This window comes from Lygodium microphyllum, chromosome 13 (assembly GCF_053477565.2).
Source record: "Lygodium microphyllum isolate KBCC chromosome 13, Lygodium_microphyllum_v1.1.10, whole genome shotgun sequence".
Taxonomy (NCBI): Eukaryota; Viridiplantae; Streptophyta; class Polypodiopsida; order Schizaeales; family Lygodiaceae; genus Lygodium; species Lygodium microphyllum.
The window spans coordinates 43,813,931-43,886,019 of record NC_141147.1 but is presented as its reverse complement, the minus strand read 5'-3'; the positions used below and the strand labels follow the sequence as shown (position 1 = coordinate 43,886,019).

The 72,089-nt window shown below is 39.9% G+C and overlaps 1 pseudogene; it reads left to right on the top strand.

Annotated features, from left to right (window-relative positions):
* Nucleotides 1–13,970: 13,970 nt before the first annotated feature.
* Nucleotides 13,971–66,340, top strand: LOC148026566 (uncharacterized; annotated as a pseudogene).
* Nucleotides 66,341–72,089: the final 5,749 nt, after the last annotated feature.

Below are 72,089 nucleotides of genomic sequence, written 5' to 3'. Positions count from 1 at the left end.
AGGCCAATTACATGTTCACTCTGTCTATGAAAACCCTCCTTGTTAGAAGAAGAAACTCAAATCCTTGAACCTGAAACTATTCTACATGCTGACTTTATGACCACTAGAATTGACCATAGATACTCTAGATATGTGGTTAAGTTTAAAAATCATCATGTTGAAGAGTCCCAATGGATGCATGCCCGTGACCTAAGTGCTTACCCCTCACTACTGGCTCCACATTGAGCTAATAGCAATTGAGAACAATTGCTATCCCACCTCGAGGGTATAATGCCAGGAGGCATATTCCATGATGGATTCCGTGAGTTTTTTATTCCATGGTGGATTCCGTGAGGTTTTGTGATGGATTCCGTAAAACTATATTTATTTTTCGAGGCTCGTACACAAGGTGGATTTCTTGTGCGAGAAGTTGACCGGGACGCCTATCCTTTTCGGGTGTCATATTAATTTAATGTGCACATGGGTGATTCCATAGCGGGAGATTCCGTAAAATACATGTTAAATTAATGGACGTTTATAAGTTTAGAGTACACACTCGTATTAAATTAAGATTAGGACATAGTTCCAACCTATTTATTTATTTTGTAGCTGAAGACTGCTAGGTATTCACTTTTGTCGGTTTAATTTTATTATTTTCTAACAATTGTGAATACTTAAATTAATGTATAGAGCAGGCAACGGTGGCGTTGGGAAGCACTGTGGACGCGATTGCATGTATCCAGATTACCTAGAAAAAATTATCATTTTTTATAGGTGCATACCTTATCATTAAAGGCATGGCGCTAATATTTATTTAGGTGCGCTTATTTATTAAAGCACTTGACAGACATTTATTATTTTGTATGTGCATGGACACACGGTTTAAATATTTCATTATTGAATATTATATTTGGGCACAACCTGACTCTTGGAGAGCCTAACCGCTTTATTTTTTTATTTGGACAAAAGCAAACACAAAATCCAAAAGCATGCTAATTATAAAATTGGGCTATTTTTTAGCTTTGAGTTGAATAAATTTATAAATACATACCTTGTGAAGCGCTCACACAAGGCATGGGGGAAGATTGTACCCAATTGGTCTTTTTTTCTCATGTCGTGCAAGTCTATTCTCTTGATTTTTTAGCTTAAAGTAGAGTTCTTTGTTCTTGGGGACCTTCCGATGTGCTCGCTATGTACGCATCCAACATCCGATTTACGCACCACTTTTTACATGAAATCTACCAAACTACTTGGAAAAGCAACTTGTTTTTTGCATGTCACCCTATTCTAGAAGTTTTCTATAGCTTTTTAGAATATTTACAAGAAATAATATTCAAAATATCAAAAATAGACTAAACTTGTCCAAAAATCTAGTATTTTTGAACCATCCATACTATGGACATTGACACTAATGACTAATGTGGCATTGACTCTCTAGATCAATAAGAAAGTCGGACGACGATGCACTCTAGAATTTTTTACACTGTGTCTACGTATAGTAGCACGGCATACACTCCCTTTGAATTTGCACATCCTCTGGTATGTGCCAAAGTCCTACTTGCCATCAAATTTTGAGTCCTCCTCATCCTCTACAACTATATCCTTTGCTTCTTCATCTTCCATATCTTCCTAGCTAGCCCTTGCATCATGGCCACTATTTTCTTTCGATTTTGGCAACTCATAGGCAATAGATTCTTGCCTCTTGAATAAATTAATTATTTTCCTTGCTCTACTAAAAGTTTTATGGCTGTCCCATCCAAGTCATTTAATGTATAAGTAGCATTATCAAACACTCATCTTACCACATAGGGTCCAAACCATCTTTTTGAGACTTTACGCATGGCACTATATTGGTTGTCTAAACTAGTATCATAAACCAATATCCAATCCCCATCTTATATGGTTCTTGGCCTCAATCTATGTCTTTTGTCAAACCGTTTCTTGTTCTGTGTCCTTGCTGCCCTTAACTTTGCAATTGTTGCCTCTATGTCTTGTCACTTTCTTTCCAACTATCTAATATGTAAGGCCAACAACTCCTCTCGATTCAAATCCTCTTCCCAAGGTAGCACACTCAATGTGACTATCATCTCTTCTATTAGCATGATAGGTTTTTTACCATGCATCAATTCAGTGGGCATGTATCCTCTAACAACACTATGAGTTGTTCTGTCAATCCACAAAGCATAAGGGAGTAATAGTAGTCAGACTTTTACCTTCTCTCCACATGCTTTTGTGAATGCCTTTACAATAGATGGATGACCTCTTTTACTTTTGCCATTTCCTTCTGGGTTATAAGCTGAAGTTAAAGCAAGCTTTATCCCCAACCATGCAAATAAATCATGGGCTTCATTTGCATCCAATTTACCCCTATTTGCAATAATTTTTCCCACATTGCCATACGACAAAAGATCTCTTCTAAAAGAGAAAAGTACACATTGCATTCATTATCTTAGTATGTAGATCTCTCTCTTCCACTTGATTAGTCAAGTCTTCATGGGTAAGTACAAGATATCTCATTTGCCACAGACCTGTAGGCATCATGACTAAACCCACCATCCACTTAAAATGAAGGGACAAGGGATATGTGGGCTACAATCCATCCCGATATCTCACAAATGAATACATTTGACATGTCGTACATGTTTTCGCAAAGTGGACAACATCCTTATACATGTGTTGAGAGTGGAAAAAGACTGAATTTTTGACTGATTTTTGTTGTTTTTAAGGTCTGAATGATTGATTTTTGATGGATTTAGAGTGATGTATGGTTGTTAATGGAAGTATTTGAGAGTGTTTTGGATGATATTGATTATGTTTTGGAAGTTAATGATGATTCTCAGTGGAGATATGAAGCTCTATGATATTCTGTGATGTTCTGATTGATTTTGTATACCTTCTGTATAGCTTCTGTTTTGTTCTGATTGTCTTCTGTATGAAGCATGGATTAACGATTGATGAAGATTGAGATCTTTTGGAAGCTTATTGAATAGTTTTTGATAGTACGGAATGGTTTGAGTATGAGTTATGAGGTTCTGATGACCTTCTATAACCTTCTGTAGAGCCTCTATCTCTGCTCTGTCTCTGTACTGTAACTGTACTGTAGCTGCTCTGGTACTGTACTGTAACTGTCCTGTAGACCTTCTGTAAGTGTTTTGTAGAAAGTATGTGTGACTTTGGGAAATTTTTCTAACTTTTGGAAAGGATGAATCTAAGTTCAAAGAGCTAAAACAAATGGAAGAAGCAGCTGCTGAAGACTGAAGAGAAGACTGGGTGACAGTGATAGTAGTGAGCTGTGAAAAGACACTGTAGTGGCTCTGGTGACTCTTCATATCAAACATACCTCTTGGGAGGTACATCCACGACCTAAGAAGGATCATTGAGAGTTATTATGAGAGTATTGTATTGAGGAGATGATGTACTATTGAGAGAGAGAGAGAGAGAGAGAGAGAGAGAGAGAGAGAGAGAGAGAGAGAGAGAGAGAGAGAGAAAGCCAGAGATAGCCAATTCTATCAAAACAGTGTAACTGTATATGAGAGATTGAGAGAGAGAATTATGAAGACATTGAAGATAAATAATATGTGATCGATTTCCATTCAAAGATGGTGTATTCTTCTATGTTCTTTATTCTATTGATGAATTCTATGAAGATGTTCAAGATTATGGTTGATTCTATCAAATCTGTGGGAGAAATCTATTACGATGCTGCATGAAGATTTGCTATTTTCTTTGTTTTGGTTATCAAAAGAATGAAGTAAAATCTTGTTGATGTTATAATATAGATTTTCTTGCAAGAGAATTCCCTTTTCCTTGGTGTTCCTCTTGGGGCTCCAAGTTTTTGGTGCACAGCTGGGGAAGCTTGCCATCAACAAGAATCAAAAGAGGCTGAAAATCAAGGAAATGGCATTGCCAAGAATAGGAGAATTCAATGGACCCTTGCAAAGTTCCTTCTTCCACTGAAGAGTTGGAAATTCTCATCATCAAAGCCACTTTCCACAAGAAGTTCATTCCACAATGACGGAAACATATCACCATCATGATGCATGCTCTATGTGGTGGACTGTTTCCTCTTCCTGTTGAAGCAGCAGAAACTTGCATCTTGGTGGAAAATTGTTTGGGAATAAACTGAAGAGTAGAAACAGAGAGAATGACCATCCATGGAAGATTTGTCATTCATTGAGAAGTTTCCAAACATCATCAAGTGGGAGATTGTGAAGAAGCTTCAGGAGTCGTGGTCTGCGGAGGTTCATGAAAACAAGAAGGAAAAGAGTTGGAATTTGTTCATGGATGCTCAACAACAAGATACGTGGGATGCATGGTGCACTGACAATCTTCTATTTGTCCAATTAGCAACCCACTGGAAGTTGGTAGACATAGTGTTTTTCACAACATACACTATTGAAACCCTCAGAAGATGGCATTATTATAATGATGCAACAACGATCTTAAGAAGAATGAGTTTTGATACTTTCAGAACAGAATATCTTTCCCTTTGTAGTGGTTTGAAAGATGAATTCAGAGATGTTGAAAAGAAGGAAGTAGAAGAGATGTTGGCCAGAGAATCCCTCAGAGATTGAGCCCCCTCTGATACTATCCTGTTGAGTCGAGACCAACTAGTTAGAGCCAACCCCTATGATACTATCCTGTTGAGTCCAGACCAACTGGTTGGAGCCAACCCCCTGATGAATGACGCAATAAAGAGGCAAGCGTTAGAATGAGTCCAGAGGTACGTGAGAAGAGAGAAGGAAAAAATCAAAGCTGAGAACGAGCTTGCAGCAGAAGCCTCCTTTGATGCCCTAAAAGCACTCTTTACAGAAGTCCCCATGGCGACTCAAGGTCCCCTTCCTAGTAAGATTCATCCTGGAAATATTGATGACAGGCCAGTAAATGTAGTCCAATTGCCAATTTTTAAGGGAGAGTACAATGAAGACCCTGATCTTCATGTAGCAGAGTTCATGGTAGCATGTGTGGCTAACAATGCCAGAGCCCCTGAGCATTGGTTAGTGATATTCCCCACCACTTTCAAAGGCGCGGCGTTTCAGTGGTATGAGAGACAAGCAGCATGAACTTTTGGCACTTGGGACGACCTGAAGTTGGCCTTCCTCACTAAATTTAGGCATGAAGATTTTGAAGAGCGGATGCGAGAGGAGTTCATGAACCTAAGTCAGTCCTCTGGAGAAAGAGTAGAAGCTTATGTCTCGCGAATGGAATCCATCCTGAAGAGATGGACTAACCATCATTTGGACGAAGGAATCCAAAAAGGAGTGTTCCTTAGAGGCCTACAACCAGAAGTTCGCAAGTTCATGGAATTGAGAAGACCAGTCAATCTACAAGCTACACTGGAAGGTGCAAGATTGTATGATAAAGTTGAAGCAAGGTTGTCAATGACTCCAGGAAGAGGAGTCTTACCTTCTCCCATGCCAGGAATGGTATACCCACCAAATGCAGTCCCCGAGACAGTTCCCTATCCCTATCCCCAGATGCAAACCGTGCCGTAGTATAATGCACCTAATGTCATCGCAGATGACAGTGCCTCAAATGATGGTTCAACCACAGCAACAGTGGCCTCAAATAGTTCCCCCAATGGTGACTCAACAACAGTGGAACCCTACCAACTGAAATCAACAATCCCAAGTCTCAACAGGAGCTCTGAATCAGAGTCAGGTCCGTTGCTCCGCTTTCCTTTCTGGTGCAGCCTGGCGTTCTCTCTCCTCGTCGGTGTCTGTTTCTGTTTCATCCGACTGCTCTTCCGCCTAGGGCTGGGACTGCGACGGCAATTCGCCACCTTTTCCGCCATCTCCCTGTTTGTCCTCTCCCGCTCGTCCCTGCCCTATTGCCTCATGGATGATCGCAGTGAGGGCACCTCCAAAACCTATGGTGGAGGCCTTGGAGGATGAGGCCTTGCGGGTTGATCGAGGTGAAGGGGATTCTCCCGCTATGGCCCTTCCTCCTATTGCCAGGGCCTTTGCTGAGGCCTCAATCATCCTTCTCAGAGGACCCTCTGGATCAACCCAACCAGTGTATGCAATAATTACAGACGCTTCCCAAAATCCCACTACAAGTACTTCAGGAGGTGAAAATCTGAAGGATTACTTATCCAATTCAGTTGCAAGTATCAAGAAAGAGCTTCTAGATGTGATACCTCCAATTTGGTAGAGTTGGAAGTTACTGCTGTTACGCATATCAAGAAGAAGGAACCAGTTGTTCAGAATGAAAATGACTCTCCTGCCAAGACTGTGAAGTTCAACCTGCCAACAGAGGGACAGAGTAGTACAGAACAGAACAGTGCAATACAGAGCACTGTAGTGCCACAAAGATCTACAGAGATAGTCCCAGCAACAGGACCAGAGGCCCAGGAGATAGATTATATAGAAGCACCTCCAAAAACAAAAGAAGTATCGATGCTGCAATTATTAGAAGAAAAAGGAAAGATGAAAATGGGTGTAGCCCCATTCCCCAGCAGGCTGGAGAAGCCTGTGGATCCTATAAAAAATTATGACTTGGTCAAAGACCTAGACACTTTTAAACCTAACCTAACATTCCAACAGTTTCTGATGCTGTCTCCCAGCTGCCGAAAGAAATTCAAAAACATCTTGACAAGAAGGAGTGGACTAAGGATCGCTCCTTCAATAGCGACCAAGACCAATAAGGCCCCGGAGCCTGTAAAGGAAGTCGATGTGGCTAATGCCTTCCTAGATCCTGGAACCCCAGAGATTAGTGTATGGATAGAAGAATGCTTTATTTCAGATGCATTGATTGATGGAGGCTCATCAGTAAACATAATGACGGATGTCACAATGAAGGACTTAGGGTTGCAAGGAATTCAACCTACACAGTGGCTTATCAGATTGGCAGAACAAAGCAGAGTCAAACCGTTGGACATCCTCCCATACGTAAAAACAACCCTTGCAGGAAGAGATTATTGGCTGACGTATCTGGTGGTCAAACCAAATTCTTATGGGACCTCATATCCTCTGCTATTGGGAAGACCTTGGCTTTGTAAAAGTAACACTTTTTTTCCTTTCTTGCCTTTGGGGGATAAGCCCCAAGGGTTGGAACCCCCAATCTTTTTGGATGTTTATTGCCCTTTTCCATAGCATGCACACCATCACCACCATCTTCCACATTGTGAAAGATGGAAAGGGTAAGCAAGAATGAGAGAAAAAGTGGAAGCAAGAAGAGAGAGTAAGATCATATGTGGAAACTCCAATAGTCACAATGTGTGTCCTACCTTCCCTTATTCTATTGTCATAGTAAGAATAAAGAATAAAATGATAGTGATGGGTGGCTTCCACCTACAATGTATACGTGTGTGGGCACTAAATAAAATTAAATGTGGGAATTCAAGCACAAACAGCCTGCCAAAAATAGCAAGAGCCAGGACGAACTAGTTCAAAGGAACTTTAACCCTAGGCAGAGGACCTAACAAAGTGATGTTAAAGTTGTATGGATCGCAAAAAGACAATGGATCCACATCCATCGAAGTCATAACTGACTCCTCTAACGAGGTAACAGATGGTACATCAGGAGATGAAGAGGCTGTCAAGCAGATCTTTCCTAAGAAAACAGAGGCACAGTCCCTAACAATGGGCACTGTAAGCCAACTGCCAAGGGAAGCAAAATCCTTGTCCATGGGTGAATACCTCCTGCCTCAACTAGAATTAGCTTCTGAAATCACCTCTGACAATGAAATAGAAGTATGGATGTAATGTTCTCCATGTTACATGAGAGACAGAGCAGAGACAATACAGAGACAATACAGTTACAGAGCAGGGACAGTACAGAGGCAGAGCAGATACAAAGCGGCTACAGAACAGAGACAGAGCGAATACAGAGACAGTCATAGAGACAATAACAGATACAGATACATAGCCAGAGCCAAAGCCAGAGCCAAAGCCAGAGCCAGAAGCAGAGTCAGAAGCTGTGACAGAAGTAGCAGTAGATGCAGAGGCAGAAGATCTGTTCGTCTTCTACAAGGCCTCTACAGAAGCAGAGACAGAGCCTAAAGAGAAAGAGGATGAAAATGATGAGGAAGAAAATGAAGCAGGTTATGAAAGTGCAGATGAAGAATTCCCTCTGATAGAGAATGATCTTGTTGATGTCCCTATAGAGACCTCAGAGACCGAAGATCTCCGCGTGCTGGATGGAATGACTATGGTTTCGTTTGGGTTGATCAATGGACCACAAAGTATGCAGAATCTGTATAAGCAATGGATTAGAAGCATAAAAATTAAGTTCACTAGTGGCTCTTGTCACCCTGACTGTTCAGTCCAAAGAAAAGATGATGATGATGCCCCCTGCCCCAATAGAAACTAGAGCCATCAGAGCCTCGGCCTCTAGCAGGTCCATGCTATGTGACATTCCTGGACGCATCCTTTGAAGATGAATCCCTAAGTCCATAAGAAATCACCATTCAAATAGAAGCAAACAAAGCTCTGATACCCTTCTAGCAACCTAAGCAGACAAACGAGTCATCTGTTCAGAAGGAGGACACTGGTTCTAGTGGAATATCAAACGAGGATACTAGTCTCTTGAAAGAGTCAGACCTCTACCCAGAAGCAATCCATGGGACGTTTATCCGTGAAGTGGAAGGTGAAAGACAAGTAACATGGTCTCAACCTTCCAGAAGAAGAGCTAGTGGTCCTGTGAGATCTACTAAAAGAGAACTTAGATGTGTTGGCTTGGTCATATAGAGACCTAAAGGGGATTGATCCCACAGTATGGCAACATCACATTGACCTAGATCCTGATGCTAAACCTGTAAGGCAAAGACAAAGACGTATGAATCCTAATTATTCTGCTCTGGTGAAGGCTGAATTATTGAAACTTCTTGAAGCAGAGTTCATTTATCCCGTGGCTAATAGTGAATGGGTTTCACCCATTGTGGTAGTACCCAAGAAGAACAGGAAACTTCGAATATCTGTCGACTTTTGGAAGCTGAATTCAAAGACAAAGAAGGATCATTTCCCTATCCCCTTTACCGACCAACTATTGGACACAGTGATAGGCCATGAGCTGTATTCCCTCTTGGATGGATTCAGCAGATATAACCAAGTCCAAATCACAAAAGAGGACCAATCTAAAACAACCTTCACCACAGAATGAGGGACCTATGCCTATAGAGTGATACCATTTGGGCTCTGTAATGCTCCTTCCACCTTCCAACGAGTAATGATGGATGCCTTCCAGAATCATCTGCATGATTTCATTGAGGTGTATCTTGATGACTTCTGTGTCTATAGTTTGATCCGAGAGCACTGGGGACACCTAGAGCAATGTTTTGACAGATGCCGAGAGTATGGGGTTTCTCTCAACCCCGGAAAATGTGTCTTTGGCGTCTCCTCTGGAGTTCTTCTAGGCCATATTGTCTCGGCACAAGGGATTGCAATAGACCCGGCAAAGATTGAGAAGATTGCCACCTTAATAGCACCAAAAAACCTCAAGTAATTGAGAGGATTTCTTGGCCATGTGGGCTACTACAGAAGATTTATTGCACATTTCGCAACCAAGGCAGCCCCTCTGCACAAGCTCCTAAGGAAAGGAGTTGATTTACTTTGGACTGATGACTGTGAAGAGGCCTTTAATACCCTGAAACTGTGCCTGATCCAAGCACCTATTTTACAGCCTCCCGATTGGATGAAGGAGTTTCATGTGCACACAGATGCATCAATTGAAGGGCTAGGTGCTGTTCTGTGTCAAAAGGGCCCCTCTAAATTAGATCAATCAATATATTATGCAAGCAAAAAGGTCACTGATAGGGAACGGAACTACACAGTGATAGAGCTTGAATACTTGGCAATGGTGTTTGCACTAGAGAAGTTTTGACATTATTTATTGTCAACGCATTTCAAGTTCTATGTGGATCATGAAGCCTTGTCCTTCCTGATGAACAAAGCAGATGTTAAAGGACGACTAATGAGATGGTTGCTCCTATTCCAGGAGTTCGACTTTGAAGTCGTCACTAAGCCTGGCCATTCCCATGTCCTATGCCGATCATCTATCACGAATCCCTCAAACAGAAGAAGAGGAACAAGATGATCCAGACCTTCCTGATGCTTCCTTGTTTCTAGTTGAAACAGTTACTCCCTGGTATGCAGACATAGCCAATCTCCTAGCAACTCAACAGTATCCTCGTGGCATCTCAAACCGTGAGAAGAAGAAGCTTCTGTTAGAATCAGCCCCCTATACCTTGCTAGGTGGTGCCTTATACAAGAAAGGCAAAGATGAGGTGCTGCGAAGATGTGTTGCAGGAGATAAAATTGGCATAGTATTGAAAGCATGCCATGACGAACCATGTGGTGGACACTTCGCAGGAGAAGCGACAGCCAGGAAGGCTCTGTTAGCAGGATATTGGTGGCCGACCCTCCACAAGGATGCGTGTGATTACTGTAAGAGATGTGATGCTTGTCAGCGAATGGGGAAACCCACCAAAACAAGTGCCATGCCATTGCAACCCATTCTTTTCCTAAAGCTGTTCAAGAAGTGGGGGATTGATTTTGTGGGTCCCATTGATCCACCTACCAGATGGAAGCAAAACAGATACATCTTAGTATGTACGGATTATGTCACAAAGTGGTGTGAAGTAGCTAAAGCTCTGAAACGGGACGATGGTATCAATGTAGCCCTGTTCATGTACGAGAACATTATCACATGTTTTGACAGTCCCCTCAAGCTGGTAAGTGACAGAGGTACTCATTTCCTTAACAAAATCATGGAGGAGCTGATAGAGCTGTATAAGATCCGCCATCGCAAGTCCACTCCCTATTATCCCAGAGCCAACGGCCAAGTTGAAGTCACCAATCACATCCTCTGCTCGATTCTAACAAGAACGATTGCCGCACATCATCACGACTGGGACAATCGACTTATAGAGGCCCTCTGGGTGTACAGAACCTCTCATAAGGCAGCTACAAGACAGTCCAGCTAGTATATGGTACAGAAGCTGTCTTCCCTGTTGGGTTGGAATTTTCCTCTTTGCGAGTGGCAATTAAAGAACGCTTGGGAGATAATGAGTCACTGCAATGCCGTCTCCTGCACTTGGAATGCTTGGATGAGATACAACGGATGGCCCTACAATGCATGGAAACCACTCAAGTGTGACGCAAGGCCTATCATAACAGTTTCATCAAGCACAAGGAGTTCAAAGAAGGCAATTTTGTCCTAGCCTATGATTCGAGATTTGGCAAGTTTCCTGGCAAGCTTCAACAATGGTGGATGGGCCCGTACAAGGTACTTGTTGTCAATTCTAACGGCTCTGTTCAAGTGCAAACCGTTGATGCCTCCGATGATCCTTTCCTGATCAATGGCTATCGCATGAAGTACTTTCCTCTCTGAGGATCTTAACAATCACAGTCGGCCTATCCTTTTCCCTTTGGGCGTCGCATTGTCCTTCTCGTCGTGCTTCTGATAGCCCTTATGATTCTCCTCATGAGGCAGTCTCGTTCTGCTAACCCCTCAATAGAAACATCTCAACCCAACATTGTTCTCTTCAGTTCTCTTCTCGTCTGATCCAACAACGGTGGCGAGGTTGGTCCTGACATATGGTATTTCTACCATTCTCTTTCTTAATGTAAAAAAAAACAAAAGAAAAAAACAAGAAAGAAAAGAAAAGAAAAAGAAAAAGAAAAAAATGAAAAAAAAAAACAAAACTGTTATGGGAGAAAATGAAGAAATTCCCTGTCATAACAGGCCTCGTTCCAAGAAAAGGTGGAAACACCCTTGGGTGAGAAGCTAACTGTGGAAAAGGTGGTAAAACACAGCATCTGGTAGACGCTGACTGTGTAAAAGCAGTTGATAGACACTGCTACTGAGATCTCTGCAATATCAGCCCATCTGTCCTTCTTCATAGATGACTCTTCTTACAAATCATTGAAGTATGAGACTTGTAGGCTGCCTCCCTGGGTATGCCTCGTCTTCAAGATCCTGACGACAACAATAGCCGACATAATCTTCATCACCAACCCCTTGAGTGATGAGAGCTTTTATCCTAACAGGATGGGGATGTGAGCATGGGCTGCCCTCTGTATCTATCAAAGCGTGAGACAGAGGGTGGGGTGAGTGACCACTAGTTTTTCCCTTCAAATCAAATGAGAGGTGAGATGTGTGAACAGAGTGTTGCATGCACGGGATGGGCCTCTCAATGCACAAAGCACAATTTGTTCTTGTGCACTATACCATAAGGCTCCTTGGTCTTCCTTCTTGCACTGTATACCGACACAGGGCGGGATGCACAGTTGCACCATTAAATGCGCACAAGGCATACAACCTTTGCACAAGTGACAGTGAGGATTATATAAATGGGTTTCAGGGAAGGGCTGCCCTCTGTATCTTTCAACAGAGCGTGAGATAGAGGGTGGGCTGAGTGTGACTGGTATTCTTCTATCAATTATTGAGAGGTAAGGATTGAGGGACGTTGCGACTATTGGAGTTAGGTACGTTCCCCTATTCACCCACGGGATGGGTCTTTGCCATGGATGCACTACCGCACCATCAATTGTGCACCTTGGCATACTCCCTCTGCACCATTCCCTTGTCGATTCCTAAATCGGGTGTGAGCTCTGGGTTTTCATCATTATTTCCTCGAGTGATGTTAGTCATGGGGCGAGTGACTGCTCTTTCAATCCATTTGAGTGCTCTGAGTTGAGTGCAATATCCCTCACCATCGATGAATTTCCTATGATTCCTTCAACCAGCTACCTCCTTGGGTGCTGCCGCATGGTCCCTGCCACAAAGGACATTGGCCGAGTGATGTAAAGACACCTTGTTACCTCCTCCAGCCAACACAACAACACCAGACTCAACCTCGATAGTCGACATTCCTCCTCGACAATATGGGTCAAGTTTTTCTAACCCTACACCTTCTATTTCTCAGTACCGGTCATGTCTTAAGTGTGGGGACGTCGTGTAATGGAGGGAAATACCTAGTGTCACACTGACCTAGGTATAAAAAGATGTGAAGGACACTGGCATGGTACCATTTGATAAATATACATCTGTCCTTTCACCTTCTTCACCTTCTTCCCTGTCCTTCCATGGCTACTAGCCATTTCTCTCTCCTTTTCTTATCTTTCTCTCTCTATTCCTAGTCTTTCTCTCTCCTCATCACCCTCTTTCTCTCTCTTTCTCTTCTCTCTACAGTTCTCTCTCTTCCTGCAGCCTTTATCTCTCTTCTACACACTCTCTCTCCTCTCCTTCTCTCCCTCTTGTCTCCTTCATTACAAGTGGTATCCGAGCTTAGGTATTTGGTCCCTTCTCCTTTCTCTTTTCTCACATCTAGTTCTATTTTTCAAAAAAAAAAAGTCAGACAGGTACAGCATGGATAGCTTTAATGGAGTACCACAGGGTGCTATGGCAGCCTTTATTGGAGATCTCATAGGAGCCATGGCTAAGGTGGAGGTACTCAAGTCAAATTTAGCAACTCGTTTTCAACTTTGAAGTAAAGTTTTGGAGGTTCTTGGGTGAAGAAGACTCACATGACTTGGAGAGAGTCTTGACTGCAGTTACTTTTCAAAGGAGTGCTTTCTTCTTCATTTGTGAGGAGCTCCCATGGATTCTCAGTCCAACGGATGAAGGGAGAAGTCTTCTTTGTTAGCTTCTTGGCCTTCTTAGTCTTCTTGTCCGCAGGAACAGAAGCAACCTCCGCAGCACCCATAGCTCGCAAACCCACTCAAAATGATTGTATTCTGTGATAGCTCGTGAAACTGCTTGGATAGCTCCTTCATTGACAATGTCTCGTGTCTGATCATGCTTCTCTAAAGATTCGTTGTCTTCCTGGTCCTCTCCCCATCCTCTGACTAGACTTCGTCAGCATCTTCAAACTGAGCTCCCAAAGATACAGAGGGAGAAGATTCAATGGTCTGATCATCTGAAGATAATAACTTGTAAAATTGCTACGTGGTTCTACCGTATACACAGAATCTGGTTTTGGCAAAATGGCAGTGTTTTGGCCAATGGAATCATAGGCTGAAAGGGGAACAGAGCTTGACGTAACATACATGCTTGACTCTGGAGATGCAGATGTCATGGGAGCAAGGGCTGAGCGACTGACAACATTACCAATCTGTGACACTAAAGAGTTCGGCAAACGAGCAGCACCTGACTTGAGCATATCTGGGATAGAGCTCTGTACAGAATTGGCTGCCCCATTATCTTGGAAAAGATGTTGTTGATGTAGAAACACAATCCATTGCAACTGTTTCAGATGCACAACTTTTTCTCCCAAAACGCAGAAGCCTTTTGAAACTTTTTGCTAGTTCTTTGGCTGTAGAGTTTGATTTCTGAGGACCACCAAACAGTCTCTGGCCACGAAGAAGATCACTTTCTCCGTTAAAGTGGGCTTGTGAAGAGTTCCATGAAGCAGTACTATCTGATGGAGATTCCAAAGGTGTAGTTGCGTGAGGACTCAATCTATGTGCAAAGGCTGACTTGCTTCTGCCTGGTGTTCCTCCTCTTCTATTGGTGCGCTTTCTAAGGGACCGATGGACGGCATGGACAGACTTTGATGGTGATGTTTGCCTTCGTGAAAATGCTCAGAAAAGGAAATCTGTACAAGTCCTGCCACCCATCATAGGGAAAAATGAGGTGCTAGAAGTGGTAAGACTACAGAGATCAAAAGTTTCAAGTGAGGATGTTAAGCCACCGCACTTGTAGGACCCATCTAAACACGTCAATGAGAGCGTATTGTGGCATGGAGGATAGGTACAACGTTGAGTGACAGATCAAGTATTGCCATTTCTGTGAGCACACTAAAAGCAGAGTGATGATTTGACTCACCGTTCCAAAAAGGATCTGATTATATGGATAATGGCACCAAGGATTTTGCACATCGTACTAAGCCATAACTCGAGGTTGGATGCATAGATTGGTGGTATGGAAGATGGCTAGAAGCAACATGTAACCGCAAGAAGTCTAAGCTCTTTTCCTCTTCGTTTTTGATGCATGCAAGACTGCAGCACCTTTTGATGTTGCACCACTTCGGAAGTCCAAGAACAACTCATCACCATCGAACTTTTTTGTAAAACTACAGAGGCATACTATCAGGAAAAACCCGCTGCTGTGACTCAGTCTGCTTGCTCCAAATGGTATTACCAATAGCTCCAAATCGAACTGGAAGGATGGCTTGTCTCATTGCAAGGATTCTTTGAATAAACCTCATGATGCCATTAGCACCAAATCTTGCAGCAAGGTCTTCTTCTAAGGCAGCAACAAGGATTGGGACTGCATCCAATCCTTGCTCTAGGACATCATTAATTATCTCATTGTAATGGTCTACAGCCACTTGGTTCAAACCAACATTGCCAGCAACATGATAAATTCTGGACCAAGCAATGGATATCATGTACGCATCACAGAGGCATACTATCAGGAAAACCCGCTGCTCTGACTCAGTCTGCTTGCTCAAGCTATGCTGAGGCCACTCAATTTTTGGATCTATTGAGTGACTATTTCAATAGACCTTATGGGGAAGATCTAATATCTGTTGATCATGATTGGCACACTCCTAGCCTCCTCTCCAACTTCACTCCCTTTTGCATCACACACTGGTTCGCCCCAAATTGCACTAGTGCTGGACCGATTGATGCGTACATTTCTCCCGCTTTGTTGGCACAGGCCTTGCTGGGTTGCAGATTGGAACCGTTCTTGAAGTAAAATGAAATTGGTTGGGTGATCCACCTTTCAAATTTGAATCCCCTAAAGAGGGGACATAAAGTAGAGGATTGGTGAAGAAAGGGGATGAGACTGGATGCAAGACTCCAAATTGGTCCTACACATATGAACTGCTAATTTACTAGTCTGAGATGAAGAATTCATGGTTGCTACCAACACCATTAGAGGCATCTTCTGTCAGATCTTTGCATATGATTTGAGTGCAAACAAAATTCTATTGGCTTGGAAGGGAGCAGGAGTAGTTGCTTCTGGTAAAGCTAGTGTGATAGAGCAGGCAGCAACAGTAGTTGCTTCTGGTGAAGCTGGTGTGATAGAATATCTGCTTCAATCACAACTGGGTGATTAGTCTGGTAGAGAGTATTTCCATGCTTTGGCAAATTGCAGGGAAGAGCAGATGACATTGGCACATGCAACGGAGTGGATTTGACTACAGATGATGAATTTATTGTATTGGCATATGCGATGGAGTTTGGAATGGCATGACAAGAAAGTGTAATGCCTCTTGCATTTCAGAATTGAGGCTGCTTATTGATGTGTGTAAAAGGAGTTGGTAGACACTGCTACTGAGATCTTTGAGGGCTCGATAAAGAAGCAGATGCTGTGTGTCAGATAGTGACCATCTTGACTTCCTTGTTGATCAATTGGTGGTGCAACTCTTGCAGCCATCTGCAGCAGAATTAATGCCACATGGAGGTCCATTCTGGAGTCTGTAACCCCATTGGCAGGTTTACTTAATTGAACACTTTGATGGCTTAGAGATGCGTTGTGAGGTCGGTGCTAAGCTAAATCACATATGGGCAATTTTGATAACCAAAGTATTGTACAATACAACTTTGAGCAACACCTAGGATACGTACCTTGTCATGAGGGTGGATCATACTCTAATGGATTTGATCAGCAGTATGGCTATCATGGACATCATGATTATGCTTACAAGCATTCCTTTATGCAGCAACATAGTTCTTATGCAAGTCATGATCATGGACATGTAAATGGTAGCTCATACAGCATTGGTCAACAACATGCAATGTGAGATTCTTATGCAATGCAAGAGCAGCAAGCCAGTGATTATGACTAGCATCATGCCGTTACCTATGCTCATGGACTTGCCACTTATCATACTTATGGTCAGCCTAGGATGCAAGGACACCATTGTAGTCATGTTGGATAGTCATCATGCAATCTTGGGCAGCATGTTTATGGGCAACAATATGGCCAAAGTTTTGGTAATAGTCAGCAACAAATAGATGTATATTTATAAAATGGTACCATGCCAGTGTCCTTCACATCTTTTATACCTAGGTCAGTGTGACACTAGGTATTTCCCTCCATTACATGTCGTGGTTGGTCTGATGTGAGGTACTAGGTCCTTGATGTTTGGTTTACCCTTCCTGTTAAGGTTCTAAGTGTGGGGACGCTTCCCTGCGCGTCGATGATGCATATCCCCATGCATATACCCTGTTTTGATCATGCATCCATGCCGTAACTTCATTTTACCCTGATGGGGTCCCTTCCCCACCCTTTTTTTTTAATTTCACCCTATCCCTAAGGTTGTTCCTTGACCGTTTGCCATTATTCTTTGTTTTGTGATTTTCCCATGTGAATGTACCCTACATTCACCGAAATCCCAATCCAACCTTACAGCCCTGTTTGTCCTTCAAACTGCCCATTTTTCCTTTTCACCAACCCCTGTTTTGACAGACGATTCTTAAGTTATTAATTTTTGAAGCAATTCCCGTAAATTGGATAGTTTTTCCATGTGAACGCATCTTTATTGCTTCAAAACCCTAGTCTGATGCACCAGACCTGTGCTACCCATTCCCCCTGCCACTTTTTCTTCTTACTCCCTATCATTCCGATGCACGGTTGATCCGTTATTCATTTTTACAGGTTTTGGACCTTTTTCGTGTCTATTTTTCACATTTTTCCATGTTAACCTGCCCTATTTTCACCGGGATTCCATTTTAATTTGACATCCGTGTCCTACCATCTCTTCCTCCACTTTTTCCTTTTTCCTCCCTCCTCTTCTGACTACCGGATTTTAAGATATTAATTTTTTCGAGTGTTTTCAGATGCGTTTTTCGTGTTTTTTCCACGTGAACCCCTCCTAATTTTCCCCAAACTGAGTTTTGATGTGCCAGTCCTGTGTATCCCTTTCTTCCAAACATTTTTTCTTTTTACTATCCTCTATTTCGGTGCATGATTCTTCCCGTATTAATTTTCGAGTCCATTTTCGGGCCCATTTTTAGGGTTTTTTCCATGTGAACGCATCCTATCTCAATCGACACTGTGTTTTATCATGATAGGGTTGTTGGCAACCTTATTTTGTACAGTTTTCCTTCTTTCCGCACTTCATTTTGAAGCACGGATTTTCCGATATTAATATATGTATGTGTTTTCGGGGTTGTTTTTGCGTTTTTCCCATGTGAACACCCTGATTTTGCCCCAGAACCCGTGTTGCCTATTTCCATCATTTTCTCCTCGTTTCTCGGCATATTTTTACTTTTTATGGATTTTTGATGCGACAAACGGTTTGGATTTTATTAATTTTTCTTCTTTTTTCCCGTGTGACCGCGTTTCTTGCCTCGCGCGTGAACGTGCTTGTTTTTGGTTTTATGCACCTCGAGATGCCCCGTGGCGTCCGTGGCTTGCGCGTCACCGTCCCTACCCATTTGACCGCGTCACTGCAAATTTTTTAATCCCTGCCCGCATATGCACACGAAGCGGGGGTGTGTTTTTTGCCCCTCCATTTTGCATTTTCATGTTATTTTTTATTTTTCTATTAATAAAACAAAAAAAAAACCAAAACACCCACAGCCAACACCAAAAACCTACACACACACACACACACACACAAAAGAATTTTTAAAAAAAACAAAAGAACAACACGAAAGAAAAGAGAAAAAAAAACAACAAACAACAAACAAAAACAAAAAACAATTTTTTAAAAAAGGAACCCAAGAATAGAAAAACAAAACCAACACCACTAAAACTAAAAACAAAGAAAAAAAAACAAGAAAGGGAAAAAAAAAACAAACAAACAAAGAAAATAACAAAAAGAGAAAAAAAAAGACAAAAAAGAAAAATGAAAAAAAAACCCTTACCTGTTGGCCGTTGCGTCGCGTCCCTCCCTCCCTGCTCCTTCTTCCTTCTTCCTTCCTCTCTCCTCCTTCCTCCCTGCTTCTTCCCCTTTCTCTTCTCTTCTCTCCTCTTCTCCATCTCCTCTTGCTCCTTCTTCTCTTCACCCCCCCTTGGCCATGTGAGCCCCGTCGGCCGCCTGTCGTCCGCTGCCCCACAACGCCCCTCCGTCGGCTACCCTCCAACGCCACTGTGCTGCCGCCCACGTCCGCTGCTTCGTCGATGCTGCCCGTCTTCGTCGCGACCACCTCCTCCTCCAGCCTCGGCCGCCCTTTGCGTCTGATACCGCCCATGTCCCCTATTGCCGCCCGTCCTCCCTCTCGTTGACGTGGCCGCTCCCACTGCTGCCTCCACGCGGGCCACCGCCGCCTCAATACCACGCCTGCTGCCGCCAGCAGCCACCACTGCGTGCTCCTCCACCTTTCCCCTCCTCCCCCGCCTCCACCTCCTCCTCCACCTCTCTCCTCCTCCACCTCCACCTCCACCTCCTTCCTTCCCCTCCTCCTCCTCCACCTCCCCCTCCACCACCCTGCTCCTCCACCTCCCCCACCACCTCCTGGTTAGTGTTAAATCCATTGTGGTTAGTTCTAAACTAACTATAGTTAGTTAACCCATTAACTTCACCCACAGTTAGTTAACCCCCCACTAATTAACCTTAGTTAGTAATTAACTAACCTTAGTTAATAACCTAACTAACCTTAGTTAGTAATTAACTAACCCTAGTTAGTTACTAATTAACTATAGTTAGTTCACCTACTAACCTAACCAGAGTTAGTTGATTCCCCCCACTAACTTAACCAGAGTTAGTTGATCCCCTCCCACTACCTTAACCCCAGTTAAGTTGACCCACCCACTAACTAACCCTGGTTAGTTAACCCCCCACCCATTGACCTTAGTTTAACCCCCTAACCTAGTTAACCTAGTTAGAATTGACCTAACTAACCAGCATTAACTAACCAAACCTAACCAGACCCTGACTACCCTAACTTACCTGACTTAACCAGACCTAACTAACCAGACCTGACCTAACTAACTAGACCTGACTCAACTGACCTACCTAGACTAACCAGACTTAATTGACCTGCCTTGACCTCACTTAATCAACTAACTTAATTTAACTCACTTAATTGATTTATTCAACTAAATCAACTTAATCGATTTTATCTGACTAAGCTAACCTAATTTCCCTAATTTACTCACTTAGCCCCCGTTCCTGCCCTTTTTCTTCCGTTCTTTTTCCTGCTGAGTACGGGTGTGCTAGGGGGTGTTCACACGCGAGGACGCGCTTTCGACTTGTCCGTGCGGTGGAGTACTGCATACCCACCGTTCACACGCAGTCATCCTTCACTGTTCACATGCAGCCCGGGTACCACCTTGTATTTTCCAATCCGCAAATATATAAAAATACATCAAAATAAATAGAAAAAACATAAAAAGTTTCAATTTTTCATTTAAAATAAAAAAAGTTACATTTTTTTGAAAATTTACCAATATTTTTGCAATTATTTGGAATATTTTAAAGGTGGAAATTAAAACAAATAAATTACAAAAAATTTAAAATCTGAAAATTCATTCAAAATTACATGAAAAATGCGTAAAATTCATTAAAAATGAGTAAAAATATAGAAATAAATTCCAAAAAATTCCACAAATCCCCTACTCTTTTTTCCACTAATTTATCAATAAAAAATATTTCCATAAAAGGTAAAAATATTCTTTGAAGCCATAAAATCCTAATTTTAATACTACACTTCATAAAAATTCATTTTAAATCCTATAAATTAGCTAAAAATCATGGTTGGATTAACATACATTGTGGACACTTGCAAGATGGTTAAAATTTTATTCTTATACTTCATAGCATATCCATGTGTTATATATCTTGATTTAATTATTTTTTAAAAAAACACACAATATAAAAAAGAAAAAAATAAGAAAACAAACTAACCAAACCAAACAATATACAAAATTAAAAAAAACACCTAAAATACAAAACAAAAAATACAAAATAAAAAATAAAAATAAACCAAAAACACTAAGGTGCTTTTTTTTTTCAGTCAGTGGTCTTTGTTTTTGTTTGACTAGATTCATCACTTTTGGGGGCTTACCTGTGCGCCTTCAATCCATTGCATACACACCCCTACCAACTATTTATTTTGTGAGCTCTATTTATTTTCATTACCCCTTAACCACAATTAATTGCTAAAATAAACTATATTCACCCACCTTTTCTACGCGCATTCACGCTAAACACATAATTTAATAATTAAAAAATCAACCAGCCGTTCACTTTGCACGTGCTACGTGCGCTTAAGAGGCACCTTAATTGTTAATAAAAATGAACCAGCCGTCACAAAAAAGCACGCACTGGCAAAAAAACGCTCCACATCACTATTAATTTTTAATTAAATAATTTGCATTTAGAGACCCAGTCTGGGAATCGTAGTCCGAGTTTCGATAAAGCATCGTTTCACCCTAATAAATTGTAATTAAAATTTTAAGAAGGAACTATCGTTTTCTTATTAAGGGTTATAATCTAATAAAATGTCACCCATTGTTAGTAATTTCTTAAAATGAACCCTTCATTATAATAATTCTCCCTCACTGCACTTTTTTCCCCTTTTTAATAAACACGCTTCATGGGACGGGCACGTAAAAGTCTTCTAATTGACTTTGATGGTCAAGGTTATGGTCCGGTCTTGAGGTACATTGTTATGGTATTATGATTTGTCTATGTGTTACGATTACGGGTACGGTTTGTAGTTTTCTTTCTTTCTTGCCTGATACGGGGATTTGGGTGCCTGTTTGTTGCATCGCATGAAGTTTTCGGTTACATATGTGTAGAGGTCATGCAGAATTTTTTCTAGGATGTGTATTGTTTGGGGTGGTAAATGGATTAGCTACGTTTATGTATGTGTGTCCTTTGGGTTGATTCATTTTTTATAGCACTTTGGTTGTTTTGCAGGCATTCTTTGTGATTGTCTGTGTGTGGTGTGTGTTTTCCATCTGAATGGTGCCTCACGCTCCTCCTCCTATCCAGTATGTCCCGCTTGTTAGTAGGGATTACTCTTCCCTACTAGCTTTTGAGCCTCTAGCGAAAGCAGGACTTGCGACTTTCGTGGCTGCCTCATTCCCCTTGATTCTAGATGATCCATCCTTGTGTGATGAGTTCCTTGCCTCATACAGTAAGAAGTCGGGATTGGTTCATGGTGCTACCATGACATTGACAAAGGGAAGGATCTGTCTCTTCCCTACTAAGGAAAGCCCTTTGTTATAGCTAGACAATTATTCTCCAACGATGAGATTTTCAATCTGTTACAGAAGCAGACCAAGGAAATTCTAGATGTTAAGAAAGTGATCAACACTTCAGGAGTCTCTTTTTCCATGATCACTGATCCTGTGTGGAAGTTGGTCTATCAGTTTCTCCAAGACAGGTTTATGCCTACCAAAACACCATCCCATTACTTCTCCAAAGAGCTCTTTACAGCTTCAAGGATGGTGTTAAAAGGAGTGGCTATTGATTGGAGCACTTACCTACTCACAAAGATGGATCAACATTTCGTCAAAGTAACCAGGGTAAATGTTACAAATGTCACCTATGGATCCTACCTATATGCTTTCTTGACATACTCAGGCCTAAAGAAGGGTGTGCTACCACCTTCTCCATCTGATCCAGTACCTCCCCCTCCACCTTCAAAAGAGTCAGAACCTATTGATATAGAGGATCTTGATTCCCCTCCTCCACTGGTCATTCAACGAAAACGCTTGAAGTGTGTGGTAAATAAAGCTCCTTCAGTTCTTCCTTCAGTCACAATTCTTGCTACATCTGGCAATGACCTCCCTGCTTATCTCACATGTAACAACCTGTTCAGAGCACATGGAGAGGGTTCCTTGGACATATCAGTCCCTTCACTGAACAATCTAGTGTCGAGAGATGCCATTTCATTTCTCTGTAAAGATATCTAGAGTTCGATTGAACTTTCAGTGAGACAGCCTGTGTTCAACAGCTGTATGCTTCCTTTTATGAAGAACTGATGCAGTCCAAAGACCAGTTGCATAAGGCAACATCAAAATTAGCCTCTGCTAAAGACACACTTGCAGATCTGTTTAAGCAGATGGAGTAACAAACCCAAATGATTGAGGCTCAAAGAGAAGAGATATCTTCTTTGAAGATTCAGTTAACCGAAGCTCAATCAGAGGTCACTAAAATGTCAAAGGAGAAGGAGAGGATGTCCAAAGAAGCACAAGAGTTTCAAACTCTTTTAGATGCAAAACTCTCAGCCTTACAGATTGCTCATGACACAGTGGAATCACAAGCTTCCCAAATCAAGTAGTTGCAAGACCAACTGACACAGTCACGGTCTGTTTCTCCAAGTCCCAATGTTCCATTGATTCCTTCTATCTCCAAGCAGGACCTGACAGTTCTCCAAAGATAGGCTACCTTGTGTCCTTTGTTCCAAGATAAAGTGGAAATCTTGCAATCCAGGATGGATTTGTTATGGTCAACATTTGAGCATTTCCAGGAGTATGTTCCTCTAGATCATTGTCCACTATCAATTGCAAAAGTTGGCCTTTTACATGAAGCTTTCAATGATGGATCTTCCTCTTCTAGAGGATGGTTGGAGTGGGGCTTGGTCTCCTGAGTTACTGACAGAAGTGGTCCGTATGGTGTTTGAAGATTCTATGACGACGGATACCATGTTGCTATCATATATGTATCTACGAGGTGATTTGTTGATTCTAGATGAAGTAGATATGGCCTGGTATATGGGAGATGTGGTTTTGCAAGCTGTTTTGTATGTCAACTATTTGGAGTTGCGGATAGATGACATGTTCTAGTGTTACTTCTTAAAAGTGGCTACTTGCTTGGATAATTCCTGGCACTCAATGGTTGATTCTGTGGTCCTGAATCAACGTTAGAACACAACTTCTACCTATGTACAGAGCAGTAACCAACTGAGGGTGGATCTCTTAGCTCACCTTTCCAAAAACCATCCATTTGATTCAACCTTTTTTTATGCCTATCAAAGAAGATCTGTCTTAGGTCCCTCTATCCCTAGCCTACTGTATTACCAACAAATGGCTCATCGCTATGATACCTATTTTTCCCTTTATCAAACCAATTCAACAGTAATCTTACCCCTTCTTTTCCAACCTCAATCTTTTCCTCAAATTTCCATATTTACCTATTGCTCTTTTGTCAAAGATAGAGTATTTTCCCCTTCTCCACCATGCCCTTCACCATCCATCCATATACCTTCTACTTTTCCTATTAATCAATTAACACCCTTCCTAACTGATTCCCTAAAATTTTCAGCCACTTTTACTTATTCTACTCCCATCTCCTACCACTTCTTCCTTTTATGATTTTGCCTACCCATCTCTTCATCCACTTTTACTTATTCTACTTCCATCTCCTACCACTTCTATTCCTCAACCCCCTCAGTTGGTTAGTGAATACGAAGGGTTTGAAGAGGATGGAGCTCGACTGATTCTCTTATGGGACCTCAGATAAATTGGCCAATAATTCCAAGAGATTGGACAACTTCCAGTCAAGCATACCAGAACTACCTTCATTTTGCTCACCAATATTCACAATCTCTAGATCCTTCTGTGAGATTGATAGCTCATTTTGCTTGGTATCTAGCATACATGCATAGGCATTCCCATAATGATAAAAAGGCCCGATCAAAAGGCCATTCCAAAACTTTGTATGAATGTCAATGTAAACATTCACTCCCACCAGTTGGATGTCTTGTATTTTCATGTCCTATGTCTACCTAGAAAATACCTTGTTTTGCTAGAAAGGATGTGCTGCCTGCAGTTCTTTCAAAATCCTCTAAAGACATTTGTAGATGAATCCTTCTCCATGGATCATTTTCGAAACCACCAAGCCTTCAAAAGGGATCATCTTCATTGATACCTTTGCAATGTATTTTGGATGATTCTTTATGATATATATCTCTTTTTGGAGGTGTCATTCAGATGGTTGTGTTAGTGTTTGTGAGTGTGTAGTAATAATTATATGTGATGAGATCGTGCTGATTGAGAATACTTTGTTTGAGAACTCTTTTCAAACTATTGATGGTGGATAGACACCTACGGTGAAAAGCTGAAGAGAACCTCTTATATCCTTTATAAATTTGTTATAGTTTTTTAAATGATTAATCAGATGAGTTAATGAATAACTGAAGTTTTCCTTTAGTAGTTTTTTCTATCAGATACAGGTGATAAGTTGGGGTCGTGTTTTCGAAAGATTATTGAAGATTTGACGGAAGACAATATTCAGCTCTTTAGTGAACTTATATTCTTCCTTTCCTTAGGTCGCGAGGACGCTTCCTTTCTAAGTGTGGGGATATGTTGAGAGTGGAAAAAGACTGAATTTTTTACTGATTTTTGTTGTTTTTAAGGTCTGAATGATTGATTTTTGATGGATTTAGAGTGATGTATGATTTTTAATGGAAGTATTTAAGAGTGTTTTGGATGATATTGATTATGTTTTGGAAGTTCATGATGATTCTCAGTGGAGATATGAAGCTCTATGATGTTCTGTGATGTTCTGATTGGTTCTGTATAGCTTCTGTTTTGTTCTGATTGTCTTCTGTATGAAGCATGGATTGATGATTGATGAAGATTGAGATCTTTTGGAAGCTTATTGAATGGTTTTTTATAGTATGGAATGGTTTGAGTATGAGTTATGAGGTTTTGATGACCTTCTATAACCTTCTGTAGAGCCTCTGTCTCTGCTTTGTCTCCGTACTGTAACTGTACTGTAGTTGCTCTGGTATTGTACTGTAACTGTTCTGTAGACCTTCTGTAAGTGTTCTGTAGAAAGTATGTGTGACTTTGGGAAAGTTTTCTAAATTTTGAGGATAAATCTAAGTTCAAAAGAGCTAAAACAAATAGAAGAAGCAGCTGTGCTGAAGATTGAAGAGAAGATTGAGTGACAGTGACAGTAGTGAGCTATGAAAAGACACTGTAGTGGCTCTAGTGACTCTTTATATCAGACATACCTCTTGGGAGGTGCATCCATGACCTAAGAAGGATTATTGAGAGTTATTATGAGAGTATTGTAGTGAGGAGATGATGTACTATTGAGAGAGAGAGAGAGAGAGAGAGAGAGAGAGAGCCAGAGATAGCCAATTCTATCAAAACAGTGTAACTGTATATGAGAGATTGAGAGAGAGAATTATGAAGACATTGAAGATGAATAATATGTGATTGATTTCCATTCAAAGATGGTGTATTCTTCTATGTTCTTTGTTCTATTGATGAATTCTATGAAGATGTTGAAGATTATGGTTGATTCTATCAAATCCGTGGGAGAAATCTATTATGATGCTGCATGAAGATTTGTTGTTTTCTTTGTTTTGGTTATCAAAAGAATGAAGTAAAAGCTTGTTGATGTTACAAGATATATTTTCTTGCAAGAGAATTCCCTTTTCCTTGGTGTTCCTCTTGGGGCTCCAACATGGCCTGCCACCAATATCTTTCTTTAATCTTTGCAAAAGTATCTCAAACACCTCTATGACCAGCCCATAAGCTTTCATGAAATTCTTGCATAACGTTTACTTGTGAAGCTCTATCACCTAGAACTCGTAATGGCATACCCTGTTTCTTCTTAGCATGTTTCCACAAGTATTCATCTTTTAAGAAAAATTAATAGGCTTTCCTCTTGATCTTCTTAAACTCCTCTTCTGACCACTCATCTCTCTTTGTTAATGTACAAAGTGGTTGCCACCAAAAGTGGTGTTTACCACATTAAAGTGGCACCCACCACTAAATTTTGGTATGCAACAATAAAAAGTGGTGTCTACCACTAAAAAGTTATTGGGTAGTCACTTTTTTATGTTGTCTTATAACCTTTCAATGATTCCTACCACTAAAAAGTGGTATGTAGTAATAAAAAGTAGTACCCGCCACAAAAAAGTGGTGTCTACCACATAAGTTGGGTAACCACTTTTTGATGGTGTCTTACAACTTTTTAGTGTTTCCTATCACTAAGAACTGGTATGTAGTAATAAAAGTGGTACATGCCACTAAAAATGCTGACCACCACCTTTAAGTAGAGTATGCCATTTTTTGGTGATGCACATATGTAAGAAGTGGTGACCACCACTTATGTTTTATTGTAGAAGTGGTACCAACCATACTAAGAAATGGTGCCTACCACACTGAAAAGTGGTGCTAATTACTAATAAGTGATTTTCACTAATGATAAGTGGTCCATATAACGGTATAAACAACAAAACATGATCAAGGACACTAAAAAAACCTATACAACCCACTATATAGAGGTATTTAGCGCTAAAAGGTTATCTTTCACTGCCTTTACATGATACTCCATCATTCTAGAAATGGTACTATATAACCTACACTTCCAGTTTTGCGTGGTGATACTCCACTTTTTTGTGGAGATCACAAGTATAACATGGAGTAACACCATTTAAAAGTATTGTTCCATCTCTGTTTGAATGAGAAAAAGTGATGTTTCTCTAGTTTAAAGTGGTTTCTGACCAATTCTCTGTGGCTAATTTCTACTTATTTGTTAAAATGTCAACAAAAAGTGGACTTTAATCACTTGAAAAGTGTTTCAACCACTTTCAATGTGAAATAAAGTGGTGCTTGAGTTGGCTAACGTTATTCTATTCTAGTTCAAAGTTCTAGTATTTTTGAAACTAGTGTAGTATCACTTTCCATTCTTGTTGCAACATTTGAATGCTTTGAAGTTTTTCTCCACTATTTTAAAGTGGTGCAGAGGCATTCCAAAGCGGTTTACAACCATTGTTAAAATGTGGTGGAGCACTTAAAAGTTCAACTAAATTTATTCACTACTTAAATAGTGGTGCTCCATTGTACCTCCACTCAGAAATGATATTATAAAACTTGCATTTCTACCTTTGTGTGGGGATCCTCGACTTTTTCTGTGGTAATAATCAATATAAAGTGGCATAAAACCATTTGAAAGTGTCATGCAACCTTTGCTTGAATGGGAAAAAGTGATGTTCCTCTAGTTTAAAGTGATTCCTAGCTAGTCTTTTGTGGTAAATTTTTACATTTTGGATAAAACACTGACTAAAAGCGGATATCAATTACTTGAAAGTTGTTTCAACTAATCTAAAAAAAGTGGTGCTTGACTTAGTTAAGGTCATTCTATTCTAGTTTGAAGTTCTAGTATTTTTGCAAGTTGTGTAGTGTCACTTTATATTCTTATTGCACCAATTGAATGCTTTGTAGTTTCAGTCCACCACTTAAAAGTGGTTTAGAAGCATTTCAAAGTGGTTAGCAACCATTGCTAGAATGTGGTGGAGTACTTTAAATTTCAACTAAATTGCTTCACGGCTTGAAAAGTGGTGCTCCAACATCTTGAAAGTGTTTCTCCACCACTGCACATTTAGTAGTTTCATACATGGTAATTGAGTGCTAGAGAAGCTAAAAACGGGTCGAATACCAGTTTGGAATGGTTCACCACTAGAGTACCACTATAGTGTCGCACACACTAGAAAGTAAAGTTTCCACTCTTTTGCATGATTTTTAATTTGTTGTCCAATTGCATAGTTACTTGATTTTATGTACGTTTTTTCGGAGGGAGGTGGTCATAAACACCTCAAATAGTGTTACCAATTTAGACCAAATTTTGTTTTACAAAGGAAGACTTCGAATCAGAATATAGGTTGAGCCAGGTTGGGCAAGATCCCAAACTTCTTGAGGATGATGATTTTGCAGACTTAGAATGGTTGAAAAATTGGCTACGTAGACAATATCAGAGGGAGAAGATTAATTTAAGGGCCTTAAGGCCAGAATTATTCAAAGAGTGCATTATTTTATACCATATGGTATATCAAGGAGCACCTCCAAACAATGAGGTGAGCATGCATTTTGCATGTAGATTAATGTGGCAAAAATGCAAAGGAATAGATGACAGCCCCAGTCTTGTGGCATGGGCCAATTTGTGGAGGGTGTAGTCAGGATGATATAGCAGCAAAACAAATTGGATAGGAAATTGGAGAAATGGAGGTTTGAGAAATGGGCCAAGCCAGGTAGCTAAAGTGAAACCACTTGTTGAAAATCCATCTCTTTATAGTGATGCACCTAGTACAACTAATGACTAGCCTATAAACTTTGGTACACACATGTTTTTAAGGCATGCTACAGAGTTTTTGAACAAGTGTGATTTTGAGTCTATCTCAAGTATCTCCTCAACCACCCACTCCACATCAAGTGCTAATATAGCAGCACTTTGTAACATGAGAGCTACAACTACTATTGCGAAGCTCGACACAAAGCACCACTGCCTTGATGTAATAAACACTACTCATAAAGCATCAAAAACTTGTAGAGACAAAAAGGTTGGCTTTATGTGTGGAGCTGTGAAGATATTTGAGAAGATAAAAAAGGATATGTAGGAGTTTCAAATGCATAAATTTGTGTTGGTGCCAAATGAGGTCAAAATTGCAAAGCTCGAGGGGATGATCGCCATAAAAAAGTAGTCCTTATGAGACATCAGTGTCCAGGATATAGAAATACTAGACATCAATCAATTTGACAAAGAGGTGGCAAAGCTACATGTTTGCAAGCTTGATTTCCAACTAGTAATAATATTGACATTTGCAAACTTTAATTTGTTGTAAAGTTTGCTATGCCATTTTCATTGCAGCTTCAACATGGCAATCTAGTATGCGACATAGAGGCAGTGATAGTGCATCTCAGATTTGAGGAGGTGACTATGAATTTATTTACGACAAAAATGCATGTCCTACTCATTAGACTACATGTTTAGCTAGGCATGGCCAATAGCAATGTGCCATTTAGTGACTGCACCGATTGTGGAATGTCGATTATGCAAAGTGTTGTGACAAGTGTATACATGCCTCAGTGTCTACACCTCTATTATCCACTTTGCTTTGTGGCTGCATGTACCTCTTGGTTCCATTGTCCATTTTAGGGTTGTGAAGAGGCTTGGAATGATGCACTAACAATGCTAGCACTTGGTGCTATGCATGTAGATGACCACATTGCAAGTAATACAAGTTTGTACTTTAAATAGTAGATTGCTCACTGTTGTTTCACGCTTTAGACATTTTTTTTCCCATGTAGATAAAGTGAAAAAAAAACTTGTTATGTTTGATGGCATTGGTCTCTTCTTAGCGATTTGATTATACAATTTGATTAAGAGAACTTTAATGCTAAATATTATTGCTTCAACATTTGTGCAGTAGTGCACTCCTAGGCAAGGTCCTCTAGAAAGCCAAACATCAATAGTGCATGAGATGGGGGGGGGAAAATAAAGTGCATGGTACCACAAAGGGTGGTGAGAAGCCCCACCACATAGTAGAGGGATGGGCAATGGGGTTAGTAAATCCACTAGGAGAGGATCCTATTTTGGAGGAGCTAGGCTAAGAGCTAGAGAAGACTATGTTTGAAGTGCGACAATGTTTGAGGTGAGGCAACAACTATATGAAACTAAAAATCCATATGCAAAAGAGCTACTTGAAGGAGAAACCACGCAAAGATGACCGATGATGAGATCAAAGTGATCTCTAAGGTTTGCACTAAAATTCTGAGAAAGATGAAGAAGAAAGGTATTGCATAGCACGCCAGTCTAAAGAAGACAAAGACTACCACAAAGTCTATAACATCTGGCTTAGGAGGTAAAGGGATTAGCGATTGTTCACCTCCCTCAGAGAAGCACTAACTTCAAAGATCCTTACATAAAACCTCCCAAACTAAACTCTCAAAAGAAACACCTCTAGATTGTAGTCTCCTTTAAAGCTCTTAAAGCTCCACAAGTTTTTTGTACGCTATGGCTCAATTGTAACCTCTTTTTTTATTTGTACCTTGAATTATAATGAAATAATGATACTGTATTTTATCATGTGTTCATTTTGATTTTCATCTAGTAATTATTATATTGGTGTTATTTTTCTGCCAATGTTTACATTTCAACTTTAGTTTTTTTCTCCTATAATGTGTTTCCCCCCCCTTTTTCCACATGAACTAGTGTTAGGGGGGAGAGTTGATTTTAAAGTTGAAAACTTTGGTAATCTTTTTTAAGAGAAAAAGAAGGGAAAATTGGTTAACTTCTTGTCAAACAACTACACCATCACTGTCATCATCCTCAAGCACGTCGCCATGGATGTCATCAATGTCACCATTTGATAGCCTCAAAGCTACACCCCACAAGTGTATGATCAATGAAAAACCTCGAATGCATAGACATGAGGTAGAGAGGAGTTTCGCATGACTAAACGGAGAGTGAAATAGGCTGATAGACTAAGGATTTTGGCTATAAAGAATAGCTTAAGCCTTAGCTTAGGCTAATGCCTTATTGAACCCCACTAGTTGTTGAGAGAGAGAGAGAGAGAGAGAGAGAGAGAGAGAGAGAGAGAGAGAGAGAAACATGGATCTAGAGGAAGGTTTAGCTATGGTGGATGAAAGATGAAGACACTACTCATGATGACATGGACTTAGATAGACTAACTATTACACAAGTGAATTAGATTCCAAGATGGAAGCTAGGACTCATAAAGACATTCCTGTGTAAGATGGACAATGACACTAACAATGACTCAAATTGATAGTTCCATTCATTGAAATGAGTGTCAAGTACATGCTTATATAGCATTTGGATAGTACCACTCTAGCTCACTATGCTTATGGGATTTTTCCGTCTCTTCCTAGAGCATACATCATATGTCTATCTTCCATATAAAGCCACTTATGGACAAGCCTCTTTTGGACACACATCCAGCCTCTATGGGCATACATATGAAGCATCATTTTCTATTCTCAGACCCCCCCTCAAATGATGAGATCCTACGCTTTGCTAGATTTTGCCCCCCTAGATGATGACATGGCCTGAGAGACTAGCTCATAGGCAGCCTAGTCAAGTTAAAGCTTGAAACTTTACATCTTTGGTAAGGGCTTTTACATCCACTATGGGAAACAAGATCCACTACAGGAAATAAAGATCCGCTAAGGGAAAATTCTTTGTTTTCAGTAGCGAAAATAAATTTTTTATCTTCTTCTTGCTTCTTTGGAAACCTATGGTAATATCCTCAATATTTTGGGTGTCTTTGATCTTCTTTGACTCCTTCTTGGTCTTCATGCTCTTTTTTTTGTTGTTGTGATCCTTGCCCCCTTTTTTGATAAGTGGTACTTCTCTTTTTTCTTTAGTCTTCTTGACATGATCTTTGTGCTTCATGCTCTTACAAATGGATACACTGATGGGTTCATGGCCTTGTCTTGACAAGCTCTCTTTTGACACAAATTTTGGGATACATGGATTTGGAATACATAATTTTTGAGATTTTGGTTTTCACTTGCTAAAGGAATGGCATAGAATTTTCTCTTGACATTGGATTCTTGTGTAAGGTGCAAACAAAACATTTCAATATCGAGAAGGTCTCACCGCGAGTATACTTGGGTAGTGTCTAATCCCTTTTTATAAAGATATTGAGAAGGGCACACAATGCTAGTGTCTAAAGACACTTGATGGAGTAGAGTGAAAAAGATTGGAGGCAAACAGGTTTTAAAAATGAGATCAACGTGAATGGGCTTTGATTGTGGGAGAGAAGGTGTGAATGAGGTTTAAGAATGAAGAACCGATTTGTAGTGTGAAAGGGGCTTGATTGAGTAAGAGCTTTTTTTAAAAAAAGCCTCAAGCTTAGACTTTAGAGAAAAAACAAATGAAGATGGCAAATATGACGAACTAGTTTAGATGGTGCTATTTTTCCATCCTATGAATCAGTCGACAAACTCAATTACTATACATTGAGGCTTAGAGCCTTGAGCTCTTCACAAAACCACCTCTTCTTTCTCTTCTCTCTCTCTATCTCAGAACTAGAAAAAAGCAGGCCCCTTGCTTCTTTGGACAAGCAACACTCTTTCTTACACAGCGCACAAGCAGGCCCCCTGCTTGATGAGCCAAGTTGCCCCCTAGCTTAAGCAGGCCCCTAGCTTAAGCAAGCCTTTTGCCAAACCTTCAATGGGGCTGAACCCTTCTACTCCTTTCAAATGATAGCTTGAGGAAATAGAAATGACAAGAACTTTCAATACCTTCAAAGTGAAGACCAAACCAAGCATCTTGATTGCCTTGAATGAGTAGCACCTTCTTCCTTGAGCTCTTCCAGTAGTACCACCTTCCTTGAGCTTCTTCACCTCGCATACACACTTGATGTTGGATGGCTTGAGAGATTGGGATGGCAGTGGACTTGTACAAGGAGAAGAATGAAAGAGGGATAGATTGTAGAGCTTGCAAAGGAGAAGAGGGACTTGTACAAGGAGAAGAATGAAAGAGGGATAGATTGTAGAGCTTGCAAAGGAGAAGAAATCACACCACTAGCTACCTCGCTTAGCCATGGTTGTGATACCATGTTAAGAAACATGGATCTAGAGCAAGGTTTAACTATGGTGGATGAAAGATGAAGACACTACTCATGATGATATGGACTTAGATAGACTAACTATTACACAAGTGAATTAGGTTCCAAGATGGAAGCTTGGACTCACAAAGACATTCTTGTGTAAGATGGACAGTGACAGTGACAATGACTCAAAATAATAGATCCATTCATTGAAATGAGTGTCAAGTACATGCTTATATAGCATTTGGATAGTACCACTCTACCTTATTGTGATGATGGGATTCTATTGTCTCTTCCTAGAGCATACATCATATGTCTATCTTCCATATAAAGCCACTTATGGGCACACATCCAGCCTCTATGGTCATAAGTATTAAGCATCATTTGTTATTCTCAATGAGAGAGAGAGAGAGAGAGAGAGAGAGAGAGAGAGAGAGAGAGAGAGAGAGAGAGAGAGAGAGAGAGAGAGAGAGAGAGAGAGAGAGAGAGAGAGAGAGAGAGAGAGAGAGAGAGAGAGAGAGAGAGAGAGAGAGAGAGAGAGAGAGAGAGAAGACAAGAGGTGGAGAAGGAGGACAAGAGAAGAGGTGGAAAAGAAGAGAAGAGGAGGAAAGTAGAAGAGGTGGCAAAGAAGTGAGGAGAAGGAGAAGAGAGGATGAGGGGAAGATAAGACATGGTGAAGAAGAGAGGAGAAAGAAAATAGAAGAAAGAAGGAGGGAGATGTAGAGAAAAGGGGAATAGAAAGGAAGAGAATTAAGAAATGAGAGAGAGAGAGAGAGAGAGAGAGAGAGAGAGAGAGAGAGAGAGAGAGAGAGAGAGAGAGAGAGAGAGAGAGAGAGAGAGAGTGAGTGAATGAGAGAGAGAGAGAGAGAGAGAGAGAGAGAGAGAGAGAGAGAGAGAGAGAGAGAGAGAGAGAGTGAGTGAGTGAATGAGAGTGAGTGAGAGTGAGTGAGTGAGACAAAGAAGAGCAAGGGGAAGTCTACATCGACCATGAAAGAGGGTACCACTTTGAAATATGAAAGACTCATCGACCTTTGCACCTCTAATACCCGTGGAGCAAGCCTTCTCCTCTCTATGAAGTCTCTGTCTCACAAGGTTTGGAGTTCTTGTTCAAACTCAAAGCTAGTGCGCGTGGACTCCCTTTTCATGATGATCCCAAAGAGACAACATTCTAGAGTGTGGAGCATGGGAGCTACCAATATAGTCGTGAATGTGGTCGACACACCATCACACGCAACACAAGATCAGGTTCCTTTGTAATTTAACATTCATTCAATACACGGCCTAGAAACATAAATAAAAGAGTTTCAATATTTGGTAAAGACATTATAACTTAACAAGATTTCAACAAAAAAGAAATGTTAGAAAGAATGAAAAATGCATTAAGAACATTTCTTTTAGCATTTATAAATGATGTAAACATTGGAAAAATTGAAAATTACAATAAGAATAGTTCTTTTAGCATTTGCAAATTATGTAAATATAGGGAAAGTAAAAAATTATATCAATGACATTTTCTTTTGTATTTACAAATTACATAAATATCAAGAATACATTCTTTAGTATTTATAAATCATATATAGAAAAATAGTTTTTCTTAGTATTTATAATTTATTCAAAGTAAGTTAGGATAATTAAAGTATTTATAAATCATACAAACATATAAAAATAGTTTTTCTTGGTACTTGTAATTCATTTAAAGTGAATTAGGATAATTAAAGCAAGTGATAAAAAATTACTGATTAGGAGTATTTTTAAAGGAAGATAATTCCACTATTATTAATTAAGTTGAAATTATAGCGTACATAGCTCATTGAAAATTATTAAATTGAATATGTATTTATTTTGAAACCTAGGATATTTGAACCAATTTTATTTGCCAACATAACAAAGTGAACTATGAGTCCTAGGTCATGAGATAACTAAAAGGATGATATAACTCTCCTTGAGAAGAATTAAAGTTTTAAAAAATGCATGGGAAAAATACTCGCCTTGTTGACTCACGTAGTTTCCAAGGAAAAATCATGATTCCAAGGTTCGATTAATTTTCACAAATTAGGATAAATCCAAGATCTGTAATGAGGTCAAGCGGCCAACCTTTGACAAGGGTTATGAATGAAATTTGCAAACAAAGACTAATGATAACCAATGAAGGAAGGACAATCAAATTTTAGGTCTCAAATAGAGGGACTTAGAAAAAAACCAAATCTAAATGAAAACTAGGAAAAATCCAAGAAGTTAGAAGAGGGCCCAGTTGGAAAGAATTACCTCTAAGTTAAGATCTTGTTCAAATTGCCTCTTTACATGTGTAGGAATATTTCTTGAAGAAGAATTTCTTATGCTTGTAACAATGCATACAAGTTTAACTTGATGCACTTAGGAAGTTACTTAAATTGAAGAAAAAATCCTAATGTATAAAATTTTCAATAGGATAAGAAGAAAAGCATACTAGACCTCCCCTAAGGCTAGTTCCAGGTCCCTTTTTCAAAGGGGATTAGCTTTGCTACCTCAGGAGTTTGGACCAACCCTGATGGTGAGAGATCACTCCATAGAGAGATCCTTGGATAGGAGGAGTTGAGGATGCCAAAGGGGGCTCTAGTTGGTAAACTCTTAAACTCTTAGGAATCATCCAAACTCCTACACAATTCAATATGGACTTCCTGAGGCCTCATTACTAGTTAGGGGTGGAAATCTTGGAAAAATAAAGGCCTTCGTACTGTTCTTCCATATGGGGTAGAAGATGAATACTTGTATAAGATTTTCTATTAAATAAAAAAGTTATTTTTCAAAAAGGATTATTTTCATTGTTTTTGTGTTGTGATTTAAATTACATGAATAAACATTGTGACTAAAAGGATTAATGAAAGAAGCTGATTTTATGTGTATAACACAAATGTGTCAGGTAAGTAGGCAACTAAAACTATCCAAGTGAGGAAAGTGGGAGAGGGTGTGATTTTTGACAAATCTTCCTTAAGGTAGGGTAGTCTCAGTAAGCTGAGAGCTTATCACAAATTCGAAGCATTAGAGTATAGGAAAAAAATTGATCTTAGAATCAATTGGAATCTTGACCCCATATCGTTTTAGGGGAGTGAGACTTTGCCTTATGGGAAAAGGGGTCAACATACTAATACTTCCCCTCATTTCTCACTCTCCTTTAACTAATTGCAAAACAAGTTGGAGCAATCTAACACAAGTAGTTGCTCAAAGACCGACATTATAGTTAACCCCAAGTAGAAGACCTTAGCTTACTTAGAAACCAAAATTTAGGTCGATTCTCGTGGGAGTGCCAAGACCTTTCAGTGCAAACTGGACTCAAGAGAGTCTAGGAAATAATCCTCATGTTACTCAAAGGAGTACTGGGTGACATTGCTTAGAAAATCATCTCAATGGACCACTAAATCGTGCTACTGAGGATATCTCAAGTAGGCACATCGTACATGGTATCAGACCGAAATGGAAGTAATGTATGGAAATATTTATTTGTAAACTTGTTTGAGGAAATGTTTGATGAAAAAAAATGGTTCACCCTCTAAATATCGGCAGAATATCTTTCAGAATAATGAAGATTGGCAAAAATTCTTGGTATTCCGAGCAATGTTTATGTAAGCAATGCACTCCCTTGATTTTGATTGCTAGGATTGCTTATGAGGATATTGGAGTGTATATATAATCATTTGCCACTATATCAAAAGCATCAATGGATGCGAAGTAAAGTCTATTGCTTTATCAATGCTTATCAACTTGCCTACCTTCAAAACAACCTTAAAAGAATCAAGTATATGAAGACCTTAAACTGGTCAAGCTATTTATATTCGAAGAGTCATGTCTAAATCCCATCCTCAACATAGGTGGAGAACGGATTTGCTAGAACTTTATGATCAAGTAGTTCAAATTCTTTCAACTAAGCGCATTACCATTTTAGGGTACTTGCACTACCACAATTATTGTAAAGATGTTTTCCCAAATCTTTCCCAAAAACACAAAGTCCTAAAAATATTTGATGAACCTCCAGCCTATAAAACTATTAATGTATGTGAATTTCACAATTAGGACTATTGTAACCCAAAAAACTCCGTAGCTTGATTCCAACTATCTACTTGATGTAATAATAAAATCCGGTTAGTCCTATTACAAATCCTGAATAATAAAGGAGTCTCAAAATGTCACAAGATTATGTACTTTGTACTAACCTTATCTTGTAAATTTAAAATTTTGTGGATTCAAGTATTGAAAAAAATCTTAAAGAGAGGCAAATATTTGTAAGCACTCAAGATGCGCAACTAATTTTGCACAGTGTTATCAAAACTAAGGTATTGCACCTTCCATGCCTATGCTTACCCCACTTGAAATTTAAGAGAAGAAATTCATTGTCAAGCAAATCAAACCACCCGATTTTGATGGAAAAAAAAAGAATGGTGATTCTAAAGTGGAAATTTTGATCGAATCTATAGAGGATTACTTTGCTGCTACAAGCACTATTCCTCCCCAAATCAAGCAATGATAGCTAAATTGAAGTTGATGAGCGAAGCCTAACTTTAGTGAAAGCAATGGTGCAAGGCGAAGGGATTGTGGAAGCAACCATTACTTGGAAAAAGCTGAAGGAGGTTGTATGTGGGTAATATCTCCCACTGGCATACCACACACTAAATATGAATGAATTCTTTAGCTTGAAGCAATATGGGCTAAGTTTGAAAGTTTACTATTTTAGATTTGTATCCCTTCTGAAGTATGCCCCACCCATGGATATCACCCACCAACAAGTATCAAAGTTTTGTCACAAACTAAACCCTCCATTGGATACTCATCTTGAAGCAATGCACACATTCGATTTACAAGAAGTCACATTAATTCAAGCAAGGCCGATTATACAAGAACTTCCATCAACATCCAAGAGTGGTAGATTTCGGGGAAAAAGTTCTCCATATACAAAGGACCATGAGGATATGTCAAGAGGGTCCCAGTCAAAAGAAGAAGGTCAAGACAAGTGTAGTTGAAAACTTGGTACCTACAGTTTGCAATAAGGAGTTAGTAAGATGTTTCCATTGCAATGAACCCAACCACTTCAATAGACAGTACCCAAATTCAGGTCAATTAATTTTCTAAGGGCATGGAAATAAATAGATGAAGATCCCACTTTAGAAGCAGACATGGAAAGAACAACATTACATGATGCTCTCAACAAGAAGTGCCCTAAATGCTAGTTCTTAGTAATCCAAACCCTAGCAACCTACCAAGGTAAAACCTTTAATATTTTAATTAATTGTGGAAGTATCCACTCATTTATCTCATCAAGTGTGCAAAAATACTAGGAGTAAGCATTGAACTTGTATCTAAGTTGTTAGTGGAATTAGCAAATGGGAAAGATAAAATTTCTACTCGACAAATTAGAAGAGTAGAATTTGACTTAGGAGAAAATCTTTCCAACATGAGGTTCAAAGTCATGAATTTAGGAGCTTACAAGTGCTTGCTAGGAATGGATTGGTTAATTCCCAATGACTTTCATATTCATTGTTGTGAATAGTATTTTGTGAAGGCTAATGTCAAAGAAGGTTAGCAAAGTCAAGATACAAGTGCTTGATTTATTTGATGGTGTATTATTATTTTTGGAGCACTTCAATGATTATTTTTGGGCACTTACACTGTTTTTGTACTTCATGGACATCAGATTATCATGGATGTATTATTTTATGATGAGAGTCGGGCTCATTCCCCTACACATTGTAATAATCTCACACATTATATTTGTCACACTTGCAAGTGCTGTGTAGGTTGTACACATGTATTTGTGATTAGATTAGCATAGGCTTGGCCTAATTAGGCTAAGATACAAGCATGAAATGAGGATGATTGGTCTAGAATCCACAAAGTGGCTAGGACATCCAAAAGAGGATGAAAATCCTAATTTGTAGTGGTGGAAACGCTAAGATACAAAATGGGTGCAAGCCCTAATTTACAAGGTTCACATCCTAAAACATAAAGTGGGGTGCAAACCCTAACCCTAAAATGGTGCACCATCCTAGAGAGGTAACCTAACCCTAATCCTAATTTGTGCATATGTAAGGGTGGGAGGTCTTAGTTGTGATGACCCTTTTGGTGCATCTATGCTGCTTGTGAAAGCTCTATTAGTGCAACTATTAAAGATTTCTATTCTCTTATTCTATTATATCATCTTACCTCCATTGTTGAGAGTTAATGAGAGAGAGTAAGTAAGAGGTGTGTTGAGCAAGAGATTGAGGAAAGGTGAAGCTCTACGTCATCTTCTTGCTTTTCTCTTATTTTCCACTATCTTCTCAACTTGTTGGTTGCTTAATGGTGGCTGTGAAGGAGCGATGACATTGGATCATTTTGATTGTGGTTGTGGAACCATCTTTGAGCCTTTAAGATTTCAAACTACAATGCAAAAAAGTATGTTGGTGAGTTCACTACAACTCGACGCTAATCTTGTTTTCTTGCTTTCTTGGTATAGAGAGGAAAATGCTTGGTTAGTTAGAGCAGAGTGTTGAGAGACAAGGTGAGAGATTGTCTCCGAAGTAAGTCACAACTTCTGAAAAAATAGAAGTCTGTCCAAACTCCCAATTGTAGTGTGTTTGGCTTAATATTTAGGTTTCATTGCTGTTGGAACCAAGGATAGCATAACCGTGGAGGTTCTTACACTCCTACCGTATGGAAAAATAGGAGGCTTTTGCATGGACATAGATGGCATTGATGGGACACCAATCATCTACATTTGTGCTGGCATTCCAAAATCCATGTGGCTAAGGTAGGAAGGTTGAATCCGAAGAAATCGGTTCATTGGATAGATGTTGAAGAGATTAGATTTGTTAGAGTGGGAAAAAACACAAAACATAAACTTAGAAAAAAAATACTCCAAAAAAAATATAAAATTTAATTTAAAAACTAAACTCAAAACACAAACATAAAGCTCAAATCTCAAATCTCAAGGCTATTATTGTTGGACCTCTTGTGTGGTTTTCTTGCAAGTTAAAGGTGCATTTGGCATTGTTTGAAATCTAATCTAACTTATATCTCACTTTTATGGTATTCATGTCAGTCATTTGGGTTGAATAGGGTAAAGAGGTATAGCTCACTCTTGGGGTCTTCTCATGAGCCCTTAGGGTTGGTGAAGGGTGGCAAGAAGAAGAAGGTAAAGAAGAAGATAGAGGAGAAGAAGCATAAGATGGAAGATAAAAAGAAGTTGAAGAAGTAGTGGAGGTACAGAAGAAGAAGAAAGAGAAGAAAGAAAAGAAAGAAAAGAAGAGTAAGGAGTAGAAGGAGAAGAAAGAAAATAAGAAGAACAAGAAGAAGAGTAAGGAGTAGAAGGAGAAGAAAGAAAATAAGAAGAACAAGAAGAAGAGTAAGGAGTAGAAGAAGAAAGAGAGAAGAAGAAGAAGAAGAAGAAAGGGAAGAAGAAGGTAGAAGATAGAATGAAAAATAAGGAGAAGAGAAGTGTTAGAAGAGGTAGAGAAAGAAGAAATAACATAGAAGGGTAGAAGAAGAGAAGAAGACAGAGTGAAAAAGAAGGATAAGTGTTAGAAGAGGTAAAGAAAGAAGAAGTAACATAGAATAAGAAGAGAAGGCTACAAAGGTAAGAAAAGAAGATAGAGGAAGGGAGAGGAAGGAGAGAAGAAGGAGAAGTAGAGGAGGTAGGAAGAAGGGAGAAGAATAAAATGAGATAGAGAAAAGAGAAGAAGAAGAGGGATGAGTAACCTAGGAGGAGATCTATGTGTGTGTGTGTGTGTGTGTGTGTGTGTGTGTGTGTGTGTGTGTGTGTGTGTGTGTGTGTGTGTGTGTGTGTGTGTGTGTGTGTGTGTGTGTGTGTGTGTGTGTGTGTGTGTGTGTGTGTGTGTGTGTGTGTGTGTGTGTGTGTGTGTGTGTGTGTGTGTGTGTGTGTGTGTGTGTGTGTGTGTGTGTGTGTGTGTGTGTGTGTGTGTGTGTGTGTGTGTGTGTGTGTGTGTGTGTGTGTGTGTGTGTGTGTGTGTGTGTGTGTGTGTGTGTGTGTGTGTGCGCGCATGCGCGCACATGCGCGCACGTGCACGTGTGTGCATGTGTGCGTGCGTGTGTGTGCGCGCACGCGCGCAGTTACATTGGTTGAGGGCAGCTACAATGATGTTGTAGGAAGCTGAGATGTGCGTTTAGCTATGTTGAGGCATGATGGTGGACTGGAGTGTGTGTGCACCAGTGGACTCGACAACAATTGGGCGATTGTCTTGGCATGGCGGATTGACAAGGTGATGGCATGGCAATGACTCGGTAGTAGCGATTGGGGGGGTTGGTGTGTCGGTTGTCTAGTGGTGTGGCACTGGAGGTGGTGGACTAGTTGATAGGTTTGTCTTTTTCTTTTTTTTCTTTTTAAAGTTTATTTAATTAAAAAAACCATTCTCACCACATACATGCTCACCTTTACACTAACATATACAAAACACACACACATCCCTATCCACACACTTATACCACCATAATCACACACATACAACATCCAAACACATGCAGACACACTTACACACACATATATAAACACACACAAAAAACACACATACACCTCTATCCACACACTTACATCGCCATAATCACACACACACACACACACACACACACACACACACACACACACAACATCCAAACACACTTCCTCACCCCATATTTACAAAAATCTTACACACACACCCCACCACACTACTCAAAACCCTAACACATCCCACCTCACTCATTCTAGACCCTAGTACATATGCTCTTAGGGCTTGCACCACTTAGGTTTGCCCTAGGGCTGCACTACCTCATAGTTGTGCTCTAGCTTGCACCCTAGGCTTGCACTACTCCATCCCGTAGCACCCTAGGTTTTCCACTCATTATTTGTATACTACTCTACCTTTTTCATATCAAGCTCACTCACCTAACCGCTTGTTTAGTTTGCTCATCTTTGAGTTCATTCATATCCCTATGCACTCACATAAGGTTCACTCACCTTGAAAGCTCACTCACACTCACATCAAGTTTACTCATGCACTAGCTACCACTTGCCCACTAGGCACTCATACACTAGAATCCAGCTAGCACTTGCACCACCCACTTGCACCACCTAGGTTTTCACTTGCACCACCGCCTAGGTTTACATCAACTATGTTTGCACCATCTAGTTTGCACCACCTAGTTGCATAACCTATAATGAGCGGAATACATAGAAACTAGGGGTTAGACACCCAGTCACACTGACCAGGGCATATAAGGTGTAAGAGTCCCAATTTAGGGCAACCAATGATAATTAAGAACTTACTCTCCACCTTCATCCTCAGCTTCCATGGCTTCCTCCTTCTTTCTCCCCTCTTTTCTATATTTCTCTCTCCTCTTCTAGTCTTCTTTTCTCTCCTTCTTGCTCTCTTTCTCTCTCTTCAGCTCATTCTCCTCTCTCCTCTCAGTTTCATTCATTATAAGTGGCATCAGAGCATCAAGCTTTGGTACTTTTCTTCTTTTCTCTTTCTCCCTTTTCAAATCCCAAAACCCTAGTTACTCAGGTTACATGTACAGATAGTATAGCAGGAAGGACCACAGTTAAGTATTAGCTTTTTGGAGCAAGTAGGAGCTATGGCTAGAGAGCTAGACATATCTAGAGTTAAAATGGTTAACTTAGTAGTTTGTCACTCCTTTTCATGCAAATTTTAGGGGTTGTAGGTCAAGTTTAGAGATTTAAGAGTTAGAAGGGGGCAAAAATCTCACTTACTTTTTGCTTTAGCCCTCCTTCTCTCTCTTCTCCTACAAGCTACGATGGCTGCCAGCCCAAAAAATCCCCAAGAAATTTCTTGAGCCTACCCCAAACCTTCCTATGGCACTGGAACCTTCCCCCTGGCACCATTAGCTTGAGATCCAGTAGTGGTTGGAGTGGGGGGTTGTTGCCCCTAGAGGCATGTAGGGCAGCCCCCACAATTTGCAGCACATTTTACGCTGGCTTCCCCTACCTACCCTACCTACCCTAGCTCTCTTGATCCCTTCCTACTGCTCTTTGGAAAGCTTGACCACCCCAAGGCACTCCTCCCTTTCCCCTTTTGGCACTCTTGGTCATGGAACAAACTTGAAAATATAGACATCAGCTTAACAATTTGAGCAGCCATGGATTCTTCACCTAAAGCTATCTCAGACTATTAAAGCTCAGCCCAAGCCCTCCCACCTTTGAGAGCTTAGTCCCCACAAGCTCCTTTAGTCCCCCCTTTTTCCTCTTCTACCCAAATTGAAGACTCAATTATAGAAAATACTATAGTTTAAGAAATACTCACGGATCTTTGTCTTGCAATTGAATAAGAAAAATTTATGTCAGCCCTCTAAAGTATCTAAGGATTTAACCTTGCAGGCCCTACCACATTAGCCCTTCTACAAGACGACATTCCGAAAATTCATCCTTATTGTCTAGAACTGCGCCTCCTCTAGTTGTATTGTTCATTCTCCTCCTGCGCTACACGAATTCGTCATTGCTCATCGAGAAAATGAAGCCTAACACCTAAGCTTTATCCTTGCCAAATCTTGTTCAAAATAATCCACTGTATGCTCTGTTGCAACCACAAAATCAGATGGGCCAGAAACCCTAAACTCAAGACTAGTTAGCTTTCTTAAAGCTTACATAATACTTCATTTTCTTCATATTCTCTCTCCTACCACTCAAATGCCACTGTGATTGCACTGAATTTGAAAGTTTCAACAAGACTTGGGATATTTTGAAGATTTTTTTGAAGTTGTGAAGGCCTCAAGCAGTAGCATCAACACCAAGGCTTCTTTCTTTGCCTCATTCTTCCTCCATTTGGCAAGGCAAGTACTGTCACTCTAATCTGAGAGTTTACTCAGTGATTTACCAGCAAGGAGGGGACTCAAGTTGAAGGAAAAGACAAGCATTAAATAATCACCATCAAGAAGGAAGAAGATTCAAGATTAAAGACTAGACATAGTATCTCTTAATACTACAAGGTGTGTCTCCACATTACCTTGCACTTGTGTCTCTTCACACATTGAAATACAACTCTTTTGTTGAATAATTGAAGCTTATCAACATGGCAAAGCTTGAGCGAATAGCAAAGTTTAATGGAGAAGGTTTCCATGCCTGGAAGGAAAACACCATGTACCACCTCATGAGGAAAGATGTCTGGGATCTCTTTGAAAATGATGAAGGTGATGTAGATGACAGGGAAGAAGATTTAGAAAGTAAGATCCTTGTAGTAACTCCATCAAAAACCAAAGAATGGAAGAACATGAATAACAAGGCACTAGGCATCATTGCCTAAGGACTAAGTGATGATGTGCTACATCATATCTCTGGCATTAGAGATGCTAGAACCACTTAAGAAGAATATTGATGAAGATGAAGAAATAGCCATGATGCTTGCAAGTGTAAATAAGGATCCATATGAGAATCTTGTATCCATCCTAAGTAATGTTCCAAGTCTCTCACTTAAAGATATTGAGCACTTTCTTCTTGATGAAGAGAATAAACAGAAGAACAAGAATGCAAAAGATGGTGTCCCATCATCTAGGGAAAACCTCTTGTACACCAAAGGAGCTGCTGGACCTAAAGGAAGAGGCCGAGGATTCATCAACAACAACAACAAGGATCAGATTATATGTCACTATTGTGGTTAGACTGGCCATGTAGCGAGTGAATGTTCCACAAGAAAAGAGCACAACAGATGTAGAATGATCATCACCAGAACAAGTTCATGAATGAAGAAGAAGAAGATGATGATGATGATGCTTCCACTACCATCAACAACTCTAATAGATTATTTTGAAGAATTTATCTTTCTCATAGTGGATTTTTTGTTTCCCTTAGTGGATTTGCTTTGTAAAACAAAACCCTTACTAAATATGTAAAGTTTTAAGCTTTAACTTGACTAGGCTGCCTAGTCTCTCGGGCCATGTTATCATGTTGGGAGGGCAAAAGCCAGCAAGTGTAGGAACTCGTCATTTGAGGGGGGGTGTTGAGAAATAGAAAAATGATGTATGCTCCAGGAAGAGATGCCCTGAATCCCATATGCACAATGAGGAGAGTGGAACAACCAAACCACCATAAAGCATTGTACTTGCATACAAGATGTGGAATGAATATGATGGCACTTTTTTCCTTTCAATTGAGAGTTTGAGTTATTGTCCAACCACACAAGATTGTGTTTATGAGTCCAAGTTCAATCTTGGAACCTAATTCACTTGTGTGACATTCTATCCTCAACTCTATGTCTTCATGAGTTCACTCTATCTCTTGAAGCCACCATAGCCATGCTCTAGATCCATTCTAACATTATTTTGTCAGGTTGTAGCTCAAGGACTCCTTGGTTAGGTATTACAACTTCTTGATAATCAAGGATATGGTTTGAGTTAGCTATGTATGCTTTCAATAAGCTAGCATGAAATACATTGTGGATTTTTATATTCTCAAGGAGTTGTATCTTGTAAGCGCTTGGTCCTAAACACTTGAGAACCTTATAGGGTCCACAATATCTTGGACTTAGCTTCTTGAATTCTCCTAAATACAAAGAACTCTTCTTTGGATGGACATGACTGAAGACCATGTCTCCCTCTTTGAAGATTCGTTCTTGCCTTTTTAGATCAGCATATGCCTTTTGTTGGTCCCTAGAAGCTTGAATATCATGTTTGATAATCTTGATTTAATCATCCATTTCTTCTAACATTTTTCTCGAAGCTTCTACCCTTAGAGTAGGATTGGAAATTAAGTGGCAATGGAAATCGTGACTATATAGTGCCTAAAATGGAATCATCTGAATATTTCAATGATAGGAGGCATTATATGAAAATTCCACTAAGGGTAGATACTAAATCCACCTTTTAGATTCCTTAATGCAACATGCACTCAAAATATCCTCAATTACTTGATTAACTCATTTTGTCTACCCATTAGTGGATGATCAGGAATGCTGGGGTTCCAATGGCTTCAAATAAACTCTTCCAAAAATGTGATGTGAAAAGAGAATCACGATCATTGATGATCCTTTTAGGTAACCCATGTAACCTAAAAATCTCTTTTACAAAAATTCTTGCAATATCTGAAGCTTTCTAATTTTTTTTTGTTGGAATAAGATGAACGACCTTTTGTTAGCATGTCTACTATCACCATTATTGAGTTATATCCTCCTTGCACAAAAGGTAACCCAACTACAAAGTCCATGCTAATAAACTCCCATTTAATCTGGGAATGTCAAGGGGCTGGAGTTCTCCTAGTAACTTGACACGTTCAAATTTTATCCTTTGGAAATTTAAACATTCAGTGACATATTTAAGTACATCACTCTTGAGTCTTTGCTAGTAATAGCTTTTCCTGATAGCATTAAGAGGTTTTGCATATCTGGGGTGTCCTAAAAAAGGAGAGTCATGTGCTTCCCAAAGTATCCTTCTCTTGAGAGTCTAACTTGAAGGAATACATAGTCTCATTTTGAAATAAACAAGTCCTTTATCTTCATCTATGGAGAATTCTTGATACTTAGTCTTGAGTTTGAGATCTTGTTCCTTATTCTGAACTTTCCAAAACAATTGTTGATAGTTTGGGTCCTTATTTTCTTCATCCTTAGTCAACTCGATGATAGGATTAGTTGGCATTGATATCATTGTAGCCAGAGTTTCTACCCTAGATGGTTCTTCAGCGATAATAGCATTAAGGAAGGCTTTATGACTAAGGGCATCTGCTACTAATTTTCTTTACCAGGTCTGAACTTAATTTCAAATCGTACTCCTGTAGAATATCGATCCACCGTCGTTGCCTCATATTAAGATCAAGATGAGTAAAAATCCACTTAAGAATTTTATGATCTGTGACTAAGGAAAACTTATTTCCAAGCAAGTAATGTCTCCATAATTTGAGAGCATAGATCACAGTTAGCAACTCCAAGTCATGAGTAGCATATCTCTTTTCATGGGCTTTCAATTTTCTTGAAAAGTAAGCTAAGGATGACCTTCCTACATTAGTACACATCCCAATGCAAGAGAGCTGGCATCTGTGACAACTTCAAATTCCTTGCTTAAGTTAGGTAGCCTTAAAATAGGAGCACTTACCAAACTATGCTTTAGTTGCTCAAAGCTAGACTATTCAATTGGTGTCTAGATAATGGCAACTTGCTTTTTGAGTAGGTCTATAGGAGGTGTTGCAATTTGGGCATAGTTTCTTATGAATACTCTATACCATCCTATCAAACCTAGAAAACTTCTCACTTCCTTGATAGTGGTTGGGGTGGCCAATCTTGAACATGTTTGACCTTGGCAGGATCTATTGATATCCTTCAACAGAGACACTATAAATCCCAAGTACTCAATCTTGTTTTTGAAGAAGGCATGCTTCTTTTTCTTGGCATACTTGTGTGTTCTCATTGTCTCTAGGATCATGCAAAGATATAAGAACAAAGTCATCGAGATGAGGTCTGAAAATGTCATGCATTAACCTATTGAAGGTAGCTGGGGCATTGTCAACCCAAATGACATCACGATGAATTCAAAATGACCATATCTTGTGTTGAAGGTGGTCTTTGGAATATCTTAATTCTTGACTCTAATCTGGTAATATCCTAACCGAAGATCGATCTTAGAAAAGATCCTTGCTCCTTGTAGACGATCAAGAAACTCGTCTATCCTTGATATTAGGTACTTATTCTTTATTGTTACCTGGTCTAGTCGATACAAAGATGGAGAGTTCCATCTTTCTTCTTTTGGAATAATACTGGGGCTCCCCATGGTGAACTACTTGGCAGAATATACCCTTGTTTTAGCAGTTATTTGAGTTATTCTTTTAGTTTGATGACTTCAGGAATAGACATTTTGTAAGGTCTCTTTGCCTCCACTGAAGCGGCTCTTGAAACGAGTTTCAACTTCTCTTTCTGGAGGTAACTCAATTAGCTCTTCAAGAAATATGTCGGCATACTCTTTTAACCAAGATGGTTCTTCTTCTATCTGACCGTCTTGATTTACCTCGTTAAGCTTGATCAAGTAAACATGTAATCCTTTCTTCAATCCTATTACAATTCAAGAAGCTTTTGCTAATTAAACTTTAGGTTTCCCTGTTTCACCTTGTCTAGTTCCTATTTCACCGTTCAAATTCTGAAATGTGACTTAACCTTTTCCACAATGGATATGAGCATCATTGGGAATCAACCAATCCATTCCCAGTAAACATTCATAAGATCCTAAGTTCATTACTCTAAATCTCATACTTGAAAGGTTTTCTCCTAGGTTAAACCCTACCTTTGCAGTTTGTTGTGTAGAAAGTACTTCCTTTCCATTTGCTAATTCCACAAGCAATTTTGATGCATTTACTATATCTATTCCTAACTTCTTAGCACACTTGGGTGAAATAAATGAGTGTGTACTTCCATAGTCAATCAAAACTTTAAATGATTTACCTTGGTGACTAGCTGGTGTTTGTATTATTGAATATTGACAATTTGGACCCTTCATGTGGAATGCAACATGAACAATTGCTCTTTCAATATCTTCATCCATAGTAGGGTCTTCCTCTCTATTAGTCTCTTTTAGGGTAATATTTGACGTTCTTACTCTTGCCATAAGTACTTGACCATAGCCTTGGGAAGCTCTGCCTTGACCTCAAAATTGGCCTTGGTGATGGTTTCCACCAAGCCTTGGACAATCTCTCCTAAAATGTCTTGGCTCATTGCAATGAAAGCACTTAAGACCATCCTTGTTCCCCTGGGTAGGAACAAAATTTCCAATTGCATTGGATTTTTCTTTTTTCTTCTATCATTGATGATAGAATTGGCCTTGGGTTCTTTTTGCTTGACCTTTGAATCCTCCTTTGCTCTAGTCATTGTAGCTCTAGAACTTATTATTGTTAGGCTTTAATTGTAATTCCTGCATAATAGGAGCAACTCGAATCAAAGCATCTTGGACGTGTATTGGGTGTAGTGATTCCAAACGAGTGTTCAGAGGAGAATTTAGCCCGTTGTAGAACTTGGACACTTGTTGAACAGTATCCATGGGGGATACATACTTAAGAAGTCAAACAAAGTTGGAATAATACACTTCCATGGTCAGCCCCATTTGCTTCAAATTAAAGAACTCATTCATCATCTAGGTGTGATCAGTTATAGGTAAATATCTTTCTCTTACAACTTCTTTCAGCAAATCCCAAGTAATGGTATTTTCAGGGACACCTTGATCTCGGCACTACTACTTCCACCATAGTTGAGCTTCGCCAATTAATTTTAGCTTAGCTATCATGGCTTGGTTGGTTGGGACAATTCTAGCAGCCATAAAATAATATTCCATGGATTCGATCCAAATTTTTGCATTGACTTCCACATTCTCACCTTTCCCCTCAAATTCCAGAGGTTTGACTTACTTCAAAAGATTCATTTTCTCTTGAGCTTCATTAGGAATTATTGTGGGTGCAAAATTCTATGAAATTTTCAACAATTCCCGAGTTAAATTTTTCAAAGTTTATGTAGCGTTAATATTAGAGTTTGACACTCAAATTATTTCTTGCTAGATTTATTGAAACCATTTTAATTAAAACTATTTTCCCATTGCTAAAGTTAAACTGCAATTTCAAAGGTTTCAAGGGAAAATAAGGTTCCATTATTTCTCTGATTCATAAAGTATCAATCAATCTTTGTTACAACTAATGTACAAGGTAATCAAATGGAAAGAAATACATTATTCAGATAGCTCACATGCTCATCTTATTTTTTTCATAAAAGGATTCCCTATTGCAATCTAAGCATGACACTTTGATACATACTTTATGAAATAATTTGGATTCTGAGAGTAGATGTCTAGGAATCTATATTTTTTACGGAGCTCAAGAAATCTGTCCTTTTTGTAGTTGCAGTGGCTAGAGAAACCTACGTCTTTTACTTTGCCGACTGGAAGGATCTTCGTAACTTCCTCATAGATGTACTAGTTTAGTTTAATCTTCTTGCCGCTAGTATACAAGGTCGAGTTTACACTGGCTTCATAAAATAGATAGATCTCGACAACTTTAAGATCTTCCATCCATTTTACCCTTTTCAGATTATTTTGAAGATAAGCTAGACATCTTGCATCGATATAGCAGTATCCTCTGCTAATCATCCACCGTCTTTCACGATATAAAGGTGAGGGTTGTAAAACTGATCTAATATCTGCACCATCTAAATTCTCCCAAGAAAAACTGGATGAATGTATAGCTAACGTAAACATTACTCGGAATATCAAGAATCATTTCCAAGATTCGTTATCTTGCCATAATTCAAAAACATGCATTAAACAAGGAGAAGAAAACATGTCCTAGGTTTTTTTTAAATATTTGTCCTAAGCTTACATTGTATTCTATACTAACGTGGACTAGTTTGATACCAATTGTGAGGTGTCCGCCAAGCTCATTCCAAGGCACACCTTTTTGTAGTCCATCAGTAGGTTTTCCAAATGACGTTGCCCAGCGTTCCGTTGGAACATCACGGGGTTTGTTACTTAGACCCTACTGAGTCTACATCACAACGGAAGTGTTCTAGCCGAACCCATTAGGATTAACCTGAATTTTTAGGTTCTTAAAAATAGATGGCGAATCTCCTAACAACTAGCTAGCCTCAATAATTCTAAGTCCCCACTTATGTAGGATTACTCGATCTGAAGTGGACTTGCCATTGCACTTGGTTGAAAGAGAATGGGAGACAGAGGGAAGTGCAGTAGGTCAACCCTCCTACCAATAAGGCAAAATCCCATTCCGGCCCCCTAAAACAATGCAAGTTGATTCTACCTAATGACTAGTTGGTCAATTTATTGTCTTCCTATTTCTATTGTTCGATTTAGAAAAGCTCCCTGCTAACCGAAACTACCCTATTGTTGGATGGACCCATTGGGGGTTACGCCCACCTGCTTTCCTTTGATGACAGAATCATCTTTAGTTTTTAATTACCTACATCACATTTATTTGAACATATACAACCATCTTCCTTAATTACTCTATTAAATCACAGGTTCCTTCACGTAATTTATCTCACGGACATGCATATAACTCAAACAATCCTTGAATAAAATAAATTTCTTTATTATATTGAAAGTTTATTACAATTTCCATCTTTCCGACCATGTGGAAGATATACAAAATTCCACGAGGGTATTTTGCCCACCAAGATTCCACCCTTGTAACTAGTATTTAGGGTTCCATGATCCCATCCCAGGTCATGAAGGGGCTCTACAAATTCTAGGAACAATGTAGGATTTACGGCCAGAGTCCCCCTATAATGTAGGATTTATGGCCAGAGTCCCCCCCTAGCATGCACATTTTCTACTGTCTGGACTATCCCTACGGACAGACCTTTCACCTACATAGCCGATCAAAGCCTCTTGAAGCGATAACGATGATCCCCTTGGAGTAGGGTCTTGTAGCTAGCTTGGGGATAGCCTAGCACAATCCATTCTTTTATCCTGTTTATCAATATTTTCAATCAGAGATCCTTTCAAACATATATCAAATGATGCAATGACAATCACACCATCATGTAGCTCACAACTTCCATAACCAAGGTAGATCTTATCCTAAGGTAACCTTACATTCTAATGAGGATTCTCCTCTCCATAAAGAAGTGTTAAGTACATCTCTTACAACATGTTAAGCAAGGCATGAATTTTCCATTTGGGCTATCTTACCCAACATAAGTAAAATTCCTTAAAGAATTATACTATGCCAATAACTTAACAAGATGATTTATAGATTATTTAAATAGAGTTTCACTTTTCATAACAAGTGTTAGTCAACACTTAACCTTGTCGCATTTGACCATAACTATATCAAATGCGCATAAAGACATGTGTGCAATAACTTCTAGCAATTATCTCCAACATGATTCTACGATTTAGAATCTCTAGCTACAATTCATAGCGATTAATTGTTTATGCATGTACTAGTATACTTTCTAGATAAAACTGTCAATTTGTGTAAGTGAAAGTATGGAAGCTAATATTTTATGTAAAATTTTTCCATAAAACTTATAATTTTATGTGAAGAAATAATAACTTAGTAGTAAATAACCTGGTTTAGCATGATGACATTGGGAATTTTGTCTTTGCTCGCAATTGTGTTCGCCACACCCCGATGATCCATTGATAGTGGCAACTCCAGCAAACTCGGGCACTCCCGTATCTCTGGAAATACCCTTGCAGTTGCAATGGTTGCCGTGGTCCTTCCACCTCATCTCTTTGGAGCCATCATCCACAAGCATGTTCGAGAGATAGGAAAGGTGGAATAAATTTGAGATGGGAGAGCGTAAGAGAATATGGCTTAGTCATAGACCAAGACAGGGGGATTGAACTAACTCTCTCCTTCGTAGCCTCTCGGGGTAGCTCCTCTCTCTCTCTCTCTCTCTCTCTCTCTCTCTCTCTCTCTCTCTCTCTCTCTCGACGAGCATGCATGCCACAGATACTCCAAGCACGTAGAGAAGGCCGTAAGGCCTTCTATCGAGATGGCCGGATTTTTATAGATGGACGCCCCACCAAATAGGGGGGCATGGCCTATGAGACGGGGCAGAGGCCTGTACAGGAGATCCCAATACGTGTGGCAGTTTGGAACTGCAATGGCTCCCATGGTCACGACCGGACAGACTTGAGGAGATTTTACCCGACCATGATGTTATATGCCTCACAGAGACACATGAGAGCCCAGAGAGAGGGCTTCCACGCATTACAGGATTTGAGTGGGTATCTGCATACCAGGCTACTACTAGGCAGAGTACATCCAGGGGCTCAGGAGGGGTGGTAGTTCTATTCCGTCAGGGGATACAGAGACATATCTAGTTAGTGAGACGAGATGAGGAGGCCAGTTACATATGGATCAGAGTGCAGATACCAGATGAGAGATGGATCTATATGGCAGTATGCTACTTTTCACCACGAGGGTCCAGATATGCTACTATGCAGGGTGATATTTCGTCCAGAAATTCCCCCTCCCCTTATTCACAGCTCTCAGAGGACATTATTCTGTATTCTAGTTTGGGTGAGGTCTTCCTTATGGGGGACTTCAACGGGCGCACAGAGAGCCAACAGTGTGAGAGTTTTGATATGGAGTAGCCAAAGATCATAAGAGCATTAGACCTTGAGGAGTTGGGAATCAGTCGGGAGTCAGTAGATACTGGGCCAAACGCCACAGGGTATGGAGGGCATTTACTTGAGCTTGGTAGTAGACATCATCTCGTTATTTATAACGGGATGGCACGATGGCCATATTCAGGAGGTCTTACACGCTTCCCACATGGGGGGGCGATAGTACTGTAGATTATCTACTCGGACCGATCGATGGGATGCATACTATCGAGTCCTTCGGCCTTGGGAGACTTCCACTCGGTGCCGATTACACCTTTCTCAGTTTCTCACTCCTCACCTCATTACCATCACCACCTGCAGATATCATATCCCACATGCATACTACCACACACTTCACTCATGAGCTCTCACATGTTTACTCACAGCATCTGGAGGAGCACATCACGTCACTTGATCCATACGCACCCCTTGATACACTGACCACTGATATCACACGCATTCTGCATGATTCTGCTACACTCAGTTTTCCACATCACACATACACGCACCCCCCTCGGACCGGTACCATGCCACAGAACAGGTGGTATGATGATGAGTGCAGAGATCTTCGTCGACAGCTACGCGATTTGGAGGCCAGAGGAGAGATCACACACAGACAGGCGTAGAGACGCATGCACCGCTTGACCCGCCCGTAAAAAGCGGGAATGGGAGGAGGAGAGATATTGGGATATATACCACCTTCTTATGAGCAGAGATTGTGCAGAGGCATGGAGGCAGATCAGAGAACCACGCTCACCCACACCGATACATGACCCTGTAGTATGGCATGGATACGCACAGAGTTTATATCATGTACCCGCACAGCCGCTGATACCCACACCATGTACACCGAGACCGGGTATTTCATCCTTTTTCACCACTAATATGGTGAAACATGCTATCTCACGGTTACAGCATGGCCGTGCTTGAGACCAGTTTGATCTTCAGGCAGAGCATATTATATATGGCAGAGACACATTGGCTCCACTCATTGCTCACCTCTTCAACCGTGCATTGTCTGAGGGGTTCCCTGACTTGTGGACAGAGCACACCATTGTACCTATCCACAAGTCAGGGGATCCTATGGATCCTAACATGTATAGAACCATCATGATTGGGCCATTTTTGGCCAAACTTTATGGCACGGTGATGGAGGAGGAGCTCAGCACGCTGGCAGAGAGAGAGTGCATGCGCGCACCCGGACAGGCAGGGTTCAGACGAGCATTTTCTACCATAGACCACATCTTCACTCTCCGTTGTCTGATCGACCAGACACGAGTGAATAAACAGAGATTGTATTGTTGCTTTGTGGATTTCCGCAAAGCCTTTGACACGGTTCCAAGAGAGAGGCTTTTCAGATGCCTACTTGATCTGGGGGTGGATGATGACATGATGTGGGGTAATGATGCACTATATGAGTGGGTTACTGGCAGAGTCAGATGTTCGGGAGGTATATCAGATCCCCTTGTGAGCACCATTGGTGTGAAACAAGGATGCCCACTCTCACCGACTCTATTTGGGCTATACATTGATGAGATAGCAGAGTTTATTCAACAGCGAGCTGGTGGAGGTATAGATCTCAGTGGAGCCACAGTTCATATCTTACTATATGCAGATGACATTGTGTTGGTCTCAGATTCAGCTCACGGATTACAGCAGCATTTATTAGCATTGGATGATTTTTGCATACAGAGAGGCATGACAGTAAACCTTGGTAAAACCAAGTTTCTTATATTCCATACATCAGCTCAGATACGCAGACACAGTATTTTCATGGCAGCAGGAGGGAGTATTGAGGTCACTGGATCATATGTATATTTGGGAGTCACCTTTACAGCAGCTTCAGGGATTTTCTCGATGACACAGGCAGCTCGTGACCACCTCACTAGAGGATACTCAGCATTGGCTCTTATGGAGCGACAGTGTCATCAGGCACATTTCCAGGAGCCCCGCACCAAGGGGTGGCTCTTTGATACTCTAGTCACTCCAGCACTGATGTATGGAGCAGCTATATGGGGGCCAGGCCTTGCCGATTATGTATGGACATTGATGGAGAGACCTCAGGCGATCATGATATCTAGATTGATTCGCAGCAAGGCCTCAGTCCCACATGACATTGTGCGAGCAGAGCTTGCCACACCACCCATGCTAGTAGAGGCACTATTTCAGACAGTCTGCTTCCTACACAGATTTCAGGATATGGACAGAGATCGCATTGCATACAGAGCATATATGGCATCTCAGGAGATGGCTCGAGCGGGGGATACCACATCATGGTATGCACAGACTAGAGCTTGGTTTGACAGACATGGGCTGGACATTGATAGACTCCCACCTCTTCTATATGATACTCAGGCTCCCACTTACACCCTCTCTCTCTCTGAGAGGAACAGAGTCATTAGACAGGAGATATGGCATATTTATATACAGAGGACATGGGTCAACCCTGCACAGCCATTGCCATCGAAGATGGCACATTATTATACACAGTTCTTGAGCATATCAGAGCAGGGATTCATAGAGATTCTGAGATATATGCAGATCTATATGCCACATCGATTGAGAGTTCTTATTGGACAGCTCAGGGTATCATCACATCAGCTTATGATTGAGAGTGGCAGAGCCAGTGGCATCCCACGGGAGGAGAGGATATGCCCCCTTTGTAGATCAGAGGTAGAGAGTGAGGAGCATTTTGTTCTCAGATGCCCAGCATACTTAGAGTTGAGATCTAGATACACATTGAGCAGCTCACTTCAGGGATGTATGACTGATATGGATCAGAGATCATTTGGCCGTTTTCTGGGAGAGGCATGGCACATCAGAGAGCAGAGCACACAGTGGGTCCCAGTCAGAGAGGGGCCCACCCAGACGACTATTACACAGTTCTTTCAGACAGACAGAGTGAGAGCTACTGTACCAGCCTCCAGCCAGACCTCCGGGCTCACACTACAGCAGGCTGAGGACCAGCGTACCCGACGCCGCACGAGGATCCGTGGGTTTCGGATCCCACAACCACACTGACAGGAGATCCGGAGGATTCTTGATCTACATCGATAGCAGACCGATGACACTCGACACACTGGATCTCAGACCTCCAGTTTGCTCTTTCTCCACCGCCGATGTACCACATCCTACATCCAGGAGGGATCACCTGCTATTAGTGACTTCGACGACTACTACTACATCCCAGGATAGTATATCTCCCTGCATCTGTTACATATACACATCGCACCACTTTATCACAGCCGACAGTTGTTCCCCTATCACAGCGACATTTGTTCCCCTTTTGTAGCCATTATCTGGAGTACCAGAGCTACATACGCACATACACATACACGACACTTATCACACTCACAGCACCGTATTTTCAGTTTCCAGTTTTTAGCTTTTCATTCAGCACTTTTATTTTGGATAGCTGGACCTCATCAGTTGTCTCACAGTTTGTCTCATAGGCCAGTTTTGGTCCTTAGAAGACGTTAATATAACTTTCTTTCTTTCTTTCTTTTTCTCTCTCCCCCCCAAAATAAGTGCTTTCAAAGAGAAATCTCAAATAGAGAGAGAGAAACTACAAGCCCATAGACAAAAATAATTGTATCTACTGCCAACCTCCATTAATGGAGGAAGAACGATTAGTACATATCCAAAATACCAAATTTATTATTAAAATAGTATCAAAATTATCTTTGAGGGTATAATTGCTTTCAATTTCCCACTTTTAAGTGCCAAAAAGAAATGTCTTGGACATCACTTTCTAGGCCACTTATACATTTCACTAATAGTTCTACACTATAAATGAGATTAGATTGTCATGTTGAATTCAAACTTGGAAAAGACTTCATAGGTTGCAAGGTTTGTTTTTGAGAGCATTGATTAAAAAATAAATCATGCTATAGCTAATTGTAGTCACCATTGATCACTGATTTCCTAGATTATGAATACTCCATAAAGTAATTACTATATTTGAAGGACTAAGGGTTGCATATATGTTGGGGGTACAAGTGCATGTGCCTTAGTTTCCCTATATTTACTATGTATATTGTACCCACACATATGTATACTACAAGTGGAGGGCACCCATCATTGTCACTTTATTCTTTATTCTTTACATGGCAATAGAATAAGGGGAGGCCGGTAGTCACACATTATGACTGTTGGAGTTCCCACATATTGTGTCTCTCTCTTTTGTTCTCTTACTTGAACCTCCATAGATCTTACTTCCACTTATTATTTCACTCTTACTCCACATTTCAACTACTATCAGAGTGGGCATTTGAGGAGCTTCATCATCATTGCATTTAGCCCAAGAAGAGAGCTTGACCTATAGTTTTCATAGTAGACCCATTTCAATCCATTTGAGATATGAATTGGCTTCCCTATCTTTAACACTTGGTCCAAGCTAGTTGAGAAGCTCTGCAGGGCTTAATTGAGCCTTGTTAAGTACTTACTAAGCTGAGAAGTAGCCATTCTATCCATTTTAAATGGATACAGAGCTTCTCAACTAGCTTAATAATACTTTTGCATTTTTTCATATAATATCAGATTGAGGTATTCTATAGCTCAAAACAAAGAGCACTAGGAGAACTACATATTTAAAGACTCATAGAGTTGATTCCATACAATTTTTTATTTTCTATTTTACATAGAATAGAACAATTTTGGTTTGGACAATAAGCATTCACAATTAATATCTTATGTATTGAATGCTTGCATGCTATTTAGATATGCTACATGGTTATGTTGATGCTTGACATTATTGTTCATGCCCAGATATGCTTATTTTGAGATCTAAAACTTGGATTTGAGCTCATTTTATAACATTTTTGAGTGGCTACTTGCTTCATTAATTTCCACTTGTGAGCTTAAAGACTTATTAAAGGTTTATGCTCTCGAATGTATACATGATGTATTTAGGGTACTTTAATAGTATGAGATCTATGCATTGATCTTCATTTGCTACTTTAGATTTGCTTCAATGGGAGTAATTGGTTTCTTTGCACAAATCTTGGTTCATTTGAGTTAGTGGGAAACTCTTTTATGCTTTATTTTTTTTTATACATACACTGTCACTAGAGAGTTTTGTGACTGTGGGTAGATTTGCCTTTGATTTGGGTACTTTGTACCACTTATTGTTAGTCGATTTTTTGTGATGGATACATGCTTGGCATGCATTGTGGCATGCATCTATGTATGCAATACCTTTGATGTTTTGACAATCTTTGGTACTTGATGCTTTATGCTATGCTAGTTGCATTGTACATTTTTTGTTACTATTTAAATCTTCTTAGCATTGGGAGCTTACCCTTTCACTCTAGTGCTTCCTACTTGTGGATAGCAATGTATTGGCTATGTCTTCTTCCTATTGTATGCTCTTTGGCTTGGTTTTGGGGCTTATTTATTGTTGTCAGCGCAACTTGCACTCTCTTTATTTAGTAGACATAATAGGAGGTGATTAAAATGCTTCCAATGATAGTGTCACTTCAATATAGAGAAGTTGGATTGCAATAACTTTCCTATATTATATTCAACATAGAGAATTTGGATAGCAATAACTTATAATATATAAAGACTCTGATTTGGAAAGTATTGGTGCAAAAGAAGCAAGTTAAACCATTAAAATCAGAGGGCATAAAGCTAAAAATTTATGATGCAAAGGAATGGAAAGAGCTTGATGAGCTATGCAAGTCTACCATCATTTTGTCACCGCCAAAGTAGATATACTTCAATGTCATTGAGACTAAGGGTGGTGCTTATGTATTATGAAAAAAGATTTGTAATCTCTATGATAATTATAGTCCTAGAACTCGGCTATATTGGCTTAAGAAACTAATGGACCTTCATAGGAAGGAAGGGATATCTATGTATTCTCATTTAAATGAGTTTCATTCCATTTTTAATCAACTTACTTCATAGGTCTTAAGTTTGAGGACACTGTCAAGTCTCTTTTCTTGCTTGTCACATTTCATGAATCTTGGGATACATTCCACACTACTATGAGTGCAAACCTTCCTCAAGATGGCTTTCAACTCAAGGATATAGAAGTTGCTTTTCTTATAAAGAAGTAAATAGGAAGAATGTTGATGCAGCCCATTACGTGGGGTTAGTTACTATAAAGGGAGATAGTTTACTTATAAGATACTATTAATTGCATGGCATGATCCTAAGGTTCATTAGTGATCTTATCAAAGCTATAAGGTACAAACAAGTCAATATTCATTACATGGGGTAGTGGATAACTCAAGTAATATAGGGTTAGTAAAATAAGAGTGGAAAGTTTTTTGCTAGCTCTCTTTCTAGGTTAGTTACATATTGAAAGAAAGAGTTCATAGTAATATACTTTTGGAATAGAGGGCTTTCATCCTCTAGTGGAATCCCTAAGACAATTAAAGTGTTGAAATGAAGCTAAAGTACTCAATTGGCATGGAGAGTTACTTCTCATAAACTTATAGTAAGAGGCAAACAAGGTGGCAATGGGAATAGTAAGCATGGTAGAGATTCAACCCAACAAGGGAAAGTCTAAGTCTCATGGGCAATCACATAATAAGTCCCATGGTCCTACATCCTCTCTTACATGTCATCATTGTAGGAATCAATGTCACATAAGGTTGCAGTGCCATAAAATGTGCAATGATAGTACACACAAAAAAGGCAAAGGGAAAGCACAAAAAAATATTATGATGATGATAGCATTGTTCTTAAGTCTAATGTTAAGATAGAGGAGATAAATGCCCTAGACTATAGCCTCAAATGATTACATACTTGTTGCTTCATCACTTAATTCTACTCAATTGACCAATGCTTCATCTTTCTACTCTTAGTGTTGGCTTCTCGCTTCATAGGCTTCACTTTATCTTTCCCTAGCTCCTACGGTACTATCACATGTTTGGTTAGACTAAGAGATGACATCCCATTGGATATCATTGGCATAGTAATGTTAGATTGCAATATGGTACTAATGCTCATTTGTACTTCACAATGCATATCATGTGCCTTATCTTAGCTAGGCGGTTGGATGATGACATGTACCATATATCTTTTGGTGATTCTATATGGAAAATCACATGTGGTAGTCTTGTTTTTGTTGGAGGTAACGAGGTTGGCAGCCTCTATCCTTTATTTGAACCTAGATTTTTTTACCATTTATTGACTTCCATGACTAATATTCCTCGTATATCTCTTTTTCATTGCTTTCTTGGACATATGTTTGTTGAAGGAATGAAAGTACTCACTTGTTTTGTAGTATTTGACATGTTGAGGTATATGACTATGTTTTTGGCTATTTTTTGTTGGGATCTTGGGTGATTTTTGTATTATTTGAATGATGATTGATTATTTTGGAAGTGTTTGAGAAAGTTATGGACAAGGTCAAATAGGTTTGAAAATCTCATGATGTTTTTCAGTAGAGATATGATGTGCTAAAAGGTTCTATTAAGTGTTTGATAGATTCTGATTGGTTATGTTGTTTAGCTTCTATTTTGTTCTATTTTCCTTCTACATGAGAGGTTGGAATGATGATTTATGGATTTTAAGAGCTTTTGGAAGCCTATTGAATGATTCTTGATGGTTTTGAATGGTTTTAGTTGAGCTAAATGCTTTTCGATGACTTTCTGTTAAACCTCTGTTGACCATCTATAGAGTCTCTGTCTATGTTCTATTTTTGCTCTGTATACCTCTCTAAGTGTTATGTTGGATGAATGTGTATCTTGGGGAAGTTTCTAATCTTGGGAAGATATGAATAAAAGTTCAAAATAGCTCAAAGAAATGGAAGAAGTATCTGCTAAAGACTCAAGTGAGGACTGAAGTGATTGTGACAATGTTGAGCTATGAAAGGACAATGTAGTGGCTCTGGTGACCCTTCATATTAGACATACCTCTTGGGAGGGGTATCCACAACCAAAGAGGAATTATGGAGGATTATTATTCATTATTTCAATGTACTATTGAGAGAGAGTATGTGTGAGAGAGATATCCAATTTTTCATGCAGAACAATGTATTTATTAGTGAGAGATCATGAGACAAACTATGAAGCTATTGAAGATGAAATCTATGTGATGATTTCCATTCAAAGTGGAGTATTTATTTGTGTCCTCTTGTTCTTTTGATGAAGAATATAAAGAATGTGTTGAAGTTTTGTTGTGATAAATCCATGGGAGAATAGGTATATGATACTGTGTGAAGATTTGAGAAGATTGGTCTTGTTTTCCTTTTTGTGGTTGATTGAAAAACATTCTTGTTGATGATACAAGATAAATTTTCTTGTAGTAGATTCTCATTTTTCTTGGTGTGTCTCTTGGGGCTCCATGTTTTTGGTATGCAACTGGGAGAAACTGCCATTAATAAGCACCAACAAAGGCTAAAAATGAAAGAAATGGCACTATTGAAAAGAAAAAAAAGCAATGGAAGATTGGAGAATCCCTACAACTATTGAAGAATTGGAGATCTTCATTTCCAGAGCCACTTTCTACAAGAAGTGTATCCCTCAATGGCAAAATCATGTCACTATCTTGATGCAGGCTCTATGTGACAGACTAATCCCACTATCCTTTGAAGCTATAGAAAGTTGTATCACAATAGCCAATTGTTTTCCACAAAATTGAAAAAGATAAGTAGAAATAGAGAGAATGACCACCCATGGAATATGTGGCCTTCATTGAAGAAATTCCAGACATCATCAAGTGGGAGATTGTGAAGAAGCTTTAGGATTCATGGCCAGTTGAAGTTCACAAGAACAAGAAGGAAAAGAGTTGGAATCTGTTTGTAGATGCTCAACAACAAGATATGTGGGATGCTTGGTGCATTGACAAGCTTCTATTGGTCCAATTAACAACCCATTGGAAGCTAGTAGACAGAGTGTTCTACACAACCTATACTATTGAAACCCTCCGAAGTTGATATTATCTAAAAAATGGCACAATGGAAATCCTCAAAAGAATGAGTTTTGGCACATTCAAAGCTGAATATTTTCCCCTTTATAGTGGAATGAAAGTTGAATTCAAAGACATTGAAAAGAAGAAAGTAGAACAAATGTTGGCACGAGAGACCTCCAGAGACTAAAGCCCTCATGATATATTTTGTTGGGTACAAACAAATTGGGTGAAGCTAACTCCCTCATGAATAACACGATCAAGAGGCAAGTACTACAACAAGTCTAGAGGTATGTGACAAGAGAGAAGGAAAAATTCAAAGCCGAGAACAAGCTAGCAACAGAAGCCTCCTTTGATGCCCTAGCGGCACTCTTTACAAAAGTCCCCATGGTAACTCAAGGTCCCCTTCCTAGTTAGATCCTCATGGAAATATTAATGACAAGCCAGCAAATGTAGTCATGTTGCCCATCTTCAAGGGCGAGTATAATAAAGACCATGATCTACATGTAGTTGAGTTCATGGTAGCTTGTGTAGCCAACAATGCGAGAACCCCCGAGTATTCATTGGTGATATTCCCTGCCACTTTCAAAGATGTGACATTTTAGTTGTATGAGAGACAAGCAGCATGAACTTTTGGCACATGGGACTTGACCTTCCTCACTAAATTCAAGCTTGAAGGTTTTGAAGAGTGAATGCAAGAGGAGTTCATGAACTTTAGTCAATCCTCTACTGAATGGGTGGAAGCATATGTCTCTAGAATGGAATCCATACCGAAGAGATGGAACAACCATCACTTGGATGAAGGCATCCAAAAATGAGTTTTTCTTTGAGGCCTACAATCAAAAGTTCATAATTTTGTGGAATTGAGAAGACTGTTCAACTTGCAAGATATAGTGGAAGGTGCAAGACTGTATGATGAAGTTGAAGCAAGGCTGCCAATGACCTCAAGAAGAAGGGTCTTACCTCCTCACATGCCAAGCATATCCACCAAATGTCAGAGGACCTTCTGGATCAACCCAACCTATCTATGCAGTGATTACGGAAGCTTCCCAAAACCCTACTACAAGTACTCCAAGAGGAAAAAATTTAAGGGACTATCTATCCAATTCAGTATAACAAGCATCAAGAAGAAGTTGATGGATGTGATTACAGAACAACTACTGCAGATGTTGAAGGTGAATACCACCCAACATATCCAGTCCTACAAGAGGTGGAAGAGATGTGATGCGATCTAATACATGGTGTGAAAAGTACCATCAAGCGAGGCATTTAGCCACTGAATGTACCCAAAAACTAACTATTCTTAGAGCCTTTTGTTTGTATTGTTTAAGAAAGAACCATACAAAAGATATTTTCTCTTTGAAGGAGATGCATGAAAGAAGGGAGAAAGATGAAGAAGCAAGATTCAACTTGTTGGAATCCAAGAGGACTACCCAAGATATCAGACTATAACCTAGATATTTTGGTCCAAAAGGGTTTCCCTCTTAGAGTTACAAAGGATGACAATCTAGCGGTGGCTAGAGATCAGAGTTGGAGTGTTATAGATGCGAAGAAAAGGGACATATCTCACCAAACCGTCCAAACCCTAGAAGGTCCATGGACTACAAACCCTTATGTAATTGATGCAAAGGAGAAGGCCACACTACAAAAGACTATCCCAATCCAACTTCTATGAAAGTTACTCCTGATATCCACAACAAAAGACCCAAGAACTTGCCTCCAATTTGGTGGAATTGAAAGTTTCTGTGATAACACCTACCAAGAAAAGAGAATCCACAGTTCCAAAAGAGAACGTTCCCTCTACTAAAACAGTGAAGTTCAATTTTTCCAAGGAGAAACAAAACAATGCAAAACAAAATGGTATAGTATAGAGCTATCCAGTAGTATAGAAGGATACAGAGATAGGACTAGAGATCTAAGAGATAGAACTATCTTAGTGGTAGAAGAAGTGCATATGTTGCCACTTCTAGAGGAAAGAGGAAAGATAAAAGTGGGGGTTGCTCCATTTCCTAGCCGATTGGAGAAGCCCATGGATCCTATTAAAGAATATGACTTGGTCAAAGACCTAGACACCTTCAAATCAAAAGTAACATTTTGACAATTGCTAAATGTTATCCCCTATCTTCCAATAGAAATTTAAAAGCATATTGATAAGAAAACAAGGCTTAAGGATTTCTCCTACCATTGTCCCCATAAGTCCAACAAAGCCTCAAAGCCTGTGAAAGAAGTGGATATGGCTAACACCTTCCTAGATCCTGGTACTTTAGAGATTGGTGTTTGGATTGAAGGTTGCTTTATTGCAAATGCATCAATTGATGGAGGTTCATCAGTGAACATAATGATGGATGCAACAATGAAATGAAGGATCTAGGCTTGCAAAGTATGACAAACTGGTAGACCAAAGCAAAATTAAGCCTTTTGGCATTCTCCCATATGCCAAGAAAACCCTCGCATTATTGGCTAACCTATGTGGTGGTAAAACTCAATTTCTATGAGACCTCATATCCTCCATTGCTAGGAAAACCATGGCTTTTTGAAGCAAGGACACAAATAAATTGGTTCAAAGGAACCCTAACCCTAGGCAAAGGACCCAACAAAGTAGTGTTGAAGTTGTATGGTTCACAAAAAGGTAATGGATCCACTTTCATTGAAGTTTTAATAGACTCCTCCAACAGTGAAGTTACAGATGGCACATCAGGAGACAAAGAGGGTGTCAAACAGATCTTTCCCAAGAAAACATAGGCACAATCCCTGATAGTGGACACTATAAGCCAACTCTCAAAAGAAGGAAAGTCCTTGTCAATGGGTGAATACCTCCTGCTCCCTAACCCAAGAATGACTTTAAAAGTCATATATCTAACATTGAGATAAAGACATGGATGCATTGTTCTCCCTATTACATGGCTATAGCAGAGCTAGAGACAAAAGCAAAGATAGAGATATATACAGAAGCAATGGCAAAACCAAAGCTAGATGCAGAAATGGAGATAGAGGATACAACAGAGAATCTATTCTTCTCTTATAGAGCCCCTACAAAGGTAGAGATAGAGTCTGAAGAGGGTGATGATGAAAATAAAGAAGAAGATTATGAAAGTGCATTGGCGAATCTATCCAGCCTAAAGAGGATAAAAATGAGTGTGAAGCCCCAGAGTTTCCAAAAGTTGAAGATCCCATGTTGTTAGATAGAATGACAATGGTACCCTTTGGACTAGCTAATGAGTTTTAGCATATGCAAAATATCCATAAGAAATGAATTAAGCACAATAATCCTTCCTTCAGTAGTGTCTCTTGTTGTCCGAATTTAGTCTTCTTCAAGAGAGGATGATGACGATGCATCGTGCCAACAACCACCATCCCTACAACCCAAATAGAACTCCAAAGATTATTGTTGTGTAACGTTCTTGGAGGCATCCTTAGAAGTTGAGTCCTTGAGTCAAGAGATAAGTAACTATCTCACCAAATGCGAAATAGCCCTGATACCCTTTCAGCATCTCAAGGAACAAGCTCATTCCTCATTGAAAGAAGAAGTTAGTTCTAGTGGTGTATCAAAAGAGGAGACCATTTCCTTGAAGGATTTAGATCTATATCTAGAAGCTCTCCATGAAATCTTCATCCGCAAAGTGAAAGGTGAAAAGCATTTAAATTTTATAGATGCTAATGGTATATTGAATGTCACTTGAAGGTGGATGTTAGTTTCCTAGAAGAAGAGTTTTTTATCATGCATGACCTTTTGAAGGAGAACTTGGATGTGTTTGCATGGTCGTGCAAAGAACATAAGGGGATTGATCCAATTATGTGCCAATATCACATCGACCTAGAGCCTGATGCCAAGCCTGTGAGTCAAAGATAGAGATGTATAAATCCAAATTACTCTACCCTAGTGAAAGCCAAATTGTTGAAACTCCATGAAGGTGAGTTTATCTATTCATTGGCCAATAGTGAATGGTTTTGGCCCATCATGGTAGTACCCAAGAAGAATAGAAAGTTGCAAATATGTGTGGACTTCTGAAAGTTGAATTCCAAGACTAAAGAAGATCATTTCTCTATCACTTTCACAGATCAATTGTTGGACACAGTGGTGGTGGCTAGACATGAACTCTATTCCCTCTTTGACATATTCAATGGTGGATACAATCAAGTCCAAATCACATAAGAAGATCAACCCAAAACAACCTTCACAACAAAATGGGGAACCTATGCTTATAGAGTAATGTCATTTTTGGGCTCTGTAGCACCCCTGCTACCTTCCAAAGAGTGATGAAGGCCGCATTCCAAAATCATCTGCATGATTTCATTGAGATATACCTAGATGACCTATTTTTCTATAGCCTAATTTGTGAGAATTGGAGACACCTAGAACAATGCTTTGATAGATATCGAGAGTATGGGATCTCTCTCAACCTTGACAAATGCATCATTGAAGTCTCTTTAGGAGTTATTATAGACTACATTATCTCTGCACAAGTGATAGGAATAGATCCTACCAAGATTGAGAAGATTGTAGCTCTAATAATACCAACTAACCTCAAACAATTGAGGGGTTTCCTTGGCCATGTGGGCTATTACAAAAGATTCATTGCACACTTTGCAACAAAGGCAGCCCCTTTTCATAATCTCCTTAGGAAAGATGTGGAGTTTACAGGTCAACATCCTGAAACAGTGTCTAATTGAAGAACTTATATTGCAACCTCTTGATTATTTGATAAATGAATTCCATGTGCACACTGATGCATTTGTAGAAGGGTTAGACACAGTCTCATGTCAAAAGGGCTCCTCAAAGTTAGATCAACCTATCTATTATGCAACTCAAAAAGTAACTAATCGCAAAAGAAACTACACAATGATGGAGCTCAAGTGCCTTGCAATGGTGTTTGCCTTGGAGAAGTTTCAACACTACTTGGTGTCGATGCATTTCAAATTCTATGTGGACCATGAGGCCCTATCTTTCTTGATGAACAAAGATGATGTGAATGGAAGAATGATGAGATGGTCCTTCTGTTCTAGAATTTTGACTTTGAAGTGGTTACCAAACCTGGTCACTCCCATGTTGTCTTGTGGCTAATTATTTGTCATGAATCCCTCAGAGAAACAAAGAGGAGAAAGATGACCCAGACCTCCCTCATGCTTCTCTTTTTCTAGTCAAAACGGTAACCCCATGGTACGCAAACATAGCCAACCTTTTGGCAACTCAACAATATCCTCTTGGTATCACCAGCCCCCGTCAGAAGAAGAAGCTTCTATTGGGATCAACCCCTTACACCTTGTTAGGTGGCACTCTATACAAGAGAGGCAATGATGAAGTACTGCACAGATGTGTGGCAAGAGATGAGATTGGGATAGTTCTAAAAGCATGCCACGATGAGCCTTGTGGAGAGCACTTTTTGGGAGAAGCAATAGCCAAAAAGACTCTGCTCGCAGGACGATACTTGTGGCTGACCCTCCACAAGGATGTCTATGACTACTACAAATGTTGTGATGCTTGTCAAGGGATGGGAAAGCCTACCAAAACTAGTGATATGCCCCTACATCCCATCCTTTCCCTAAATCCATTCTAGAAATGGGGAATCGACTTCGTTGGCCCAATTGATTTGCAATCAGAAAGAAGCAAAACAAATACATTTTGGTTTGTATAGACAACATGACAAAGTGGTGTGAAGTCAAAGCTCTCAAGTGGGATGATGGAAACAACATGGCTCTATTTTTGTACGAGAACATCATCACATGTTTTGGTAGTCTCCTAGAGCTAATAAGTGACAAAGGTACTCACTTCCTCAATAAGATTATGAAAGAATTGATAGAGCTGTATAAGATCTACCATTGTAAGTCCACATCTTACTACCCCATAGACACTGGCCAAGTTGAAGTTACTAATTGAATCCTATATTCAGTCTTGATAAGCATGATTGTTGCACATTGCCATGATTGGGATGATCTACTTACAAAGTCCCTCTGGGCGTATAGAACCTTCCATAAGGGTACTACAAGACAAACACCTTTCCAGTTGGTGTACTGTATAGAGGTGATCTTCCTTGATGAATTAGAGCTACCCTCTTTGCGTGTGGCTATCAAAGAATGCATCGATGATAATGAGTCCCTATAGTGCCATCTCATACACTTGGAATGTCTAGATGAGATTTATAGAATGGCCCTACAGCATATGGAAGCCAGCAAGCTCGTCAAGCATAAGGAATTTAAGGAAGGTGAGGTAGTCCTGGCCTACTATGAATTGAGATTTGGCAAGTTCCCAAGAAAGCTACAATAGCTTCATCAAGGTTTATCACAATAGCTTCATCAAACATAAGGAATTTAAGGAAGGTGAGGTAGTCCTAGCCTACTATGAATTGAGATTTGGCAAGTTCCTAAGAAAGCTACAATAGTGTTAGATGAGCCGCTACAAGAGGTACTTGTTGCCAACCCTAAATGGCTTTGTTCAGATACAACCTGTGGTGTCTTGTGATGATCTCGTTTTGATTAATGGTTATCTCATAAAGAAGTATTACTCTCCATGGGGATCCTAACAATTATCATTGATAGCCCCTTCATCCCTTGCATGTCGATTGGTAAGGCTTTTTCTATTGCTCCTAACAGCCCTCATGTTTAACTTGATGAGGTGGCCTCGTTCTTCTAGCCCCTTCACAGCCACCTCCCACCTCTCCTTTGCTCCCTTCTTGTTTGATCTAGCAGAGGTGGCAAGGACGGTTTTGATACATGGTGTTCCTACCATTCTCCTCTTGGAAATAAAAATGCAAAAAAAAGAAAGAAAAAAAATATCGATCATGGGAGAAAAGGACTTTAGTCCATGTCATGCTAACCTGTTCTTCCAAAAAAGGTGGAAACACCCTCGAGAGTGGGAAAAATAAAATAAAATCAAATCAAAACCATTATGGGAGAAAATAAATAAATTCCTTGTCATAACAGGCCTTGTTCCAAGAAAAGGTAGCAAACACCCTTGCATGGGAAGCTGGCTGTAGAAGGGTGGCGACACCATGTAGTCCAGATCAGTTCATTCCTCAGTTGGCCTTCTAGGATGTAGTTCTGAAGTCACCTCCCTTGGTGTGCTGTATCTTGTAGCTCCATCATTGGATCTAACTCCTACAATAGTTGACATCTCTCACCTACAATCAAAGCTCCAAATCTATTGGCTACCTCCTTGGGTATACCTCTTCATCAATAGATACAAGTTGGCATCATTGTTTAGAGATAGAGATAGAGAGAGAGATTAGATCACATAGAGCAAGCAGCTCTCATATTTGTTGAGAGATCAAGCTCCACTCGTGATATGTCAGGGTGACCGTTGTGTATTTATGTCACCGACTTGTCAGTTGTTGCAGATGCGGTTGGTACACCACCCATGAATAATAGCTAGATGACAGCTATCCTTATCTACTCTAGTTCGTGGCTCAGTTAGTATGCCACCTTATTTATTTGAGTTTGGTTTGAGACCCATATATAGGGTTCTTCTATTTCTTTGTATTAGACTTCTTTTTGGCTTACACAACTAAGAAGAGAAAAACTGTTTTCAGCCTCCACCTCTTTGTGTATTCCTCCATTGTGCAAGCAAGAAAGCTACAAGTGAGACTCCTTCCTTCTCTCCCACAATCTTGACATGGTATCAGAGCCTTGTTCGTGGTAAGGAGATCAAGAAAGCAAGCCAAGCTCGCGGTGTTCTGGTAAGAGGAGCAGTGTTGCTTTCATTTTCTGTTTTGGGAGCAGATCTCTGCAGGTAGCACAGCCGGAAATTGCAAGAGTGCATTTTCTCAGATTGAGACGCCCTTCGCAGTGAAGCAAGAGGGCAGTATATGCTGCGGGTAAGGGCTTTAGTCCTTGGCGACCCTGTTTTTTTTATTTGAGGCCATTTCGGGGCCTGTTTTGGAGGCGGAAGCTTTCTACACGCACTCAGGAAAAGGCCCAGTTTTATGCTGTGCAGCCACTGTTCTACAGATCTATGAAAAGTTACTGTAGAAATTGCATCGTATACTTGTGTGCAGAGACATTGGGAGTTACAGAATCATCCTTGTTGCCTGTTGATGCAAAATCGTCAGTAGGAAGTGACTGTGTGGTCAAATACCACTTTCGTCAGTTTTGCAGATTAGTCCTTGTGAGGCTGAAGCTGTGTTCTTTGCAGTGACAGAACTTTTTGCAGTGTTCTGTAATGGCGTCTGATTCTCTCTCACAGATTGTCACTGAAAATCTTGACAAGAACAACTTCCAAGCATGGAAGTTTAGAATGACGAATTTCCTTATGGGAAAAGGATATTGGGAATTTGTTGCAGGAAATGAAGAAGAACCAGTTCTTCCTGATGTTCCCAATCAACAGCAAATGCAGGCATTTAAAGCATGGCATGAGAGAGCCAGGAAAGTTATGTATTGGCTGTGTATTAGTATTTCAGACTCTATGATTGTGCATATTCAGGATGCAAGTACGCCAAAGGAGGCATGGGATACTTTGTCAAAAATGTATAGCACAAATACTCAAGCCAGGAAAATGCAGCTCAAGCAAGAGTTGCATAATGTGCAAAGAGAAAATATGAGCATCAATGACTACCACATGAAGGTGAAGAAGATTGCAGATGCACTTGCTTCCATTGGATCGCCAGTGGAAGATGATGATTTAGTTTCTGTGACCTTGAATGGTCTAGGAAAGGATTATGCGCAGTTTCGGACATCCATTTCCGTCCGTGAAAGATTTTCTGATTTTGAAGAGTTGATTGCTCTTCTAATTTCTGAGGAGCAGAGAAATGGTGGTGCATCTTCTTCAGGAGAAACTTCAAAAGAAGCAGTCTTCTACTCAAATGCTGGAAGAGGTAGAGGCAGAGATAGAGGAGGCCGATCTGGAGGCCGTGGTAGAAATCAGAATATGCAGCAAACTTAAGAAAACCAGTCCTATGGAGGAGGACGTGGTAACTCTAGAGGCAAGGGGGAGCCAAAGAGGTCGTGGTAGATGGCAAAGAGGTCAAAATGCAAACAGTAATGTTGAATGCTACTACTATGGTAAAATGGGTCATATGGCTAAAGACTACTATAAAAAGCAGAATGACATCATGAATGGAAAACTGCAACAAGGGAATTATGCATCTTCTAGTAGACAGGGTGATGACAGAAATGAGCATTTGTTCATGGTGCAGCACATGAACAATTCTATGACAAGTGCAAAAGAAAGCAATGATGTATGATATGTTGACTCAGGTGCATCAAACCACATGACAGGTCATGCAGAATGGATGGAGGATGCAAGGAAAATGGAAAAACCAAGATTTGTGGAGACTGGTGATGATACTGCACATCCTATTGTGCAGATTGGAAAATTTCCCTTGTCTATGCAGGATGGGAAAAAGAAATACCTATCCGATGTATTTCATGTCCCGAATATCACCAAAAATCTGGTTTCTGTTGGTCAAATGGTTGAGCAGGGCTTGCAGGTCAGATTTAATCCTCATGGATGCTTTGTTGAGGATATGAAAAATAAAGGTCGCTTGATAGCAAAAGGAAAGAAGAAGGGCAGAATGTTTACGTTGGATGCAGACATGTCTGAATTGAGTGCAGCAATGTTTGCACATGGGACCGGTGTAGTTGCAGATATTGATATCTGGCATAAACGCATTGGTCATGTTAATGTACAGCGACTTAAATCAATGCAGGCCCAAAATATTGTTGCAGGATTGCCTAGATTCAAGGTTGCATAAATGCATAAGGTATGTGAAGCCTGTCAGTTTGGAAAACAGGCAAGGAAACCATTTCCTAGACATGTTCAAGAGAGTAAGAAGCCATTGGAATTAATCCACTCTGATGTATGGACTACTAAAGCTGCATCTCTTGGATGTTGAGATATTGAGCTCCACTCGTGATACGCCAGGGTGACTGTTGTGTATTTATGTCACCGACTTGTCAGTTGCAGATGCGGTTGGTACACCGCCCCTGAATAATAGCTACATGATAGCTATTCTTATCTACTCTAGTTCGTGGCTCAGTTAGTATGCCACCTTAGTTATTTGAGTTTGGTTTGAGACCCATATCTAGGGTTCTTCTATTTCTTTGTAC